This window comes from Labeo rohita, chromosome 14, assembly GCF_022985175.1.
Source record: "Labeo rohita strain BAU-BD-2019 chromosome 14, IGBB_LRoh.1.0, whole genome shotgun sequence".
NCBI classification, from domain to species: domain Eukaryota; kingdom Metazoa; phylum Chordata; class Actinopteri; order Cypriniformes; family Cyprinidae; genus Labeo; species Labeo rohita.
Window position 1 is genome coordinate 15,029,696 of NC_066882.1, and position 72,089 is coordinate 15,101,784.

The following is a 72,089-nucleotide window of genomic DNA, read 5'->3' on the forward strand; positions in this document are numbered from 1 at the left end:
TGACGAGCAAGCTAATAGCAAAGCCCTTCAATTGCTTGGTAATTCTCATGTTGCCTTCACTTGAGCACTGAAACAATTAGAATGGCGATTAAAACCTTGGAAATATTTTAATTCCTCTTTTCAGCCATGATGCGCAAGCAGGAAATGCATTTGTGTTAGCGGCACCTTTGCACTCTTTGTTTAGAGCAGTTTAGTGAGTGTTAATATTAGATTTGCAGCACTTTCTGCTTGTCAGTTGATGTTTGACATGAAAATATATTGCAAGCGATTGTTTGCACAGAAACACTTTATTTGGAAAGTCCTGAGTTGACAATGCTGCTTCCTTGTGTGTTAATTCTGTCAACCGCAGCGGTTTCCCGGCCTCTGGTAAGTTCAGTATGTGGCGGCACAAGGGGGTTGCTGTTGTTGTAGTAAAGAATCTTTCTATACGCTGGGGTATTTGGGAGTCACCAATGAAGGGCACCTTTATCTGCTACATACTGCTGAGAATGACTTGCACGAACGAGGCATTATCCTATAATTTTCTCTCAGGGACTGGAGAAGGACTGAAGAGACTTGAGGCTTGACAACAGGGACATGAGAGGAGAAACAGAAAACCTGGCATATGCCATTTCTTCACTTTCCCAGAGAAGGTTAAGAGGAGATCTCGCTTTTAAAAACACCAGTGTGATGTATCTTGGGGTGTTATTTTAATGGATGGTTATTTTTATAGGGATGATCCAGCGTTTTTTTAGTGGCGCTTGTTCCAGATGTGCTGTTGTAACATGCTCAGCTCTTCGCTGACTAATTAGTGGACTTTAGCGGTCTGATGAGATACTGTGTCAGATTTTACAGGTTTCTCAGGGCCGTACAAGCACTTAAAATACATCTGTGTTGTTTCACCAAGCTGTGAACACTCTGGCTGCTGAATGAATATTAATGAAATTAAAAATTGTATAATTTTGCAGCAGTTTTACACTCTTTTAAAGGTGGTGTTCACCCAAAAAATAAAAATGGTTTCATTTACTTACCTTCATTTCTTTCTCCAGTGGAACACAAGCCATTAATGAACAGTTCTTTTGAGTCAGATCTTCTCGAAGAGCTGATTGATCAGCTTCACAAAAGTGGTCTGAACGATTAATTTACAAACTATCTAACTGATTAACTAAAGCCCAAAGTATACTTCGCTTTTTATGTGTATACGAAGTACAGTGTATTTTGTGTTCAGAAGAGTGCACCACTTGATTTTTGTAACTGCGTATTTTGTACGTGCAGGGCGCACATGCATTGAATTTATTTTGCAGTAATCAATTGTTCCACAGCGTGGCAACACTGTCCCAGACCTAGGGCTGCATGATTTATTAAAGGTGGTTGTCATGTGCTTTTTGTCAGTAAAGCCTGTTGTGTAATCAACAGTAAATCTCCATCACATGCTTTCAGATGGAGCGGCATTTACTACCCATATATCGCAAAAATGCCCATATATTGCAAAAAAGTTTTTATGCTCGCATGAGGTGGTTTTTACGGCAATTCAAAATAGGAATATTTCGCAAAACTGAAATGTCAATTTTTTTTTTTTTTTTTTTGCCATTTACAGGTCACATGATGTATGTAAAAAGTCATGATCATTCTTCAATGTACAATAACCAAGAAACACTTCATATGTGGCCACTCACAAGTATAAAGGGCATTTCCTTGCCATTAATGCTTAGACAATTTATATTGCATACGTCTGCAATGCTTTACGGCTCTGACGTGGCCACCGGAGCTGATCACAGCCACGCTAGTCAATGCTTGTATTTATACCAGCCAGTTTCATGCGCTGCTTCTGTAAAGATACACGCATACGCCTCCTTTGCTGAAATATATAGACAAAATCCCACCAAAATCTGTTGCCATGACTTCTCAAGAGAGGGAAAAATGTAAGTTCTAGTTGCAAAATATTGGTTAATGGAAACACTGTCCTTACGCAATTCTTTTTTGATCAACATTTATAAAATATCACCAAAGTTTTGAGCAAATATGTAATGGAAACACTCCTCTCAACAAGCGTGTGTGCACATCTCAGCTTTGGTTTAAAAGAGTTAAAAAATATTATCGGTCATAACTTGCAGAATATAAAGCAGATAGTGGACACAGATGATCCTGCTGAAAAAAAAAAACAATGATGACAACAACAACAAAAAAACAGCTAAAACCAACCTAAGCTGGTTCGCTGGTTTTAGCTGGTCATCCAGCCTGGTCTTAGCTGGTCATAGCTGGTTGGTTTTAGAGGGGGTTTGGCCACTTTCTTAGCTCTATTCCAGCTTGATCCCTGGTTTTTCAGCAGGAGAAGCTTTCTAGAACGTATGTGTCCATCCGCGTTCACACACAACAAACGCGTTCGACTGTAGCCATACGGTAACATACGCATACAAAAACGAAACATACTTTGGGCTTAATGTGCCAAGGAGAGCCAGTGCTGATGTCGAGCTGAAAATCTGTTAAATAATTTGAAAAGGACTTGGAAATTAGTAAACAATTGTATGGATTTGTATACTATTCTATATAGTGATTTTGTGTCATTTTTGAAGCTCAAATGATTTCATTAAATGCAACTCCAGGCTCAGAAAGGCTCAGCGTAAGTATTTTTTTTTGCACACCAAAAGTATTCTCGTAGCGTTATAATATTACGGTTGAACCACTGATGTCACGTGGACTGTTTTATCAATGTCCTTACTACATTTCTAGGCCTTGAATGTGGTAGTTACTGTGTATGCATCATCAGAAAGCACTTAGATTTCATCAAAAATATCTTAATTTGTGTTCCAAAGATGAACGAAGGTCTTACGGGTCTGGAACAACATAAGGCTAAGTAATTATTGTCAGAATTTTTATTTTTGAAAACTAATGTTTTTGGTTGTGCCGCTGTTACTAAAATAAACAGCTAAAACAGTATCGGTGTGTTAGAGTCAGTGTTTATAATTTTCAGGGAAATCAGCTAGCAAACAGCTTTTGAATTGACTTGTAGTTGTTTACATATTGAACTGGGGATAGGAGAAAGTATTTTAACACTGACATATTAGATTGTTTGCATGTGCGATTGTAGATGAAGAAGTGGGAACAGAGAGTACAGTAGCCTAAGTTACTACTCTAAAAGAGCTGGACCTGCAGTGTATTCATGTGATAATCAAACCACAAGACTGCTTGAGAATCAACAGATTTCACACCGAACAATCAGCATATGAACTAAGATACATTTAATGGATTACAATAACAAGGAAAGAATGAATAAAAAATAACAATGATGAGTGAACAGAGAAAAAAGTCTGGCGGAGCAACACAAACGTTCCTGCACACACACATACACACACATTCTCAAGGGGCACATTTCCAAGGAGCTGTGAGAACCTAATCAAGGGTGACTTGACTTTGCTTGGAGGATGTGTGTGTGAGAGCGTGTACGCGTGTGGAAGAGTGTGAGAGAGCCAGGGAATTTGCAAGGGGCAGCACAAACGGTGGGATGATTGAAAAAGAGAGAGAGAGAGAGAGAGAGAGAGAGAGAGAGAGAGAGATGGGGAGAGCAACCAGAGAGGGAAGTCTGGGCCTGGCACAGCTTGAGGAGAACAAGTTTGAGAAGGATGGAGAGTCTCACAGAGGGCGGTGAAGATATTAGAAGGGTTTTTTTGGAATGTGGTCATAGCATGCGGGTTGTTAGCACGGACACTGCTGCCAATGCAACTGCATTTTAATCAAATCTAATATCTAATATCTCTGTGTAGCTGTTCAGAGAGGAAAAACACATTGTTACTGCACCAAAAAGATGGAAGAGGGCTAAAAGCGAGAGCAGGCAAGAAAGATGATATATCAGAGGTCTTTGAGGTGTAGCCTTACTCATCTCTCTGTCATACTCCATGGCATTTGAGGTAAAATAATTAGAAAATGGCTCCAAATGGCAGACTCTAATAAAGCCTTAGAGATGGGTCCGGGAGGCTAGAGATATTATGGGATGTTGCCTCACAGAGAGCTGACTAATGGCGCCTGAGGTCCCAGGGAATGAAGTTTAAACCACATGGGCCTGAAAACAACAACAAGCGGTACGAAAATAGCAGGGAGAAGGATGGAAATGTCAGGCAAGCTCGTCTGAAAGATCAGAAACACTCAACATCCAGAGAAGCAGTTTTTAGCTCCAGACTCCTACACTGTTGCTTACAGTTCTTTTTGGGCATTTCTATTGACAGTATGGGAAAAAATAAATAAATAAATAAAATGGATTTGAACCCACATTGCCGACAGGACAAGACAAGCCACCAACCTCTAGGCTACAGTTCTGACATGATAAACTTTTTTTTTTTTTTTTTTTTTTTTTTTTTAATTAAAGGCATAGTTCACCTTAAAGTAAAAATTCTGTCATTAACTACTCACCCTCATGACGTTCCAAACCCATAGACCTTCTTTTAACTTCGGAACACAAATTTCTGAGCTAAAATTTTCTTGAATCGGAGAGCTTTCTGACCCCGCATAGACTGCAAAGCAACTATCACATTCAAGGCCCAGAAAGGTACTAAGGACTTCCCTAAAATAGTACATATGATATAAGCGGTTCAATCTAGGAGAATATTTTTGTGCTTCAGTTTCTTCTCTTCCTTATCAGTCTTTGACACTTGTTCATGACAGTACAACACATCAAGTGCTTCCGCTGACGCAGGAATCGGCGTTCTGACGTAAATTTGTGTTCCGAACCCTTACGGGTTTGGAACGGCATGAGGGTGAGTAATTAATGACACAATTTTCATTTTTGGATGAACTATCCGAAACGTGTCCTCTTTCATCTACATCTGAGATAGCTGATGTTCCAGATTTAGATTGTCACAAAGCTCCCTGAAATCAACACCTGAATATCGTCATTAGGTTTTAAAATGCACTACCTAATTAGAATCACATTTGTGAATGAGATTAGAGCTGAACTGTTATCTCGCCGGGGGCCGCTGGCCTAACCCTTTGTTAAGTGCTAAGTGAGCGGTAACAAGGTTTGTTTGCATTGTATTCGGGCCCCTGCTGAACTCTGCGACGTGAAGGGATGTGTGAGGAAGGCTCTTCCACAAGAGCTGACTGAGTGCTTCAGACTGCCTGACCCTTCCTCCGGCTGCCTGACCCGCTTGTGTAATTAACTTTTACAGGGCCTATTTTAGGAGTACTGTCTCTCAAATAGCAGTTCACCAGAGGGACGAGGATATGGGTTTTAGTGCATGTAGAGGGGGGTGAAAGGAAAGCATAGAGAGTGAAGGAAACCCTGGATGAGATATACAGTGGCATTAAAGTATTTGGACACTGTAAGTCACATTAAAAATATATTAATTGTGTAACATTATAACAAACTAATATTTAAAAACAAGTGGCATGTGTGGCAGTTTTGCAGTTGCTTTAAACTTGTCTCAGGATCTACAGTGGAGATCAAAATTAGAGAACAACCTATAATTTTCTAAATTTCAAGGTCACCGCTTAGTCCTATTTAAAGTTATCCTAACAGGAGTAGAACTTCAGCTTTGTAAGCACATTTCATAAATTACTTGTATTCTGGAGCACAGTATAAAAACTTGGGAGATATTTAAAATGTAACTCTGATCAAAATTAGAGAACACTTACAGATATCTCCAAGTTACTGGTGTAAATCTGACACTCAGTGCTAATTTCCTTAATTATCTGACAAACCCTATTTAACTGTCAGCATTTCTTCAATTTTCACTGAGATTCCAAGATACCAGGTTGCTCTAAAGTGACTGAAACCCTATGAGAGGAAGTTGTCCAGATAAAGGCCAAAGTGATTATACTTTTAGCAATTGCAAGAAAAGTTGGTCATTCCAAATTGGTGTTTTCACAAATATTTCAGGTATACAATGACATTAATTCATTCAAGACCCTGCAAAAGGCTGGCTGTCCATGTAAGACAAATGCATGAGAAGACAGGATAATGCAGAGACTCTCAATCTAGAATCGGTTCAACACTGCAGCTGGAATTGCTTTTTTTTGTTCAGTGCTGAACAGGGTTTGGATCTGTCTCAGCATATTTCAGAGAAGTCAGACTGAAAGCGCACTCTGCAGTGACCAAGCCTCTCATTAGCAGAAAGAATCAAAAGACTAAGCTCACCTTTGCTGAGGAGCATGTTGTGTGGAGAAATGGTTCAAAGTTCACTTTAGTCATGAGAGCAAGTTTAATTTATTTGGGTCTGATGGGAAACAATTTGTTCAGCATCAAACTGAGAAAAGACTGAAGTCCAAGTGTGTAAAGTCAGTAAAAGGTGGAGAAGGAAGTGTTATGGTTTTGAGGGATGTTTTCTGCAGCAGGAGTTGGGCATGCAGTTCTTTCTCTGCAAGCATCTCCAGCGTGCAGTTTTCAAAGACAATGCTCCCTGTCACACTGCAAAACAAGCAAAGCCAGGCCAGAGTCCTGATCTAAGTCTAATTGAAAATCTCTGGAAAATCCTTGGCGACAAAGTTATGGCTAAGAAAGATATGAGTCAAGAAGTTAAGAGTGGAAAATACATTTACAGAATTAAATTTTATATTTATATCATAAATAGATATGTGTAATATTCAGTATGTGTATTTATATATATATATATATATATATATATATATATATATATATATATATACATATAATCTTTAATACCAAAATACAATACAAATATAATGTTTATTTACCTTAGGAAATTAGATATTTAGAATTTCCACATTGTGTGTATGTATGTGTGTACACACAATGTGGAATGTCTACTTTCCATAGACTTCTATAGATTTTATACTGACAAAACGATATTATCTATCCCCTAACCCAACCCTAACCCTAAACCTACCCTTTACAGAAAACATGTTTGCATCGTTACACTTTCAGATAAACATCATTTACTATTTTTAAGCATTTTTTTTGACATTGTGGGGACCAAAAAATTCAGGTTTTACTATCCTTGTGGGGACATTTGGTCCCCACAATGTAGCACGAACAAGTACACACACACACACACACACAGACATATATATATATACATACAATAAATGGTATAATTTTAGATTAAACATCATATTTGCCCCTAAATCCTTTAGAGACCATGTTAGACAGTTTCTAGCACTCAATAGTCAACAGAAGCTATACTTTAATCTGGCTCTACAATTAATTAAGGTGGTTTTGTTTATTTCTTTTAAGCCTGGATTGTCTGCTTTAAAATTATTTTATTGTACCCATGAGCACAGTTCAGGGTATTAAATGAAAGCACAACACACAAAGGTGATTAATATCTCTGCCCATGTTAAACACGGGCATTATCATGTATTCCAAATAGTTATTTGTCATAACAAATGATCTCAGCACAATCATTTTAATTACTCAAATGTCCCAAGACACTCTACACCTATGTCATGAATGTAACAGGAGTTCTGATGCTCCTACACATTAAAGGGGCCCAATGTCCCAAAAGCTCAATTTCAACAATTCTAGCTCAAAACAATAGCGTTACGAGAAATTAAAACTGCCGTAGACCTCTTTCACTGTCCATCACGTACAATCACACGGGCACACACGTAGGTTTTAGGCTGGATGAGGAATGGCTGCTACATCTTGCCGTTTTAATTATCCTTATTGATTCCCTTGGTGCCTGCGCCGTGTTTACTCCTGGGCAATAATGCATTATGTCCGCTGCTGAATTGATGAATGCATTTTAATCTAAATCTATCTGAGTAATGCAACTCCAGAATAAATCAGAGCTCTGAGCTGGCCGCCAGCTGTCCTCGTCCTATTCCCTCGGCAATTATCCATCGCACGGAAATGGACTCGTCACTCTCTCCCATCCCACGTGCGCTCATTCCTTTTGTTTTTCAAATAGAGTCTCCCAGGCACAAACGAAGAGAAAAGATCGACTTTGGTAGTTTCGTTTTTTTTTAAAAATGATAAAAATAGGTCACCCCCTTTGGGAACAACAACAGAAAAAAGCTACCAGAGCTAGTACCTGATTAACAAGATTGGAGGAACGTATTACCACTGAAGTCATTCGTTTTATGTTTAGCTCTCATGTTTTGAGTTTTGACAGAATACTAATGACTTCTAGTGTCATTTACATAAGCATGTACATTCTTCTACGCAGTGTGAGAAATTGTTTGATAATTCAAAACCGCTGAATGAAATTTCATTGGTTTGACTCTATCATCCTATCTGATTTCAATGCAGTTCAATCGTCTTTTACAAAAAAACTTCTTTGTTTCCTTAAGCAGCTTAGCCCTGAAGCCCATTAAAAAAGGAGCATATCATAGTCGGTGGATTTGAGTTTATTTGAGTTTTGAAAAGTTTGTCTGATTTTCCACAGCGTTCCTTTTGTTCCTTAATGAAATGCACCGGCTTACCCTGTTGCTTGACACAGTATGTGAACAAAACAGGCGAACATCGCCCATGAGCACAAAGGGAATAGGATTTTGTCATTAATTATGTCTTTCTGGCCAAGAGAGCAGAGGGGGTCTAACATGATTATAGAATAACAAACCTCTGTATTTGGAGTTTTGTTTAGCTTAATTGTTGGCTGTTCCCCAGTGTTCTGGACTAAAACAGCCAGCGTGTTCTGGCTGTTTTTATGTTTTGAACGATTTATCACTGTCATTATTGAGTAAATGACGGTAATTTGGAGGAATGTGCTGTGGGATTTGTCAAAATCAAGCTAGAAGGCTGATGCACTGATGAGTAACCGCTGCTGCTGCTGCTGCAGCGGCTGCAGCGGCTTCTTCTACTGTAGAAGCTTTGGTTTTATTTATATATTTGTCTTTTCTTAGACTTGAAATGACATGCAGTCTTGGGATCTATACTGATGTTAATTAGTGTCATACGAGACACCTGATCTTTATTCTTTGAAGTGTTGACGCAATGCTGCCCACTCAAAAACCATAGAGAGTAATTAGGTTTCAGATGTGGAGGGCTTATTGTATTGGATCCGTGAGGAAGTAGTGGGGAGCTGGGTGCTGGAGTGTAGCTGACGTCTTTCCCCCAAAGCAACCCCTAGACATGTTCCAGATGAGTCACCCCACTCCCTATCTGACAGCCTTTAATTCCATCTAGACTTAACGATAGCAAACCGAGATCCGCCACTCCTACCGCCGGCACTGGGGCTATTCCCAAACGCTCACCGACGATCCCCGTACGCTGGCTCAACTATAGCATTTCTCTGCAGAAAACAGGCAGCTCATTAAACTTACATCTTTTTCTCTTCAGCAGCTCCTTTCCTTCTCCTCGGCCCTCTCTCATTCTTAGTTAAGTGCCTCGCGGTTGCCTCTGCCATTGATGCCTTTGTGTGCTTTCAAGATGCACTTCCCTTCATCTGCACTTTGAGTTCCGTGCATATGGGAGCCCGTTGACCTCCTGTTTGATATGCTGTGTACAGGCTTGGTTTCTTCGCCTGGAGGTGTAGTTATGTTCAGCAGAGGGTCCCGGGTCTGCACTGGACATATGCTGAGCTTGTGATCTGCCTGACTCAAGGGCAAAAGCCTCTCATCCATAAAATATGCAGGTCAAAGGCAATAACTCCATTTTGCCCAACATATGTTACATATCTCACTGAAAGAAGGCACGCAGGGTTTAACATGAAATGCATTCAGGTTGAACTACGATATGGAGAGGTATGTTACAGGCATAGTTCATGGAAAAATTACTCATTGCACTGAGCCTATATGACTTTCAACAGTGTTTGTCCATACAGTGAAAGTCGTCTTTTTTTTTTTTTTACACCCAAATAATCTGTTTTTAATTGTCAGTTGGATTGATAAGCCTTCATGTAAACACAGCAATCCAGCTGAGCTCAATTTGAATTAAATTTTAATCAGACTGAAAGAGGAAAAATCTGATCAACAGGAAAAAATGAAGCATCTAAATGCTTGAATCCAGCTTGTCAAGTGTGTATTTTTACATACGTTTTGTGTCATACGATCGTGCGTATATGTTGACTTACATTTGGTGTTTTTTGAAGTGGTCATTGGAGGAGACTAAGGGCCAGATTTACTAAACATGGCAAATTAGCATTAGAGCGCAATTCCATTAAAATTCTGTGCGTGATTTACTAACATTGCGCACATTAAAGAACATAAACGCAGCCAGATCATTTCCATAAAGACCAGCGCAATCTACCAAGACCAGTGCAAATTACCGCCTGATTTAAGACATGCTTTTTTTTGGGCATTAAATAATGCCGCAAATACCAGTAATTTGACGTGCACAAATGTTAGTAAATCATGCGCAATTAATTTTAATACTCTCCTCCCATAAATTTTGCATCTGAAAGGGAAACTCCTACAAATGCATATTCAATAAGGTCAGACACAAAAATAACTGTCAATGTCTTTTAAGTGCTAATATTTCGCTGTGCGTCTTTAGTAAGTACTATTTTAACGCCAAAAGGCAGTTTGCGTTGGCGCAAGCTGTTCGTAAATCTGGCCCTGAATATTTACCAAGTATTTGCTTTAAAAAAAAAATCTGTTTTTTTTTTTTTTTATTTCATTTCAATATGTCATCAGGGCAAAAGAGGCTATTACACTAGAGGTAGCTCATGACATTATCCTCAGTGTTGCCAAGCCAAGGGCTACTTTAACACTGTTGGCGTGGATTGTTTTTCATGTCTGCAGGTTGAAGTGACCCAAATAACGTGACATTTTTCCCCTGAAATGCTCATTTTACCAGGGGAATCCCTCCAAAAAATGTGTATTTTACCCCGCAGTGTTTAAAGAAGGACCCTCCTCAAAACGCAATTAGGCTAGTTTTGGGCTAATTTCGAGTAGCAATTGGACAGGTTTTAGTGTGAAAACCTGGCAATCCTGAAAAAAAAAAAGTCTTTTTTTCTGAATATAGCACATGTAAACAAATATGTGAATCGGATTGCAACAATGTTTAGGGATCATAGACATACATAGAGATCATACATACGTTTTGTGTCATACGACCGTGCGTATGTTGACTTACATCTCACGTTTTTTGAAGTGGTCATTAAAGCAGTCTAAGCAAATATATGAATTGGACTGCAACAACATTCAGGGATCATATAAACAGAATTTTCAGAGTCTGTAATCGAATTGGATTAATTCTGCTTGACAAAAATTGGTGCATGTGGGGGACTTTCATTATGTGGACCAAAACCCGACATTTTTCAAACTCTTTGTGTTCTGTAGAAGAAATTAAGTCATACAGGTTTGGAACGACACAATGGTGAGTAAATGATGACAATTTTCATTTTACAGTGAACTGTCTCTTTAAATTACTTCGGGTTCAGCTCCACAAATTAGCAGCAGCATAATGAAGAGTTTCACAGTCGTTTATATTCCCAACAAAAGCCTTTTTTCTTCATTATAAAAGATATGAATTCCTACACAACAAGAAGTTGCATGTAAGCCATGCTGTGCCATCATCTGAATCACCCACAGCCTGCCTCACAGCTGTGAAACAAGCAAACAAAAAATGACAACAACAACAACAAAAACTCCAATCACTCTCATGAAGAGTCTGACGGGCAAATCAATTTCCTGCTTTATGTTCAGGTGATGATTAAAGAGAGTGGATTTGATGCTATTTGCTTAGTTTCCTCTCAGAATTAGCTAACTCTTAGGCTAATTAACTTCCGCATGTGTAGAACAGGCTGAGAGGGGGATGTAATTACCAACTTCAGGTTTATCCATCTCAATAAGCAAGAATAATGAGAGCGGCTCTGTGAAAAGGAACAGGGAGGGGAATATCACTTTACAATTTCAAGACCGTAGAGTTGTTTGGTATTGTAACCACCCCCTCTACTGCCACCACCGCGGGCTTGCTAACAATCCCAAAGCATACGCACATTTCTCCAAAAGTGTTCTTGCAATGTCAATTGCAATGTTTTTGATGTCAGTTTGATTAGCCGTGTTCCCATATGCAGTGCGATATAATAAAATAGCCTATGTTGACACCCTCATCAGTGACTTTGCGACGTCTTTGCAAGTCCTCATTCTCAACACCATACCGTCGCGATGACAAGCTGTCCATCCGTTTGATGGGCCGTCCAGTGGCTATGATGTATCAGACTGGGAGTCTGAAAACAAGCTGATTGACAGCTTACCGCCAGCCCCTTGAGACGAATCCCAGCTCCAATTTCAGGTGGTTGGCGTGTGATAATGATCTGTCTCTGCATATGACGCCGTTCTAACCACTTGAACAGAACTTTAACCTTCTTAAGCCAACAATAGAAATGACATTCTATCTATCTATCTATCTATCTATCTATGTATCTATCTATCTATCTATCTGATAAAGGTGAGAAAGTTGAGGAGGAAACTTTTTATCCAAAGACTTTAATGCAGTGCGAGACCAAATATATAATTTCCAACGTAAAAAAAGTGCCATGATGACAAATTAAAAACCCACGTCATTGGCTTTTCTGATTTGTTTTTAACCTTTAATGAATTGTGAGCATGTTATTCTCTCTTTTGTCTGATGGGTTTTTTTATCCTTTGTTTTAGATGTGACAAAGCCTTTGTTGTACTTGAACCTGTCATCCAGCTTGGTCACAAAGGAATTAAATAACAAGGATGATGATTCGCTTGTTTTATTCAAGCGTAAATTAGCTAAGGGAGGAGGAATTTGGGGGCGTATCTGATTCGGAGGTTGTTAGAGAACTTCCTAGTGCATTAAAGTGTGTTGTGAAATGAGACAGCGAGGGTTCTGTTTTGTCCTCGTGTACCTCCACGTCTCCTTGTCTTGAATGAGACACAGTCATTAACGAACCTTCCCTGATGTCAACCTACTTAATAACTGGGGAGTGAAAATCCAATCCTCAAAAACATCCACGCTGACGTCTTTGAAGCCACCTCAGGGAAAGCAAGCTGCCGTACCGTGCATTTTCATGACCTCCAGCAAAACACTTTCAGTCTGGGATATACTTCTCCTGTGTGCGTGCGTGTGTGCCTACAGGGCTCTCTCACTGGGACTCAGGTGTGTGGGTTGACAGAGAGAAATGAAGAATTTGTATCCGCATAGAAAATCATAATTTACTGTCTCAACCCAAGCTAACAGAGAAATAATTGCTGGTCTCATCATACACACACAAACACGCATTAATTCAGCTCCAATAAGACTAAAAAAGCTCTCCTATTTCATTTCTGTTCTGGGAGATAGCCTAAACGTAAAGTATTTTTGGAGGTAATATATTTTTATGAGGTCATGTTTCATTTACTTCAATTCCTCTGTCATCCATGAATGATTACTTGTTAACTTACCTATTTTCTTGTTGTGTTGCTTATGCAAGCACAGAAGAAAATTAAAGTATTTTCTGTGGCTGTGTACTTAAACAATACAATCAGAAACAAACAGCCACAAAGCTATTTCAAATACAGCTGTCAGTTGCGATCTTCATACATCCAGCTCTAATTAATGAGATTAATTGCTTCTTAACTAATAATGACTCAAGCTAAATGAGTGGCAATAATTACAGCCTGGCGTACCATTATAAAGTATGTTTTAAAAGCTGAAAATCTTTTAAAAACCCACCCGGATAGTCTTCACACCCGAGTTGGAGAACTGCAGCAAAGCCTGCATTAGAACAAACTACTGTAACTTCATCTCATGGCAATTTTATGACCAGAAATTAATCGGAGGAAATTAAATTACAGTCATACGAAGGATATGACATATTAACGGAGACTATCAGATTTCCTGTGTTGGCTGGGCAGATGGGATTGAGTCTTCTCTGGTGCGTCTCTTTGTGTAAGGAAAGCGGTCACAGGACCCCGTTAAGCTAATAAGCAAGTCATACGGACAGACGGACAGCATTTCAGTGTGTTTAAACAGAGGCTTGTTGTTAGCCGTGATCAAGACCCTCGCTCTAGGCGGAAGAGGTCCCGGTCTGTCTGGGTCGCAGAAGGGTCAGTGGTACTGGGTGGCTTCTTTGTTTCTCTTGTATTTCCTCTGGAAACTTTTGATCTAACATGGGGTTTTCAACACTGGGGGGTTATAAAGAAGATTTATGTTTAAATATATGTGAATAACAACTATATCATCAGTTGAAACCCCTTGATCTTCTCTTTTATTTTCAGATTTGTGGAGAGAAAAACATTATTATGGAAGTTTTTGCCAAAAAAAAAAAAAAAAAGTGACACTATCTCACAATTCAGCCTTCTTTGCTGTTTTTGTGAGAAACAAAGTCAAAAATGTGAGGTATAAACTCAAAACTTTTATTTCCTTGCAAATCCACTCACAATTCTGAGTTTACATGTCACAAATCTGACTCTTATCTTAAAATTGCAATGTCAAATCTGTAATTTTAACTTTTTTTCTTGCAGTTCTAGTCATTCATGCAATCAAACAAAAAATAAATAAATAAAAACTAAGAGTAATTGTGGCGTTTTATTTCACAATTCTGAGTTTCCATCTCACAATTTTTGGAATAAAAATAAATAAATAAACAAATAAATAAAAAATTTCAGCTTTTTGAGTAATTGCGGATTTTTTTTTTTCACAATTCTGACTTTTTTCTTGCATTTGCGAGTTTATATCTTACAATTATGATTTTATATTTTGCAATTCTGACTCTTTATGTCAAAATTATGATTTTAAACATGCAATTCTTAGAATTCTGAGTTTACAAAATAATATTATATTATATTATATTATATTATATTATATTATATTATATTATATATGTTCAGCCATCAGATAAATGTAAAAAAAAGGGTAACTGCAGCTTTTTTTTTTTTTTTTTTTTTTTTTTTCACAATTCTGACTTTTTTTCCTTGCATTTGCGAGTGTATATTTTAATTTTGAGTTTATATTTTGCAATTCTGACTTTTTTCTCAGAATTCTGAGTTAACATCTCACAATTCTGTTTCATTTATTCATTAATTTATTAATTCATTCATTTGTTTGTTTGTTTGTTTCTGCCGTGGAATTCTTAAAAAATTAAAAAGGGTAATTGCGGCTTTTTCACAATTCTGCTTATTTTTCCTTTCATTTGTGAGTGACAAGTAGCTCTACAAAGCTCTCTAAAACACCGAATTATGTTTAGCAGTTTACAGATTTTGTTGATAGTGTCAGAGGTGCTTTGATCACCTGAGAAATAGAAGTACGAATCAGACATTTTGACTTTAATGACAATTCCCTCTTTGTCTGTGTTTGTCTGTCACACTCAAGAGATAGTCCTCCAAGCATCTCTTTTGCATAGGAACTGACAGAAAGGGATGACAAGAGGCGAGTCACAGACATCAATAAACAAACATATTCTTGAGACCGATTTCTACATCTGTCAGTGTCACCGTGGTTACGGTCGCTCCGCTTTTGGCTAAGAGCCAATTGGGCATGAAAAGCTTCCCCCTCGCCATAGAGTAAATAAAACATGGCCACTCCACCGCGCCAAGTACTTGTGACAAAATGTTTCTTCCTCTTCGCTTCCAACACACCGCTGGGAGATTATTGTCAAAAACAAGATGAGAGAAAAGGGAGTTGAGGAGGAAGAGAGGGAGCAGAAGAGGGTGGAGAGGTTTCCCTGGGGGTTTACCTCGTTAGCACAGGGGGTGTAAATTGAAACTGGCGAACCAGTCACTGCAACATAAGGGTTACAAATCCGAACAACACATGTAGTCAAACACCCACACGCACCACTGTGATGCAGACTGCCATACACACTTTAGAAACCAGCCAATTAGTGTGTGACGGGTGTGTGCGCCCGCGTTCACGGGTGTGATCTTCATTCGGCGTGCCAAAATGCCGCTCCTTTTCAATTAGGTTGTGTGATATGCAAATTGCATCATGAAACATTGTTCTGTTAATTGTTTACAACATTTCTGTGTGTTTTGTGACATCTCTGCTAGTTTTCTTGCTTGGAATTATTGTGCATAAATAGGCAGAAAGCACTTTGGGACTCCTCATAAGAGTAAATGATGTTTTTCTTTCAGGGTAATTTGGTGATGTTGTCATGTTCTATTTAATATGAATGAACAATCATGCTGACAGATAATCTGTGATAAACCCAGTGTAGCCTACTTTTCAGATACAGATAATTTCCTACCCTCTTCCCCTCTCACATTCTGCATTCATATCTGGATCTGCATATTTGTATTTTTTTAAAGCATAAGGAAGTAACTTTTCAGCCCAAATTTCACATTGGATTTAAGTGTATAATATGATTCCCTATAATTGTTGTCAGCATTAAGCAAATTCAAATTTCTTTGAGCATAATCTCTGACTGTAAATAACACACATGCCATTTTGATTATTACTGTTGTATTTAAAGCCACATAAGAGCATAATCCAAAACACACAAATCCGTCATTAGGTACAATAGTCATATTTAGAAAAGATTACAACTGCATGTCTTAATTTACACATTAATCATTCTGACTCAAACAGAAATATAAGATACATTTTGACGTTTGGGGCAATGTAGCTGATTATAAATCATGTTCTGTCTTTCCACTCAGAACTCCTGTCAGACTGGTTTCATCATTCATCAATACCATGCTCAAAATTAAGTGCCGGTTCCATAGCTACGGAGTCAAACACAGGCCCCTGTTATAGCCACTTAGAGACTGTGAGGTCAAACCTTTTTGTCAATCACCTTGTGGGTGGACTTAAATTCTAGTGTGCAGACTTGAATCCATGTAATAATGTATATTCATCAAATTTTGTAGAGGTAAATGAGGACTATGTATACGTCAATGCACAAACCTACACTCTAAAAAATGCTGGGTTAAAAACAACTCAACTTGGGTTTTTTGGCAACCCAGCGCTGGGTAAATATTGGACAGAACACATGCTGGGTTATGCTGGTTGGGTTAAATGTTTTTACCAAACATGCTGGGTTATTTTATTTAAGTCAATTATTTGTTTAAAAATTATTATGTTGCTGGTTTAAAATGGACACACACAGAATTACTAGAAGCAACAGCAATAATCAAAAGATGAGCATTTATTATTAAGCAAGGACACAAATATGAGACAAACTGAATTTATTTGGGTGAATACATAGTTTACAATATTACATACATTTAAACTCGTTTAACGAGCATTTGATACATAAAAAATGTAACATTTAAAAGTAGAATTTTAATTTTAGTGTAGTCAACCATTCTCTATAACTACTTTTTACTGAAATAGTGCTAATTCTCATGCCGGTGTGTCGCCGAAATCTGAGCCGGTGAAGGCCTGCTGTGCGCTGGGGTAACTGTGAACTTCAGACCGCAGCCTCGCTGAGAACCGCTCTTTACTGTAGAGGACTTAAAAAGCCCATGCTCTGACTGACTGTAACTCAGCAGCTGTGTTGTTTCGTCAGAGTTTTCGTCAGGCTCAACCCAGCGGTTGGGTAGAAACAGTAACCCAGCGTTAAAAATGACCCAGCAACTACCCAGCACCTGGATAAAAATTATAAAAAATAACCCAATAAAATGACCCAACAATTTGAACCCAGCATTTGGGTAAAAAAAAGTAAATAACACAGCAACTGGGTAAAAACATTAAAAATAATAAAATGACCCAACAGGCTAAACCCAGCATTTGGGTTAAAAAAAAAAAAATAATAACCCAGCATTTTTTAGAGTGTATAATAAAACTGCAGATTTTGTAGAAATATGGCAAATAGAAGCACTGGTAAATAGAAAATATATTACTTGGGCTTTTATTGATTTTTTTTTTATCATTTTCATCTTGTCCATAGAATGACTGTTCACTGTGAATTTTTTATCTATAATATAGAAATTATATTGTTGTTTAGAGGCCAAATTCAGCGAAGTCTGTTTCTTTCTTTCTTTCCTTCTTTATACCAAAGCACATGTAAAACCACCATCTGAAGCAAGTAAACGTGAATCCTGTTAAAACCACTTCCACCTTCTTTACGAGATAATAAAACATGGTCCTTTCGCAAATTGAAAAGTCAACTCTTATTTTGTAAAGCCTGGATAACAGGCTGGTTCATGTAAGAAGGAGGATTAAGATTGTGTCCCAGATTATGCGTCCCTATCCCAGCTCTCCCACTGTCCATATGGAATTACGAGGCCAAAGTAATCCAATAGTTTGTTGTACTCTCTGATATGTGCAGCTGCAGGACAGCCTGCGTCTAAACACACAGTCACGGGCAGGCTGGAGATAGCGGCGCAGATATAGGCTCATCAAAAATGCATTAATGTGACTCTGCCTTTGTTCTGCACTGCTGCTGGCTGAGTGGGAATTGGCCACAGCGTAGAGTGCGGATACCATGTTAAAGATTTATTTCCTGGCTATGAGCATCTCGTTTCAAAACCTGTGCTTATGCTTTCAACACACACACGCGGTGATGTGAATTATTATGTGTGTTTGTGTTGTGTGTGTGGGTTTGACTCCAGCCTGGATTAGACTATTGTGTGTGCCTATTATTGTGTGTGCAGGATGATTTAATCATTTAGTGAAAGCCACCTTGCTGCATACTGTCAAAATATATGTGAGTGTGCCAAATGTGTACACAGACAACCCATTCTCACTCCCAAGGTGTTAAATATTGCTGCTTGGGCTGGAGCCCTGTGCGTCATTTATAGCGACATTGCCAGTACCGTCATTGCTGTGAATAAGAAACAGTTTGCGTCACGTTGGTTAAAAAAATTCATGTTTTGTCAGAAACAGGATTTTCTTTTTTGATAAGCACAACATGGTGCATCAAATAGCTTAAAGCTTTAAAACAGAATTATTCATTTACATAGTAATAGACTACCATAATGCATATTTTAATATATTTACATCTTCTCTTAAAATGGACAGTTAGTGACTCACCCTCATGTCGTTCTAAACCCCGTAAGACCTTCGTTCATCTTTGGAACACTAATTAAGATATTTTTGATGAAATCCGAGAGCTTTCTGACCCTGCATAAACAGCAATGCAACTGACACGTTTAAGGCTTAGAAAGGTAGGCTAGTAAGGACATTGTTAAAATAGTCCATGTGCCATCTCTGGTCCAACCATAATTTTACAAATCTACGAGAATACTTTTTGTGTGGAAAGAAAACAAAAATAATGACTTTATTCAACAATTCTTCTCTTCTGTGTCATCATCCACCGTCATTCGTGAGAGTTGTTTGCGCACAAAAAGTAATTCGTAGCTTTATAAAATTACAGTTGAACTACTGTCACATGGACAGTTTTAACGATATCCTTACTATGTTTCTGGACCTGGGAATGTGTCAGTCGCGTTGCTCTTTATGCAGAGTCAAAATCTCTTGAACTTCATCAACAATATCTTTATTTGTGTTCTGAAGATGAACAAAGGACTTATAGGTTTGGAGCGACATGAGGATGAGTAATTAATGACAGAATGTACATTTTTTGGATAAACTGTCCTTTAATAAATGCTTTAGAAGTACTTTTATTGTTAGTTCTTCTGAACTCATATAGTGAACTACTGTAATTAGGATATATCAAGACTCCTACCTAAAATACCAGAAGTATTTTGAGAAAACAGCATTATGATCATGAAACATGTAAAATAATAACATGCAAATACACTAGGACACATTTTGTGGAGTTTACTCATGCTGTTGCCAGTGCAGTTGAAGTCATGTGACTACTGAGACACTCACAACTAGTCAACAACTAGTGGAAGAACTAATCATCTAGTTGGTAAGCTCCTGGTGTTTGTGCATGTGTTTCATCTTCATAAGGGTAATGTACAGCATATGGCTAAATACGGTGAGACAGGTGTATCCACTGTGACCACTGTTTGGTGACAGCTTGCTCCTGCTGTCTTCTAGAGTGAGTTGAGCCCTGTTTAGTGACCCGCTTTCTCTCTGGTGTGTGCTAGTCGCTCTTTGACTTGTTTAGCTCTGGAGCCATGGACCCTTCTGGACACTCACAGTGTGTGTTGTCTATTTCAGACATTGTATCCTGTTCTACATGGATTATAAGTCTGTGTTTGTCAGATATGTGCTTGTATATGTGTGCTGGGGAATATTACTGTGCCTCAGGGACATGTATGTGTGTGCAGCTCTGAGTGCCTGTCCAAGAACTGTGAGTATGTGTGTGTATGTGGTGCTTTTGTTGCTGACAATTCTTCTGCGTCAGGTCAAGTGGTGATTGCGCTGGTGGCAAAGGGTAGAGTGACTTTTCTCTCTCGTTTTATTGACAAAGCGTCAGCGGGGTGGCCTTACTGATATGAGTTGCGCGCAGGCAATCGGAAGCAACACACACACACACACACAAGGACATACACACACCGAAGTCACGCTCAGAGGCTTGTGTTTGTTCAGTCAGTGGTAGGATAATGGCCCGAAGAGTTTATCAGACAGCCATCTCTGTTTTTTTCCTCTGAGAGAGAAAGTCTCTTAATCTGCCTGGTAGCTTTTGTAAACACTAACACGTAGATTGACTTATTTAAAATCAGATCATGTGTTTGCTGATTGTTTGCCTATCGTCTATAATCTAGTGGAGGTCATTGTTATTTAAACACTACATTTAAGTGGCCAGAAATGACTCTCAGACAGGACAACCGAGACCCAAGACTATCGTTTCAAGACAAATATATACAGTTGTTTGTTATTAGTCATTAGACATTCTGTGGTTTGCTTTAAGCAAGCCGTAAGGTACAACAGGAAGTGATTTATTGTGCATTCACAGCATAGCAAAGTCTCAGATGACTTCTTTCTTTTATTAAATTAAATATTAAAGACACAAACTGAAGTTAACAAATGGTTTTATGGGTGTAAGGGTGTTTTGTGCTATAGTTGCTCTTTTGATTTTGGATTTTTCTAGGCTGGAATACAGACCAATCAGCATCCAGGACCAGTACTATCTGTTTTATAATTGCATAATTGAGTGACTTTTAAGCACCTATGTTACGAATCTGGTCGTGTCCTGTGGTCCGCTCACCGCCAGATGTCGCTCTCACCCTGTCACTTCTCACAGACTGTTGCTGTGCACCCCGGACTACTACTCCCATCACCCATTGCGCCTATTGCGTCGACTCCTGTGACCTATCAGAGACAGTATAAATACCTCGGTCTTCCTGTCACTCACGGCCGAGTATTGGATTGTGTTTTCGTTGTTTCCCAGTGTTTTGTTCTCTTGCCTGGCCTATCCCGTTTTTCCATGTCTTTGTCTGGAATTATCAATAAAAGTATGCATATGGATCCGCTCGTCTCTCGTCCCGTTCCCCTCGTTACAGAATACTCGGCCCCACAAGGATCCAGCAACTTTTTCCACGGACATCATCCTGGTATGGAGTATACTTATTTGACTGTGGGCTCGTCTTTCACGGTGGGTGTCGCTAATGAGGAACGCGATACCCCAGTGATGCCGGTCGCGCAACCCGCTCGCGGAGTGGCGGGCGCGTCGGAGCGCGCTCATATAATGGCGGCTACTGTGGAGCCGGCTCGCAAAATGGCGGCCGCGCCGGAGCGCGACGCCACGAACACGCCGGCCGCCTGGCCTGCTCACGACACGGCGGCCCTGCTGGAGCACGCTCAAGCAGGGGTGGCCGCGTTGGAACGGCTTCTCGAAATGGCGGCGAACGTGGAGCTCATTCGCAAAATGGCGGCGAAAACGGAGTCCCGTCACGTCACAGCTGCTATACCTGAGCCATATGAAGGTGCAGCTGTGTTTCCTGAGTTAAGTCAAGTTTCTAAGTCAAGTCAAGTTGCAGCTGCGTTTCCTGAGTTAAGTCAAGTTTCTAAGTCAAGTCAAGTTGGAGCTGTGTTTCCAGAGTTAAGTCAAGTTTCTAAGTCAAGTCAAGTTAAAACTGTGTTTCCTGTGTCAAATCAAGCCAAAACTGTTGTTCCTGTGTCAAGTCAAATTACAGCCATCTTTCTTGAGCCACTGCACAAGATGGCTGCCGCCATGCCCGAGTCTGCACGCAAGATGGCTGCCGCCACGCCCGAGTCTGCACGCAAGATGGCTGCCGCCACGCCCGAGTCTGCACGCAAGATGGCTGCCGCCACGCCCGAGTCTGCACGCAAGATGGCTGCCGCCACGCCCGAGTCTGCACGCAAGATGGCGGCCGCCACGCCCGAGTCTGCACGCAAGATGGCTGCCGCAACGCCCGAGCCTGTCGCAAAGATGGCCGCCATGCCAGAGCCTGTCGCAAAGATGGCCGCCACGCCAGAGCCTGTCGCAAAGATGACCGCTATCGCCACGTCAGCCCAGCCAGCGCCTGCTAACGCCACTTCAGCCCAGCCAGCGCCTGCCAACGCCACGTCAACCCAGTCAGCGCCTGCCAACACCGCGTCTGATCCCAAGCCAACTCCTAAGCTCACGCCTGTTCCCGAATCAGCTCCAGAGATCACGCCCGTTCTCAAGTCAGCCTCTGAGGTCACGCCTGATCACAAGCCTGCGCCAGGGCTCCCGTCTGATCACAGGGCTGCGCCAGAGCTCTCGTCTGATCACAAGCCTGCGCCAGAGCTCCCGTCTGATCACAAGCCTGCGCCAGGGCTCCCGTCTGATCACAAGCCTGCGCCAGGGCTCCCGTCTGATCACAAGCCTGCTTCAGGGGTCCCGTCTGGTCTCAAGCCTGCTCCAGAGGTCCCGTCTGGTCCCAAGTCTGCTCCAGAGGTCCCGTCAGTTGGAGAAGCCGCGCCAATGCCTCCTGAGGTGTCAGCCGTGGCTGTGGATCCTCCCTTGGAGGTGGCGCCCCCCTACAAACTCTCTGCTTCTCCCCTCATTCTGTCTGCCTCCTCTGTCACTGTTCTCCCCAGGTCCCAGTCTATGACGCAGGTTCCTGCTCTGCCTCCTGTTCCGCCCCGGAAGGCTGCTGCGCCTCCTGTTCCGCCCCGGAGGGCCGCTGCGCCTCCTGTTCCGCCTTCCGTTCCGTCCTGGAGGGCTGCTGCGCCTTCACCCTCTATTCTGTCTGCCTCCTCTGTCCCTGCTTTCCCCAGGTCCCAGACCGTGACACGGATTCCTGTTCCGCCCGGAAGGCTGCTCCACCTCTTGCTCCGCCTCCGGCTCCGCCCTGGTGGGCTCCTCCGGCTCCGCCCTGGAAGGTTCCTGCTCTGCCGGTCCTGTCTCAATCACCGGGTCCTCCGCAGGGACCTGGCCCTCCGGCCCTTGCTCTGTCTAACCCCCGCCCCACCGCTCCCCTGGACTATGGTTTGTTTGGAGCGTCTGGAAGCCGCTCTTTGGGGGGGGGCTATGTTACGAATCTGGTCGTGTCCTGTGGTCCGCTCACCGCCAGATGTCGCTCTCACCCTGTCACTTCTCACAGACTGTTGCTGTGCACCCCGGACTACTACTCCCATCACCCATTGCGCCTATTGCGTCGACTCCTGTGACCTATCAGAGACAGTATAAATACCTCGGTCTTCCTGTCACTCACGGCCGAGTATTGGATTGTGTTTTCGTTGTTTCCCAGTGTTTTGTTCTCTTGCCTGGCCTATCCCGTTTTTCCATGTCTTTGTCTGGAATTATCAATAAAAGTATGCATATGGATCCGCTCGTCTCTCGTCCCGTTCCCCTCGTTACAACCTAATCCTTTTCCTTCTGAAAAAGTGATTTATCATGCCTGAAAGTAATTTAAAATGATAACTCTGTGTGCAAATTAACCACTGTTACCACTGATAGACAGGTATTAAGATAATTCTGGTGAATTTGGGGCTTTAAAGGGATAGTTCACCCAAAAATGAAAATCACCTCATGATTTACTCACCTTCAAGCCATACAATTAGAGTTCCATTCAAAAATGCCCTGGCTCTTCCAAGCTTTATAATGGCAGTGAATGGCTGTTGATATTCAATAGTCCAATAGAAATCCAAAAAACGTTCATCTATTCATCTTAAACGGCTCCTGAAGCAAATCACTGTGTTTGTGTGAAAAAAATATATCCAGTTTAAAACTATAAATTAGATGACCTTAACTACTTACATTTGAATTCATAATTTGTACAATGCACTTATTGTGTACATACATGTTTTTACATTGCACTTATATTCTAAAAATCCCTGCATGTAATTACATTTATAATTACACTGTTGACCCATCCCTTACACCTTAACCCACTCTTAAACCACCAAACCCGTCCCTAACCTTACCCGTATCCCACCGCAATAGCAGCAAAAGTGTTTTGCAGTACAATATGAACACAATAAGTACATTGTACTTATATTTTGATGCAAGTACATAGTAGTTAATATAAAGTAGGACCAAAACTTGGATCTTGCGAGACTAGCATATTCTCAATGGATCTTACACCATGCCTACGTATACATTATACACTCGAACACGTGAATGTGGGTGTGACAGTTAGCAGAAGCTGGAGATTCTGATTTACAATGATTTCAAAATGGATATTTTTCTTCCAAAAATGTATCAGTTCACTTCAGAGGGCCTCATGTGGAGTACTTTTTATGATGCATGGATGCACTTTTTTAGACTTCAAAATCTCAAAGGTCATTTACTGTCATTATGAAGTTTGGAAAAAACAAGACATTTTTAGTGTAACTATTTTTTTTATTTTAGGGCTATGACAATAAATCAATGGATTGTGATTCATGGATTGATTCCGAATGGTTTTGAATGGATGGCGCTTTAATCTAGTTTTCAACATCAAAATTAATGTGCACATAGCTCACTCTGAACACCTTTGTAATTCGCTTCAACATTTTCAGCATTTATAAATAATTATTTTAGGTGTGTTATGTGTGTAAGGAGTTGGAAGCAAGCAGAGTACAGCTGTTTCTAAAGCATGCAGTGCTAAGCTCAGAATCGAAATGCAATCGGAAAATCATTTCTTGACTCACGATGCATCGATTTATTTTTCTTATACTGTTTATTTAATATACTGTTGTATTTTTTAATATACTGTTTGATTGTATTTGTTTGAAAGAAGAAAGTCATATACACCTAGGATAGCTTGAGGGTAAGTTAACCATGGGGTAATTTTCATTTTTAGGTGAACTATCCCTTTAAATAAATTTTGTCATACAACAACCAGTCAGTAGCTAATAAAATCATGTTTGACACCACTCTTAAATTTAAATTTTTAAATAATTTTAATGCTTCTTAAAATGATTAATTACAATAATATAGTCATTAATATGTTTAATGTATCTTTTTACTTGTTACTTTGATAACACAACTTGTGTAGTGACAAGCAAAGAACAGCACTCAAACTGCAGGTGCAGGCCTGTTTTTCATTCATTCATTCATTTAACCTCTTGTCACCTGCCCCTCAGTGGGACGCCTAGGTTTACTTCACCATATTACAAATAAATCCTAACCTAATCATGACAAACTATACATCGTTGGAAAGGTCTAAGACTCCTATTTTACTATATGTTTGTGTTACAAATTATGTAGGAAAAGTAATAGATTAATATATGTCAAGAGTGCACCTCAAAAATCTACATCATAACAGGTGTTCTGACCTTTGTCACAAAAGACTTTCTTCATTGCTTTTTCCCCTATCACACTTTAGATATAAGAAATTACATAGAAGTAGAAAACTTAAAATCTCAAAATTCATCCTTTGAAAGCCATTTTAAAATTAGACATTGCATTACCATGGGAAATGTATACCAAAATCATATTAAAAAATGTTTTCATCCATAAATTATACTAACTTAATTTTGGATAGTGCATTTTTATGTCAGTGTTTAAAATGGGAGTGACAGTTAAAGGGTTAACAAGCAGAATGATTATGGATTGTTATGGATTTTTTTCTACTTTTTGTATCTTAATTTCTGCTTCTGTTCTACTCTAGCGTATTCTTGTAACTTGTCATCCTTGCACTGTTAATATTGTTGGCGCCTGTATGATGAATTGCTTGTGATGTGGCTCATTTGTAAGTTGCTTTGGATAGAAGCATCTGCTAAATGATTAAACGTAAAATGTAAACTGCTTATCACAAATAGTGGGCTCACAAAATAGCAGGAGGCTGAAATATGACAATACCACATACTTGTATATGAATAAATATACTATAAGTTACTATATATCATCCTGAACCACAAAACCAGTTATAAGTAGCATGGGTATATTTGTAGCAATAGCCAACAATACATTGTATGGGTCAAAATGATTGATTTTTTTCAAAAAATCATTAGGATATTAAGTAAATATCATGTTCCATGAAGATATTTTGTTAATTTCATACCAACTTAATTTTTGATTAGTAATATGCATTGCTAAAAACTTAATTTGGACAACTTTAAAAGCAATTTTCTCAATATTTATTTATTTATTTATTTTTTGTGCACACTCAGATTACGGATTTTCAAATAGTTGCATCTCAGCCATTTGCACAATTATTTTTAGTTTGCTAAATTAGTATGTTTTATTGTGTCTTCATAAATCAGAGGCCTCTGTGCGTGTGTTTGTTTTGTATATGTGAGAAGGCCATTTGCAGTGCTGACATTAAAGTGGCCTAAATGTTTAATCCCTCATCTATTTACCTAAATTTCCCCTGGGCTGACATTAGCGATCCTATTGACCCGTAATAACTGTTTACACACAGCCAGGGCTTAGTGACATACCTCTGTCTGCATTTCTCTGTCACTCTGTAATAAACACTGTTTGGTCTGAAAGTAAGGTAAAATTTCCCTTGAGAGGGCCTGTGGTCTCAAGCCCCCAGAGGTTTTGCTCCACATGACACTGATTGCCACATATGCTCACAGACACACAGGCACACACACCTCCCATTGTTTGTCACTCGCACACCTTCCCATTCTCTCTCCCTCACGCCGACAAACCCACTCAAACACAATGAAAGGGGCCTGAAGCCGTCTGACCCAAGCCATCAATGATTAATGGACCAAGCCAAACCTATGGCAGATCAACCTGATGACCAGACAAGCTGTGGGAGGTCAAAACAAGACCACCGCACACAAACAAAACATCAGCTATATCAATACTACACTGGGCTTGGCACAGTTTAATGATATAATATCCACAGGCCATAAAAGATGCTCCACAAGCACAACTATTATAAACCCTAAAATCCAAGGGATGCCTACTTCAACATTATTGTCAATAATATTGTCAACTCCTTTTCAAAGACTCTTATTTGGACCTCAGGTTACAAGCTTTTACAGGTTTTAAAGGAGATGTTCACTTCCAGAACAAAAATATACTCACCCCCTTGTCATCCAAGATGTTCATGTCTTTCTTTCTTCAGTTGTAAAAAAAATGTTTTTTTGAGGAAAACATTTCACAATTTCTCATATAGTGGACTTCTATGGTGCCCCCGAGTTTGAACTTCCAAAATGTAGTTTAAATGCAGCTTCAAAGGGCTCTGAACGATCCCAGCCAAGGTAGTGATGTAGGATGATTTTGTTGGAAAAAAATTTAAATGGGCGTTTTTCAACATACCCTAACTGTCTTGAACCGGAATACACAGAGTGCATGCAGAGCTAGACAAGACGAGCATTTTAGGTTAAGAAGTATATAAATTGTAATTTATTTTTAGAATATAACCAATCGTTTTGCTAGATAACACCCTGACAAAACACAAATTACTATAATAAGAAACAATTACATAATTAATTTGGATTAATTTATTGTTTATGCCTTATCATTTGATTAATTTCCTGACATGCAGAACATGTTTATGTTTTAAGTTGCTGTCAAATAAAATTAATAGCATCCTTGGAAATGAAATGTTTATAGTTCATAAATAAGAATAGAATTATTAAATGCAATGCAATTTTATAGATGGCATTTCAAACACTGATTAATAACATCATCTAATGATTCTGGAAATGTTCCATATGCTGTTTGAATTGCTCGTTTAATGGTAATTCAAAAAAAAAAAACATATTCTACATTCAGTTCTAAGCGGAACATAGTTACATGATGTTCAACTTTGCTCTCATGGATTAATGCCCTACAACGACATAATTTGAGCTTGTAAATGGCACAGAGGAGAGGTATTTAGTCAGAATGAATTTCTCTCTTTAGGCACGAGTGATAGTTTCCTTTGCTAAAAGAGATTGTGCTGTGATCTCATAAACAGATGGCTTTGCTGTGCATGGCGTGGCCATTTTCTGGAGAAATCCCTCATTAGCCGTCTGATTTGTTCCCTTTCGGAAGGCCAATTTAAGAGCGAAGCCCTTCAGGCCACGTTGGCAGAATAAACATATGGGTGACAAATAAAATCATTAAAAAGTCTTGGATGGCCCACACAGGGGGCTCAGAACAGCTCTTCCTGCTTATCCGAAATTTCATGCTAGTCATGCCATGAGGACATGTCGTCCTTAAGCATCCTTATGTCCTCATGCACTCAATACAGAATCAGAGTCCTCTTTAAAATCCTCTCAATCCTGATCCAGTGATTCTTCCTCACATCTTACTTGCAGTGTATCGACTGTCTTCAGCCTTATTTCAGCCATCTAAAGCACAGTGAAGTGATACAGTGATAAACACACACACAAACAATCAGAATATAGAAAGTAAACAGATGGACCTCTGCATCAGTGGCTGACTGTGCGGTCTATGCACAACTGCAGGTTATGAGCTCTTTGATATGAGTTTTGTAAAAAAAAACTTTTATGTTTGTGTTAACCCTGTCTATCTCTTCCACCCAGGACCACTCACTAATTAGCAGAGCACTGTTGTTCAGTTCTGGTTAATAGTAGCCTGCCGATGTGTGTATGTGTGGATGAGTATGTGCGTCTCAGTGGCAGTCCAGCCTGAGCAGGTTTAATTGATGCAGGTCGTCACACTCACTGAACCCCGCCGAGCACCTCCCTGCTCCGCCTCCACGCATTACTGCTAATTGTCTGTGATGTCTCTCTCCCTGTATGCCAAAGACCTTCTTTCCATCTCCTCATCTATCTATCTTTGTATCTATCTATCTATCTATCTATCTATTCATCCATCCATCCAGTTGTGGCGAAGTAGCAAAAACATTAATTATGCTTGCAACCACTGAAATGTAAGATTTTGATACTTTTGCAAACAACATATTACAGTATACCTACAGGCCATGCCTTAGGTAAAAGAAGAAAAAATAAGCTAACACACATGCACACACACACACACACACACACACACACACACACAAGAGGAAGAGAGGAAGGTGTTTTAAATGAAGTGGTCCTCCTTGAGTAAGTGTTTTTGTTGTATTTTTATGATTTTTTAAATCTATATATGTAGAAAGAAAACTCTTAAATTAGAAGAAATAAAAATTTAGATCCAACTTGGGCAGTAGTTCTCCTTTATTTAAGGTAGTCATTTGTCTTATGATGTAAGACATTAAGAAACTGACACAAAGGATAACACTACAAAATTGAAACATGGAGAACGTTAGATGCAATACATTAAGCTTATGCTGGAGGTGAATATTTAATATTCAGAGTCTCAAGAAATGATGTAAACTGAAATCTGTAAATATCTATATATGCACTACTGGTCGAAAGTTGTTGAACAGTAAGATTTTTGAACAGAAGAAGACTCTTCTGCTCACCAAGCCTGCATTTATTTGATCCAAAGTACAGCAAAAACAGTACAATTTTAAATATTTTTACTATTTAAAATAACTGTTTGTTGTAAAATGTAATTTATTCTTGTGATTTCAAAGATGTTTTTTTTTAACAGCATTACTCCAGTCACATGATCCTTCAGAAATCATTCTATTTTCAGGTTATTAAGATTTCAGGTTTCTTTGATGAATAGACAGTTCAAAAGAACAGCATTTAACTGAAATAGAAATCCTTTGTAACATTATGAATGGATTTATCATCACTTTGGATCAATTTAAAGCAGCCTTGCTAAATAAAAGTATTAATTTCTATAATTTCTTTCTCTCAAAAAAGAGAAGCTTTTGAATGTTATAGTGTATAATGTTACAAAATCATTTTGTTTCAGATAAATGCTGATCTTTGGATCAGTCTATTAATCAAAGAATCCTGAAAAAAAAATACTTTAGCTTTGAACACAGGAATAAATTACATTTTCAAATATATTTAAATAGAAATCAGTTATTTTACATTGTAAAAATGTTTCACAGTATTGCTGCTTTTGTTTTTTTTTTTGTTTTTTATCAAATAAATGCAGGTTTTGTGAGCAGAAGAGAATTCTTTTTTGAAAAAAAAAAAAAAAACATTTAAAATCTTACTGTTCAAAAACTTTTGACTGGTAGTGTACTTTTTTTTTTTTGTTTTGTTTTGTTTTTTTGTTTTTTACTTGAATATCTGTGAATTGCTTTTGCAAGTTTAATATGTTTTAACATATTACAGGTAATAAATACCTGATTGGTATTTGAACATAATAAAGGTGAAGCTGAATTGTGAATTTGAAAGCATTCAATGTTATTTTATTTTTTATAGTTAAATAATAAATAAATAAAGCATATAAAGTAGCTAAAGAAGAAGAAGAAGAAGAGGAAGAAAAAGAAGAAGACTGTAAAATTATTCATTGTAAAATTACTTTAAAACAATAATGCATTATGAATAAGTGATAAAAAACTTGACAGAAGTTATAGATTAAAAACTTTGCCTACAAATGTATCACAATCGCCTCTCTCAATAGGATTTTACAGCTAAATCACAGGCTCTACGGCTTTAGCTGATAAATTCTGTCACAGATTTACGGATACATTACTGTTCTACATGCAGACGCTAAAGCACTCAGGCTCTGTGCTGGGGTTTTAAGAAACCTCTTAGAAAAACAGATGGAGGGAATGGGGGAAAGATAAGCAAGAAGTTCTGTGGTGAAGTGGATTGTATGTGACCAAGGGGGGGCAGTGTGGAGGACAATGGGAGCGGGTGCAAAAGCATGTGTTAAAGCAGAAGACATAATATTTAAGCCTACGTACACCTCTGATGATGGACCCCACTTTTTTTTTTCTTACACAAACCTACAGGCACTTTACTACAAGACTTAATGTGTCTTTCTAGCGCACAAAAAATAAAAAGGATATAATCGTTGTCTCTCATGCACACAGGCAGAGGACAAGACTGGAAGGGTGGGACAGAAAGAATAAGAGTGGGAGTGAATAGAGCCCTGAGCCAAACACAAGAGGTCAGAAGTCACCTCACTCTCTGTATTAAAGTGCAGCTTAAGCTGGTTTAGAGAGAAACTGAGAAGCATTATAAACACACGGGCCACCAAAGAGTCGCACGGCACTTCAGAGGGACCAGACACAGAATAATAATCATGCCAGCTAAAGGACACAGACTATTTCTCAAGTGTAGACAGGATATCACAATTAAGGGCTGTACCTGCTGATATTGATGCAGTGGCTTCCAACACAGAATAAAATATACAAACATACAAGCACACACATAGCCAGTGTTTGTTGAGGAGGCCAGTGATACAGTGCCTGTACAAAGCTAGAAACTGCAGTTGTTTTCTAATAAAAAGTATGTTGTTTTTTTTTGTTTGTTTGTTTTTTTCTAGTCTCTTTTTCTCACCGCAAATACATATATATATATATATATATATATATATATACACATTTTTTTTTTTTTTTTTTTTTTTTATTAATTTGACCAAAATAAGGGGGATAAGGATTAACGGAATAAGGATGTGTAATTTTTTCTTATTTTGCCTAAATATCTTTTTTTTTTTTTGTCCATTTAGCACTGCCTTCAGAATCTACAGAAGACACTCACGTGTTCCCTAGAAGACAAAATAAGTTAAATTTGCCCTTATCTTCAAATTCACAAAGTTTTCACCCCCCGGCTCTTAATGCATAGTTTTTTTCCTTCTGTAGCATCAGTGAGCATTTGAACCTTCTGTAATAGTTTCATAGAGGAGTTCCTCAGTTGTCCTCAGTGTGAAAAGATGGATCTCAAAATCATACAGTCTTTGTTGGAAAGGGTTCAAATACACAAAAATGCTGAAAAACCAAAGAATTTGGTTTTTCTATCACTAAAAGTTTTAACTATCACTAAAAGTCAAAACAAAACAAAAAAACACTGTAGATCATTCAGGCAACAACACAGTATTAATCAAGTGTATGTATACTTTTGAACAGGTTCATTTCTATAAATATAACTATTATCTTCTCATGTGGACTATATGTAAACATTTTATGTGAAATATCTTATTCAGGTCAGTACTAAAAAAAAAATAGCATGCATTTTGTATGATACCTATTATGTTGGCAGATTCTTGCTAAATAAAATCATTAACTTCTTAAAAAAAAAAAAAAAAAAATAAATATATATAAAAAAAAAATATATATATATATATATATATATATATATAAAATAAAATAAAAATAACACCTTACTGGCTCCAAACTATTGGCAGTATATATTATTTAGTTTATTATTTTATTTATCTATTTGAAGATTGTAACATGAGAAAGATTTTTATGCTATCCAGCTTGTTTTGGGGTGTGTGTTTAAGACTTAATACTTGTTTAGAGGGTTTAGTCTCATTCTTGTAATGTGTGGAAACGAATCTTCTAGGAATCTGGTTTAATCAAATCACATCCATCTGCTTTCACGACCAGCCTTTAACCTTTGATACTGTAAACACACAGGCACAATCTTCTCTCCAAATCATTGATTGCTGTCCTACACTCTGCTGGATAGTTGACTGTCAATTGACCCAGTGACCCACGGTCACATCCAGAGGAACTCAGTCAAACCCACAATTGCAAATGGCTTTGTCTGCATGCTAGTGTTTGGTCAGTGGCCAACAGAACACTTACTGAGAGTTTCGGTCTCTAAATGCTCACAGTGCAGCCCTCAATACCTGACAGTCTTTTTTTTTCCCCCTCTTTCTGTCTGTCTTTCCACACAGCTCTCTCTTCATTGTAATTCAATCAAAGCAGAAATAAAGACAGGCAGAAAAAAAGTGAGTGAGCATTCGTTGGAAAAACATTGTGGTATTCCAACAGCTATTTTACACATACACAGCCATTCCATCATTGCAATCAATCTGCACTTAAACTAAAGCCTTTTTCTTGGGCAAGTGATGCATTTCACAAACACTATGCTGATGCTTTTGTGAGTAACACAGTTCAAATAACATTCAACTGAATTGTTTCAAATGTCAGGCAGATAGGCACGACCTTCAATCTGCAATACGCCCTCTACAAACAAACACTTGCATGTGCAGCCACTAAAAGTTTTTATTTCCGTAATGCGCGCAACCGCACAGCTACAGTATATTTGTAATACTCATCAGCCGATTGTTCAGCTGTTCTCGACTTCTGAGATTTCCTCAAATGCTCTTAACAATACCCGTGGAAATTGGCTTTTTTAATGTGGATAATGATTTTAATAACCTAAACCTAAACATAACGTAGCGTCGGATAGCGATGTTCTTATCGGACTCTAACGATGGCACATGACTTAATCTATCAGATCTTACCTTTAAGGAACAATGACATTGGCGGATAATAAAGTCAAATTCAAAAGACTGCAGCTACCTGATTAGTTCAAAGCACGCCACCGCTTTGACACTCTGCCTCTCTCTCTGTCTCCAAAAGATGAATGAAAAGGTAGAGCACGATAAAAGACGTGAATCTAGCTCTGTTTGTCTTTTGTTTTAAACAAAAGTTCATAGAACATGGCTCCTTTTTTGTTACATCACAATGGTTCTGTGCCGAGCGACAGAGTATTTTTACTTTTTCTTTATGGAGACAAAGAACAATGAGGAGTTTCATCTTTACTGTCGGGATGAATTTTTTTTAACCTACTAACTGCCAACCTGTTATAGACTACATTTACTCTGCAAATAGGTTACAAACTTCAGTTCCTCTTTTTGCTGAAAGCCTTGAGCGTTTCAGCTAGCTTGAGGCAACTTGTGTGTGTGATTGCATGTGTTTGTGTGTATAATAACTCAGCGCGTAGAGCAGATTTTGGCCTCTTTCTCAAAGCTAAGCACCATATGTCTGGAACCTTCTTCTTAGATGGACTATGAAGGGTAGGGAAAACAAGTGGGTAATTGCTGAGTTGTTTATGCATTAATTTCCTTTTACAATGACAATACACTGACCTAGTCTAAACCCGCAGCACTCCATTTGCTTGTGTTATGCAGAAATAAAGCATCTCCTGCATAAGTTGTTGTCAGGGAGATGGATGTCCTCAACGCGTCCAATAGGCGGAAGGAGGGAACGAGGGGGTGCTAGGCTGACTCTAAAGTCTGACAAATCCTGCAACTGCTCCTCCAACGTTTTGATACGCTTTTACCGAAGTGGTTTAACAGAGCTCTGGGAGTTAATTGTTTGCTTTTCAACTTTCTTGCATGGCAAGCGCTTTTTGTAGTGGCTCGCATGCGGGGCGACTGCCAGACGGTTTCAGAGAGACAGGGAGAGACCAAGGGATCACGATGCAGCAAACTGTACATTCTGTGACTTCTCATAAAGGCCCAATTCTGTCAGTAGCTTTTGAGGGCTAATACACATTGCGCAGATTGCTCGGAAACAGTCCGTTGTTTGTCACCACATTCCTCTCCATCAGAAGCATCAAAGTTAACAGAACCATCATTCCCAGTCTCATGACAGATGTGATGGACGTATATCATCTAATATAGACTCTAGTGGGCAAGGAAGGATGTGTTGGATTTGATATCAGTCCAGTGTTACCACAATAGACAACATTAGCAGTCAGAGCTAGTGAAAACTTACTAGCTTAAATGTTCTTTCTTGATAAAGCGGCACTTATTTTTTATTTAAAAAGTTGAAAATATGAATAATCTTGCATGCGCTCATGCTTGATGCTAAGAAGTAGCATAAGTAGCCTAATAAAAGTGTTTTTTGATGTGTAATTTGACAACTAAAATGAGGGATAGAACTGCAGTCCGTTAAATCCCAGTAATTATGCCTACTTCTCTACAATGTGTGAAATAAGTAATATTTCCAAATTCATAAAACAGTATGTGAAACGTATTCAGATCACATACTACTTCTGTTGAGAATGTTCACTCAAACGTAGCATTTACTCTGACATAATGAGATTTCAGATACACCTCAAGTTCACATGAGAATAGCTCACAAATGAAATCTCACCCTCATGTTGTTTCTAGCCTGCGTAACTTTTATTCTCGTTGGGCCCTGTGAAATCCATTTTATTTTTTTCCTCCAAATTCCGTTTTTTTTTTTTTTTTTTTTCTGGATTCTGTATTTTTTTTTTCTGTCTAGACTCTGTTTTAACAATGAAAACGTTGAACAGTTTATTTGCAAAAACAGATAAATCTAACTTTAATTTTCAAAAAAATGTTTTTTGTTTGTTTGTTTGTTTTGTTGTGTTTTTGTTTTTGTTTTGTTTTTTAAATATGCTATTATATTGTGGTAATTAGCTGTATGTTTAGTTATTTTTGCTTAATTAAAATAACCCAACTGCAGTTTGATTGAGATTAAATGGAATGAAAATTGTTATCTGTTATTTGTTTTTGCAAATTAAATGTTAATCATAAAGCATGTCTGATTGAAAAATGAACTTTTTTATTTTTTAAATAATCATAATCTAATTAATTGATTTTATAAAGATGTATTTATTTATTTATTTCAGAAATACAGTGTTGTGTATTTTTTCTGGTAAATAATTTTATTTTTTTTTTTTTCAAGGTAAATTCCTTTAAAAAAAAAATGATAGTAGTAATATCATCACTTTAAGTAAAATATTTCTGTCAGTTTCTTTAAGCTAAACTGAACTGATCTTTAAGTTTCTGTTTGTATATTTGACAAAATATATTATGGCTGAAAACACCATCAGTGTCAGGCACAATGTTATTAGTAAATGTTATTAGTAAATAAAAAAGCATGCCTGTGCCATTCATTCACACAGAAACGGAGAACAGGCATGCAGGTTCATATTTAAATAGTACTTTTGTGGCTTCATATTCCCTGACACTAGTCTATATCACATTTTGATTTATGTGTATGACCTACTTTTGATTTATTCATCACAAATTGGGCAAATTCCATGACATTCCGCTTTATACAGTACATTCCAGTTTTATGACTGGATTCTGTGACTCCCTTTCCTTTTTTCACATCACGGAAATCATAGGGCCCTATTCTTGTCTGGAACACAACAGAAGATATTTTGAAAAATGTGTTTCTGTTGAACACACACACAAAAAAAGATATTTTGATGAAAGCTGGTAACCAAACAGTTGCTGGTAGGTATTGGCTTCCATCTTATTTTTTTCCATACTATGGCGACCCGCAACTGTTTGGTTCTTCACATCTTGCTTTGTGTTCAGCAGAAAAAAAGAATCTCACACAGCTTTGAAACAACTTGAGGGCTAGTGAACGATGACAGAATTTTCATTTTGTGGATTTTAGTGTCCACGTATTTTTAATGTTGCACTGGCTGAATGATACTTAATGAATGCCACTTCCATCTATCCATCAGTCTTTCTGTCATTCAGTTCTTATTAAATACGGCATCTGCTCTGACTGCACTCTGTTTCTTGCACTTCATTACTTACCGTGCGGTGCACACAGACAACGCTTTGCTCCTTCTAATGAAAAACACCTTCTTTTTTTGGTGTTGAGAAGTCTTGGATATTCCTCCTGTGTCACCCATTCATTCCCCGCAGCCATTTGATTGGCTAATAGGGGGAGTTTGCGGCGGTGCAGATTTAAGCTATTTGTCATGGCTGCGCTCTCCCAGACATGATTGATGCCCAGGCCGCTGGTGATGAGCTGCGGCTCCAATGATTCTTTATTAAAACGCTATCCAAGCTGACATTTACATATTAAAATTGTTACTTAGAGCAAATCTTCAGTGTGGAAACAACGGACTAACTGGTGGCGAACCGTATTGATCATTCTGACACCGCGCTTATGAATTTATGAGGGAGGTGAGGACAGTGGGACGAGGCGTCGGACTGAAATTGGAGTAGATGGTGTTATTGCACAGAGCTCTGGCCGCATGGTAGATGAAAGCTGTTATCAAAGCATGAAAGGAGGAAGAGAGGGTGGAAGAAAAAGAGAAAGCAATGAGCAGCCTATTCTTTTTCTTTGCTCTAGCAGAGGCTTAGTTTAAGTGCTGTTGGTAATAGCCTGGGTCAATACTGTTAGATCTGCCAGCCTCAGTAAGAGAAGTAATCAAGGCAATTGAGCTCACCTCCAATTGTTTGGCTCATGATCTCTTAAGTCAGGGAGCTTCTGACAATACCATTACTTTATGCAGAAGTCTTGGGTGGTTCAGAAGGTAGATTAAACTCTTGAATTCTAGCTGGTGCTAACCTGAGGTCCCGTTTGATTTTTGTGTACAGTTACCTTTTGCTTTGGTGCAGCAAGATTCAAAGGCATATTCTCTATTAAGCCATCCACATGCAGACATACACAACCAAAAAGTTACCTTATGCAGCAATGCATATTGCTTGCCCTTCTGAACTGATTGCAGCATTCTATAAGAAGTCAAAACAAACATTTTCTGACTTGTTTTCGGTGTTTATACTTTTCTAAAATACATTTTATACCTGCAGTGTTCATAATTTTCACATTTGTGACCCTGGACCACAAAACCAGTCTTAAGTCGCTGGGGTATATTTGTAGCAATAGCCAAAAATACATTGTATGGGTCAAAATGATAGATTTTTCTTTTATGCCAAAAATCATTAGGAAATTAAGTAAAGATCATGATCCATCAAGATATTTTGTAAATTTCCTACTGTAAATATATCAAAACTTAATTTTTGATTAGTAATATGCATTGCAAAGAACTTAAAAGGCGATTTTTTCAATATTCTGATTTTTTTGGACCGTCAGATTCCATATACTCGGCCAAATATTGTCCTATCCTAACAAACCATACATCAATGGAAAGCTTATTTATTCAGCTTACAGATGTATAAAGCTCAGTTTTGAAAAATTGACACTTATGACTGGTTTTGTGGTCCACGGTCACATTTAAGCATTTGGCAGACAATTTAATCAAAAGCAATGCTGGGGTCAATAAGTACAAATTACCAGTGTTGGGAATGTTACATCTATGCATGAATTCATATTTGTCATGTTGACTGAACTTAGTGTTTTGTCATGTAGTGTTTTTGTAAAAAAGGGAGAAAAAAAAACAACTAAACATAACACCGATAAAATAACAAAACTACTACGAATTCTACTACTAATAACAATATAAAATGCACTAAGGATTAATGAGCTGCTGGGTTCATGAATATTAATCACGCTCAAACTGATTTGCTGAAATCAAAACAGGGACGATAACAGGTAAGCGCCAGCCAAAGAGATTGCCGTTTGTGCATTAGTACCGCCCACTACCGGAGAAACCGGCAGTTCTTAAAAGCTGAAGAATTCCAAAGGAACTTTTGACAGGAAAATACAACACAGAATTTTGTTTACATGTAGCGTGTCAATTCTGTATGGTATATACGACGCTCTCGTTCTGTATTTGCATGAGAGACAAAGCGACGGCTAGTCGTGTGCCTTCACACTAGAGTTTACGGTTTGTCAAATACAGGTACGCTGCGCATCTATTCCATGAACTAAAAAATACAATTATAATAATATTATAATAAATTATAGTAACACCGCATTTTATTGTCAGTAGTCGTAATAGCGTTGTAACGGAGGAAACAATAATTTGTTTGATTACTGGTTACTGAAAAAAAATAATGCCGTTAGTCAAGGGTGTAACTTGGGGCAAAATGGGGGAAAATATTTTCGATTTGAATCCCATTTACTGCATTTACATACTACAAACTCAACTGACTGGGTTCTCTCCTGTATGATTTCATGGGAGTCTCTTCAGACCTTAGAACTGTATATAAATTATGTTAACGTTTGACCTCCTAACTGAAGATCTTTTTACAAATATAAATAAAAACAGTGTAAGTAAAAAAATAGTCTAAACAAAAAATAGTAAAATCGTATTAAGTGCAAACAATAAGTGCAGCCATAATCAAAGTAGGCTAGGCTACTCTCTCAATATTCAAAGTGCAAATAGAGATCTAATTTTTTAAGCATGTTAAGCATAATAATAAAAAAAATCAAATCTTAAGCATCAAATCAGCATATTAGAAGAATGATTCCTGAAGGATCATGTGACACTGAAGACTAAAGTAGTGGCCCTACAGGAATAAATTACGTTTTAAAATGTAATAAAATAGAAAACTCTTATTTTAAATTGTAATAATATTTCACAATATTACATTTTATGTGCTTTTGGTCAAATAATTGACAAATTCTGTTTTTGGCAGCACTGGTGAGTGTGAGACTTTTAAAAACATTACAGCAACAACAAAAATCGTACTGACCCCAAATGTTTGATTGGTAGTGTAAATATATATTTAAAAATTTAAAATTCTCTGGGAAACTAACACACATCATTAGCCTTGCTAGTGCCATCCTTGAATTTTTGAGCAACAGTAGTGTTATTTTAGCATTCAAAATAGCGTTTCTCTGAGGCACAGAATTTTTTTCTAGGCTTTGGATTTGGAGTTGACCAGGTTGATGCGTCTTCTCAATGTTCAAATCAAACCTTTGCCAATGTAAGGATTCATTATTTACAAACATTTTAAAACGACAAAACAGACAAAAGACAAAAACGCCTAATTCTGTTCTCGCTAATTAACTTCAGGAAACAAAGACCTCAGGAAACAGAGCCTGTGGAGCGACTCAATCACACCACACGCTTTTCTTTTGTCTTTGTGTGTTATCCAGCCTTCTCTTCAATATATGTTGTGATTTGCATGTGCATTTTTTTCTTGGTAAAGAGCTTAAGTCGTCTGGATGGGGGAAGAGTATTTGTTAAGTGATCCCCATGGCCGTGGGCAAAGACCTAAATCTATTCTGACACGAGCTTAGCGTCTGTAATCCTATTATTCCCATCTGATCCTGGGCTCAAACACAAAAACAAGTCACATTTCTGCACAGAGTTGAAACATTGTCCTATTGTATTGCACTGCATCTGGACTCCATTCTCAATGCACCTGCTTTACTTTATCTTCAGCATATCAAGGTAATGTAGAAACATATAGTGAGGAGCGTACTATTTACTGTAAAACAGGTGGACCAGCAACAGTAAACTGAGATTCAGACAGCTGCATTACAGCTGCCTATAATTAAATTAAATGGACTCATATGTATATTAAGGTGGTGCAAATTTTCAGTTCGTTAGCATGAATTGAATTGGCCACACTGCAATAGGAAATGGAAATTTGGGAGGATTCTGGGAAATGAAGTTCTCTTCCACCCTGTTCCATAAATGTTTATAAAACCTTCAAACAAGGTTGTCAAGCCAACATTCAAAATTTGTCTTGACAGACTTTCCCTTTTGTAGCTAAAAATTATGCTTATTTAAGTTTCTTTGAATTTCAAATAACTTTATTCTACTTCATTAAATTTAAATTTTAATTTTAATCAGTTCCTCTTTGCTGCATCATTTCAAATTAGGAACTGGAAAACTGAAAAGCATTCAGTTACAGAACTAAATGTTTTTCTAAATTAGTTTTAATAAATGGTCTTTTTGAACTGTTGGAGGGAGTTTTGCGTTTCAAAAGTAGATCAAGGTTTTTCTTTGATTTTTCTTTGCATGACCCCATTAAATTACATTGGATATTATGAACGTATAAGCAAGCATATCATTGGGAGTGAGAGAGAAGAAAGAGAGCGAGCATCGAGGGACAGTTTGTTTGCGATCATTTCACTCTGAACAACACCTTCTGCTGAGAATGATTAGATGAGTCCTCATATGGGACCTGTATAGAAATGAAAAAGAGAGGAGAGAGATGTCCAAGAAGGATATGTTTACGTGTGTGTGTGTGTGTGTGTGTGTATAAATGTGTGTATATACCTTGTCAGACTCATTGACACACTTGAATTGCCAGTAATTACTGAAATGCAGTAATTGTTTAGAGAACACAAGAGTGATCTGAAACTCACACAAACAGACGTAGGCCATGTTTACACTTGGTATTAACATCTATTTGTCTCAAATGAGTTTCTAAGTTAACGTTTGTGATTAGATTTTATTGAAGGGAAGGTACCTGATTTCACTGGGGTCACAGAAAATCTGGGATTAAATTTCAAATTAATTTAAAATTGAAACTTAAGTATTTTTAGCATCTTATAAGTATTCATTAGTATCGCAAAAGGACATTGGATGCCTATTTACCAAGTTAGTATGATTCTTTAAGGTCTCCATGAAATGTCTGCAAAATACTTAAAATTCCTCAATGGTCATGTAAAACAACATCCTTTTTACCTTGTCAAAGACAGCTCTGTTCACAGCGATCTGTTCTGGTGCATGTCTCTTTAAATGATAATGAGCTTCTGCTCACTCCACCCCTCTCTTACATTTTTTTTTTTTTTTTTTTTGTTGTGTATTTGGTGGCACATTTCCGTCAAAAACAACTAATGCTCTGATGTTGGGAGAAAACGTAGAGTCTTATGTTCACTTTTATAATCAAACTACAAAACACTTGCATTGCTTACGAAACATTGTCGTCGCTACAGCTGCTCAAGCACGTCTAGACTTATACTTAGAACCCGAGAGGAGTGTTAATAAACAGAGCCATAAATACAAAAACATGAACATGCAATGAAGTGCTCTAATATATAACACCATCATCAATGATGTCTTCATCTTTATCTTCACCTTCACAATCATCACTACTCTCCTTATTAGAATCAGACCCTGTGAACTCATTCCTTCCTAGAGGTTTAAAATCAATACTGTTGAAATTAAACTCTTGATTTTATGGTTTAAGCAGTTCAGACCTCCCTGAACCACCATCTCTGGACTTCTCAGATGAAATAATGATGTTTGAATCCCCCTCTTTTAAAAGCCTTAACTCCGTCTGAGCTGTGATTGAAGAAGTTTAGAATTCCCTTTTTAGTCTCCAAGGAATAGATTGATTTGTTTTTCATTGCTTGTTTTTCCATTGCTTTCCCCCTCTCGTTCACGCGGCTCACTTCCAAGTGTTTCTCCTTTCCATTCCGATGTGAACAGAGCTTATCGCGGAGGCTTTAAGCTTTTACCGCCTCTTTGATCTCATGGGTCATATAATACTCAGGGTGAAGAGTAAACTCTTATTAACGAAACCCTACCACAAACACAAACGCACGCACTTGCCAAGACCATTTACAGGGTGCTAGTGAAAACAGAAAACTGTAACAACTATTCTGCACACAGACTCTCTTCAAAGCCTGTAACTGTGAATCCAAGATGTTCAAACAGAGAACAAAAAGCCTCCCCTCTCCTAACTTTATCAATCACTTCATTAAAAAAAAAAAAAAAAAAAGTGTCAGGTCCGGAATTTAATTAATTGCTGTAATTATGTATTTTGGACAACTTACTATTGAGTCACTCTCAGCTGCTTTTACATTTTTCAAATACCACTCAGCTTATTGGCCACACCACATTAATTATGCTAATTAACCATTTTGACAGTTAATTTAAGATAATTAATAAAAATACTAATATTAGATGGCACACAATCGGAACAGAAGGGGAAAAAAGATTCCTGACATGCACAGGAATGGAAAAAGAAAAAATGTCCTCTCCAAACTGGTTGACTCTTTATTTCGCATTCTCAGAGAGTTTTACTTTCACCAACTCTTCAGTCCTTCCTTTTCTTATTAATGCTTGCATAAGAGACTTGAACCGGTTGAAAGCTGTCAAATAAAAACCTTTCTTCTGACAGCATGCCTCAGCAACATAAGCAAAAATTTAAAAGTTCTATAAATGAAAAGCAAAGGAGGTCACCATAAATACAGAGCAATGCTCCGAAGTACATTAACATTGATTTTCTGATTACAGAGAGTCGTTCAGTGCCTTGATCTATAAAACTCAATCATAGCTCATGGCATCTGTATGTCTGCTTTTAAGAGGGTGGATTACATGTCCATTAATGAACCTGAGTGGAAGCTCTCAGACTGAGAGCTTCAGTTCCATTTGCACTACTGAAAGTTTCTCAGAGTTGTAAGTCTTTTTGTGAAGTTAGAGAACAGGGTTGATATAGCATTGTTGAGTCAGTGAGTGATGGTGACTGGCGCTCCTGTGAACCTCTTTGGCAGCGGTAGACTCATTTACGGCTTCTCTTTCCCTTTCTCTCTCTTTTATACTATTCTGCTGAATGGATGTGTGCCGTTGTGAGGAATTCATCACTGTCCTGTTCACACTCACAAATGTGAGCCACACACACAACGGAACAAACGTACTTGTTTTCTTGTTTTCTCAAGCTTAGTAATGCTTTTAACTCATTTTGTTCCATATTCCCTATCAAAAATGGTTAAAAGAAGCATTTACCAGTTCCTCAAATCAAAGCACATCATTACAAACCACTGTATTTATTAATCTATTTTCTTTGACTGACACTTTCAGACATCTCCCGTTAAAAAGGATGATTTTGGCCTGACCTTGACATTTTTTAAATTGTATAACGTTTTCATTTATTTGTTTAAAGGAAAAGTCCACTTGCAAAACAAAGGCTCACATATAATGTACTCACCCCCTTGTCATCCAAGATGTTCATGTCTTTCTTTCTACAGTTGTAAAGAAATTATGTTTTTTGAGGAAAACATTTCAGCATTTTCTTCATATATAATGGACTGGTATGGTGCCCCGATTTTGAACTTCCAAAATGCAGTTTAAATGCATCCCAACCATCCCAAATGCGGTTGTAAATGATCCCAGCTGAGGAAGAAGGGTCTTATCTAGCGAAACGATAGGTTATTTTCATAAAAATAATTCAATTTTCATTCTCAAATGCTCGTCTTGCCTTGCTCTCCTTGAACTCTGTGTAATCTGGCTCAAGACAGTTAGGGTATGTTGAAAAACTGTATTTTCTCCCTCAACTCCAAAAATAATTTCAAAATCATCCTACATCACTGCAGAAGTACCAACACAGTCTTTGCAAAGATCAAACACCCTTAACAAAAAAGATAAAACGGCAATATAGGACGATTTTGAAGTTAAGGGAGAACACGAGATGGGAGTTTTTCAAAATACCCTAACTGTCATGAACCAGAAAACAAAAAAAAAAAAAAAAAAAACAGTCCAGGCAGAGTAAGATGAGACGAGCATTTGACATTAAAAGGTATATGGTTTACAACCACATTTGTGATAATTTCAAGCTGCATTCAAACTGCATTTTGGAAGTTTAAAATTGGGGCAACATATCAGTCCATAATATGGAGAAAAATGCTGAAATGTTTTCCTCAAAAAACATAATTTCTTTACGACTGAAGAAAGAAAGTCATGAACATGGGGGTGAGTACATTATATGTGAATCGTCGTTTTGGAAGTGGACTTCTTTAATTCATCTCATCTAATTTTACTTTTAACTTTTGAATAGTAAAATCACATAATTGAGGATATTTAGCTGTTTAGACATGTCCAGAATTTTGAAAAATAAAAACAACTGATGTAATTTTTACATTTGACCTCCTGAGGTTTCTGATTAACATTTTCTAAACGCTAAGCAAAAAAATAGTTTTTTTGTAATTAAGAAATATTCAGATGTATACAAGCCATATCAGGACAGCATAGTCCTCTACATGCTACTGGTAATCTTAAATTCGAATGATTTTATGCAGTCTTATGAAAGTGGCAGTTTTTCTTCCGCTAATGCTTTTTAAATATAGCCTCCATTTACATTTGACAAGTGGGCTGCCATTAAATCATTTTAAGGAAAGTTTCAGATGTAAAAGTTCTGTGTTTTATTCACTCACTCTGACAAATTGTCTTTTAAGGGAACCGAAAATGAATGCTGAATTGGAGTGGTCTGTGGAAATGATTGATATGTTTTTGGTACATTACTGAAGTAGTCGTCCACACCCACCATCAACAATTAATTGTTCTGATGGAGGTTGCACTTCAGCATTAAAACAGAACCAAAATCATGACCTATGTAGAGCCAGACTGTAGAGCCAGACTGTATTGTATTCCCAGTTGGTCTGCGAGTGTCATTGTGTCTGGCTTCTGTACCACGTTAGCTCATTAAGGGGGTCAGATGTGAGTAAGTGATGAATAGCTTGTTCATCAATCCAGTCAACAAGAGTGACCTCCAGTTCTTTGGCTTGCAGTGCTCTTTAATGACAAAGCTCTTTAATTACAATGCAGTATTTATTTTGTTTAACATTTTTTTGTATGTGGTAATAATTGTTATTCATTAGATCATTTATAAAATGAATTTATTTAATTTAAAATACAATTTGAACAGTATGAAAATTATTATGTCTAAGAAATGTCCCCATAAAACACGGAAAAACAGTGTGTATACACACACACTGACATCCATGTGCAATATATAATGTACAGTTGAAGTCAGAAGTTTGCATACACTTTGCAGAATCTGCAAAATGTTAATTATTTTATCACAATAAGAGGGATCATACAAAATGCATGTTATTTTTTTATTTAGTACTGACCTGAAAAAGATATTACACATAAAAGATGTTTACATATAGAGTCCACAAGAGAAAATAATAGTTTAATTTATAAAAATGACCCTGTTCAAAAGTTTACATACACTTGATTCTTAATACTATGTTGTTAACTGAGTGATCCACAGCTGAGTTTTGTTTTTTGTCTTGTCTTGTCTTATCTGCCAGCTGTTCTTCAGAAAAATCCTTCTGGTCTCACAGATTCTTTCGTTTTATAACAGCATTTTTGCGTCTTTATCAACAATGACTATGATTTTGAGATCCATCTTTTCACACTGTGGACAACTGAGTGACTCTTACGCAACTATTACAGAATGTTCAAACGCTTACTGATGCTTCAGAAGGAAACCCAATGCATTAGGAGCTGAGGGGTGAAAACCTTTTGAATTTGAAGATCACGTAAATTTAACTTATTTTGTCTTCTGGGAAACATGTAAGTATCTTCTATGATATGTAGGCAAAATAATAAAAAAATTACACATCTTCATTCTGTTCAAAAATTTTCACCCCCTGGCTCTTAATGCATAGTTTTCCTTCTGGAGCATCAGTGAGCATTTGAACCTTCTGTAATAGTTGCATATGAGTTCCTCATTTGTCCTCAGTGTGAAAAGATGGATCTCAAAATCACACAGTCAAAATCATTAACCCTTTTTGTTGGAAAGAGTTCAAATACACTAAAATGCTGAAAGACCTTTCAGAAGAACAGCCAGCAGCTGAAAGACTGTAGAATCAAGTGTGTGTAAGCTATTAAACTGGGTCATTTTTATAAATTCAGCTTATTATTTTCTCTTGTGGGCTATACGTGAATGTTTTTTTTTTTTTTTGTTTTTGTTTTTTGTTTTTTTATGTGAAATATCTTATTCAGGTCAGTACTAAATAAAAAATAAAATAAAATGCATTTTGTATGATCCCTCTTATTTTGGTAAAATAACTAAAATTTAGCAGATTCTGCAAGGTGTATCTAAACATTTGAACTCAACTGTATGTATAGAATTTCTAGTATCAAACATAATAAGCACATTTATGGTCCTATTTTAATGGCCACTTTTCGCTTTCTGATCAAATGTGCTATTTTTTTTTAAGCTTACACTTAATCCTCACACTTATAAAAATGTATTTTTTTATAAGAAGGTGTTGTTTCTGACCAGAGACTACTGACTATATTTAGACCAGATCATTTACTAGCTGTACTTCTAGAACTTCTAAGTACAGTTTGCTTTGACTTTATGTGAAGGACGTTCTTCAGCTTGACTTTGTCTTGATGAGGTCTGTGCTTTAGTATGATGAAGTCGTCGGCGTTGACTTTGTTAAGGTGTTAAAAAAAAAAAAAAAAAGAGGCTGTGTACTGAAGCAGTAAACCATATGAGATTTTTTTCCTTTTGTGTCCCTCATCAAGGTTTTTTTGACCCTATGTTGCTGGAGTGGACGCAGAACAAGGGCAAGATACATTAGCAGGCATGCTAACGTATGTATGTGTGAATGGAAACCAAGTTATGCTATTTTTGGTCGTTGAGCGTACATGGTCTAGAGCGCCAGCAGGCTCTTTACATACTGTGAAAATGGTTTACTTGTTCCATCTATGACTGAGAACAGCAGTTTCAGTTGCAAGCTATGATTGTGAGCCAGAGTGGCAGGTGTCTGGGGGTTGGAAGACACACACACACATACACACATATACACACACACAAGTTCCCTACTGGCTGTTGTTATGTGCTGGTAAGAGCTCAGGTAATGGTGTGGTATTGCTGATGTAATTTGCTGTAACAGATGCCAAACAGAGTTGCCGGTGTGAGCTGTCGCGTTGACGCTGTTATTGTTATGACTGCAGCCATTTTGACTCTCAGGTGTGTTTTAAATCTGGCAACAGTTGATGAGAGGAGGCAAGATGAATCAAAGCACACAAATATTTGTGTGTGTGTGTGTTTGTGTGAACTCAACCCAGACCTGTCCAAACATATAGACTCTTGTGCAAACATGCTTCCGCACACAAGTGTATCAGGATGAGGACATCCCGACACAACACATTAAACTCCCTCTGCACTTTCGACCCTAAATAAAACTACATCTCCGCTTTCACAAATGTCCCGACTCTCTTTTTAACGGACAAAAAAAAGACTACAACCCACGCCCTCTGTTCTATAAAACCTGATTAGTCAAGTTTACGTAAATAACTCATGAAAATGGTTTGCAGTGACCCATTTAGACTGACATTGTGTTCTATTTTATTTGCGTAGGTTGAGCTTGTTTACGTAAATGATGTCAGGCGTGGCAGATGATGGCATTGTCTGCGAAACAAGTTCTTGGATGAACTTGGGTGATGGACACGAGGTAGTAGGAAGATGCTTTCTCATTTGCTGTTTCCCACTCACTACAGCTTGCTTTCATCAAACTGTGAGATGTTCTCACCCAGCCTGCATGTAACTAGACTAAAACTTCTGTTCGTTTTGGACGGACTGTGACTCTGTAGTCTTGGGAGGTTGAAGACTTGTTGTGTAAGTGTAATGACAAATATGGTGGGAAAAGTGTGGGCCAATTATCATCGAACCCTGAGTCAGATGTTCCAACTTAATGTCACATTTGTAGGATCACAGAGTGTTGATCTATCACGTCTTTGCATACGCACATACGCTCCCTCTGTCAAGAAGTATGGCAGCGATGCTAATTTTGACTGTCGTAATCACTGTATCACCACTGAATTATTAGAAAATGAGTAAAAAGTAAATGATTTTTTGAAGTTTAAGTGAAAAAAAAAGATTATTTGAATGTGTTTGACAAGAAAATAGTATTTCAGTCTTTCTACTTCAGAATTTAATGTTTAATTCAATGCTTTTAAATTCTTTGTGAAATGTACTAACAATTTTTGAATGAAAATAATTACACACATTTGTATTTATTTATTTATTTATTTTTTAATGATCAGTTTTTTTGGGCTGTACTGTATATATGTCACCAGCCATTTACACTAAGTGAAAATAGCAGTATTTTATTTAAAGATAAGCTAGACAGATTCTATTCACACCAAGTGCAAATAATAATAGATTCTATTTACTCTTACTTTTATTTAAAAATAGGCTATTGTCTTTGCAATAAATGTAAATGGTAGTTAGATGAAATTATAATTAACGCAAATAGTGGCAGATATTTGCACGTCAGTATTGTAGTACATTATAAAACAGTATGCAATAATGTTATTGAGCGTAAATTATCATTTTTATTAAAATTAATAGAGGGATGCTTCCTTATTGAGACAATAAAGCCTCCCTACACCTACCCCTAACCCTACCCAATAAACACTTTATTATTACATACCCGTGAGACACTATTCTACTATTTCTACTCTGCATATTACCATATTTCCTTCATTTTTATTAAAAATAAATGCCTTTCCAATCTTATATGTGATGGAAAAAGGATAAGAACAAGCTCAGCAACAATAATAATAAAAATAATTATATATATATATATATATATATATATATATATATATATATATATATTTTATTATTGCATGCATCATTATATATATATAATGATGCATGTAAGTCTTTTGGAAGTAAAAAGTCTATTCAAGCCTAATAAATAATTTATCAAAAAAAAAAAAAAAAAAAAAAAAAAAAAAAACCACTGCTCTAACAGATTTTTCTGAGTCATCGGAGAATGTGGATGCAAAATATGAAAGTTGTCCAGCACAATGTCCAGCAGATGTGCTGATTTCCTAGAGGAACATCCCAGAGGTACTGTTGAGTTCTTTTGGCCTGGCATATCCTCTCTGCTCTAGAGAGGGTTTCCTGGAAGTTACTAGGAGATTTGCTCAGGCTGCTGGTTTAGGCGGTGTTGTCTTAATGATGTCCTCAGGGAAAGCCTCTACCTGATACCCACCCAACGCCATGTGACCTCCTGTTTATAATGCAAGATACTGCCAGCTGATCCCTGTCTATACACACACACACGCTGACGCAACAAATTGCAAGTGTTTACTTCAGTCGCACAAACATGATTATGCACCAATCTGGTCACCCAATAATGCATGCACACATAAACATACATGCATAAATACACACTTAGGTCTATAATGATGCTAAATGCTGATCTAGTGTAAAACGATTTTGAAGTGGCGTTTTAAATTTTACATCGTTATGCTAGGTTTCATTAAAAATTTTGAAGGATTAATATTAAGTCATAAGTTAAATCTAAATGTCCAATCTATAGGTCTCACTCAGTTAACAAATTAGCTAATTTGCAAAATTGATGATGCCCTCGAGTGGTGTCAACCAGTGGCGCGTGACTTTGAGCCAATGAGCTGAAGCTGCAGTACACACAGCAGAATCAGCCAATCGATTTGCTCATCACAAATGAGGAACAAATTCACTAGCACAGTCTACAGTGACCAGATTTCTGAAATGGAAACTGGGGACATTACTTGCGCTTGAGAAAACAAACGTTTTAGGTGTTGTAATGGGATGTTCTTATCCCTGTTAACTCCCGCAGTGTGCGCAGAAATATCTTTGCACAACAGGAAAGTGTGCAAATACACAAAAATGCTGAACAACCAAAGAATTTGTGGGACCTGAAGGATTTTTCTGAAGAACAGTGGACAGTTTAGCTGTTTAGGACAAACAAGGGACTCACAAACAACTATCACTTAAAAAAAAAACAAACACAGCTGCGGATCATTCATGTAACAACAACAACGTATTAAGAATCAAGTATATGTTAACTTTTGAATGGGGTCATTTAAAAAAAAAAAAAAAGAAAAATCAACTATTATTTTTTCTTGTGAATTATATATAAATGTATTTTATATGAAATATCTTATTCACGTCAGTACTAAATAAAAATAAAAAAAAATCACATGCATTTCGTATGATCCCTATTATAATGGTAAAATAATTATTTTTGTATTATAACATTTGTATTACAAAACAGTTATGACATATTAAATGTTTAGCTACTTACTCACTCTTTCACTGTTAAACCTGAAGTGTCAAAAGCTTCTGTAAACAGCCTTCTTTGATTTGACTGGCCATCTCAATCATTTTGACATTGAGCGTTGTTAGACTGCTGAGGCAGACCAGCCTAAAAAATGTAACTTTTATAACTTTTGTCATCCTAAGAACAAACTGAGTGGTGAAGCAAAAATATCAAATATAGAGGGCGAACAATTTGGTCAATTTTTTTTTTTTTTACTTGTACTGTAAGTGATGCTAATATGATATGTTGTTTATTTAAAGAAGAGAGTATATAGGGAGTATTAGGTTTCATATAAAACAAACAGGCAATTGCAAGAGCAGCCCCAGCTGGGGATAAAGGCCAACAAAAATGTGGACAATCACCAGAAAATAGGTCTGGTCACCTTTGTGTCCTTGTATTTGGTTATGGTGGCCAGGCATATCATCAGTTTGCATAGTTAATATATATGTGGCTTTAAATTTACATTTCACCTTTAAAAGTAGATTTTTTCTTTTTAAATAGAATAGAACATTTTCAATTTTCTATGTGTAATTTACAATTTAATTTACCCCCTAAAAACCATAAACTTAGAAATGTGGGTGTTTTAAAACTCCACAAACTTTTAAAACTCTTGGTTGAGTTATATTTGGGCCATCTAAATTTGGCCAGATTTACCCACACACACCAACACACATCACATGTAGCCCCTAGTCTGCTTTCTAACTTGCTATCTGTTACATCACAGTGTTAAAAGAGTGGGCAGAGACAGGCTTTAAGGGTGATTACAGCAAGGATGAGATTGAACCTGTTGACTAATTAGAGCTATGAAAGGTTACAGACAGATAGAAAAAAAATGGCATGCAATTAAAACTCCCCATCAAGCGGCCGCAACTCTTTCTGCTTAACTTCACTCACAGCTACTCCTTAATCCTCCTTTTGGCATGGTCGCCCATTTGCAGAGATGAAGAGATCCTCTTCAAATCAGAATAAACTGTAAATATAATCTGCAGCAAACATCCAAGTACCACAATTTGCTTAAAGACGCAAAGGGCCCTGCGTTCAGGAAACTTCTAAACCTTCAGATTGCAACGACCTGCGGAAATGTCAGCTTTGCAGTTATGAAGATCAGAGACTTTTGCCTAAGTCTCCTGCTTCTCAGATGTTTCTCCTAAGAAAAAAACTATCTTTCTAGAGTTTCAGATATCTGAAATATCTCAAACTGTGCTCATAGTTGCAATATGCATTCAATAGGAACTATTGAAAGTAGAAATCTGAAAAAGAAGAAGAAAAAAAATACAACGGAGACATCAATTACATTTTCAGTGCTTTGAAAAGTGCAATCTTTGCACAAACATGTTCATGCCCAACCCTGTTCCTGGAGCAAAGTTTAGTTCCAACCCTGATCAAACACACCTGTCTGTAATTATCAAGTGCTCATTCAGATCCTAATTAGTTGGGTCAGGTGTGTTTGATCAGGGTTGGAGCTGAACTCTGCAGGAAGGTAGATCTCCAGGAACAGGGTTGAGTACCCCTGCTCTAGGTGTATCTGTGTGGGGACGAGGTAAACTGTAAGCCACACCTGCAAGGAGCTCTGTGTGTTGTGTCGTTAGCTCTGTAATTAGCAGCTTGTCTGCGTGTGAACGCTGCGTGAGATTGTGGTCCTGTGTCTATTTTCTGAGTGATTGAGTTACTGGCATTTGAAAGTAAATGCATTTCACCTTGAATGATAAATGCATGCGAGCTAGTCGCTCTAAATTACAGATTTCTCCTATTACACTCCAATACTGCAGAAGACAGTTTCGAAGTGTTGCAACTTTAGATTCTATATAGCTTAAAAAGAAAGTGGTTCATAAGATGACAGTGGCAAGTGATAAAATACATGTTCAAATGCATTTCTAAATAATGATACTTAAAATAGAAACCAGTGCTGCATTGCACAATGTTCTTCTTGGCCAGTAAGTAAAACATCCTGTAAATGTGCCTACACCAGTGGTTTTCAGCAAGGAGGCTTGGGCCCAAGGTGGCCTCAAGATTATTTAAAATGAGCTAAAACTGGAATAAATAAATTGAACAACTAAAAAAAAAAAAAAATGTAATTCACTACTTCAAGAACAACTCTTTTTATCTTTGAATAACCAGGGTTCACACTGCATATATGAGCCTAATTTTGTTTTTTAAAAATGTTTCCAGATCTGGAAAAGTCATGTAAATTGTTAAAATCGTGTAACTCCACTGGCATTTTTCTAATGAATCAACATGTTTCTAGTTATGCCAAGCTCTAAGATATTGCATCATGTAGAAACTGAGTTTTTTTATTTACTTAATTTATTTTTATTTTTATTAATTCTTATCGAGTACATCATGAACAAAAAAAAAAAAAAAAAAAATCAGGGGTCTTTGAATATTGTGGACAATGAAGTAAAAAGGTTTGAGAATTACATTGTAAAAATATTTTTAGATTTTTTTTTTAATGTGATTAATATGTTAACATCCAAATTAACTGGTTTTATTGAAGTCAAAATATTATTTAAAATGTATATTATTATTATTATTATTATTGATTCTATATTATTATTATTATTATTATTATTATTATTATTATTATTATTATTATTATTTACAAATTAGGTAATGCCATGAAAAGAAATAGAAATAGATTCTTGGGGTAAATATTTTTGCTTTGTGTGCCAAATGTATTTTAACTTCAATTACTTGAGTTAACAGTTAGGAATTTATTTATTTATTTATTTAAAATTAGGTAATCCAATGAAAAGAAATAGAAATAGATTCTTGGGGTAAATATTTTTGCCTTGAGAGCCAAATGTAGTTTAACTTCAATTATTTGAGTTAACAGTTATGTATGTATGTATTTATTTATTTATTTACGTAATTACTTACTTCCTTATTTGTGTGTAATTCAAACAAACAATTCTTGAAATGGTTCACTGTTCAAAATATCAGTTTATAAATCAGTCCATGTGCAATCAAGTCTCAAGTCAATTCATTCAAGGATTGACAGAAATCAGTTCAATCTGCAGTTCAAAACCCAGCTGACAAACCCACCAAAATAGATAGTATAAAACAGCAATACCTATTTGTCTTGTCCAGTCAGTCAGACAATCATCTGCTCTCCCCAGTTTGGACCATCAGCAGTTTTCTCTGTAACCATCCAGCGAACTTCCAAACCATGTCTGTATATCCCAAGATAGAACATCTTTTGGTAGCAAATCTTCAAATCCCAAGGTATCCTGCTAAACGACAATCTACAAATTGTACAAAATATCCTTGTGGCCATTTTTTTTTTGGAGTGCCATGTGCTTACCAAAACATCATGTGATTCAAAACACCATGTGACTCAAAATATCATGTGACTCACAAATATACAAGGCGTTAATTGTGCAATTAATTTTTTATCAGTTTTACACATTAAAAATATTTAATTAATATTTAATTATATAATTAATGCTGCATTGTTTTTTTTCCTGGCATCCTTTGGCTAGTGTTACAGAATACTTTATGTACACGCTATCAAACATCAAACATGATAAGATGCCAAAGAGAACTTAATTTGGTACTGTGCTGCACCTCTCTGTAAACACCAGCATCCAACACTGGCACAGAAAGATGCTTCAGACAGCACACCAGTAGCACATTAAGTCCTGACAAAAAACACACACAAGATTATGTCAAAATGCAAGTGACCTCTTAGACTTAAATGGGTCATAAGTGACCGCAGTGAGTTGTGAGAAAATGTTTCAAATCAGCATCATGTGCCTTAGGTTTTAAAGTAACAAGTAACTTTTTAAAGTGTATAGTTTATGCATATTCAATATACTTCTTTTTTGACAAAAAATTAAACAGCATATGGGTTTGGAATGACATCATGTGTAATAGCTATTCTTTGTGTTCTTTTAAAGACACACACACGCACACACGCACACATACACATATGTACATATACACTACCAGTCAAAAGTTTTTGAACAGTGAGATTTTTCATGCTTTCATGTCAAAAACAGTTGAAAAAATGAAGCTGAAATATTTTTACTATTCAAAATAACTGTTTTCTATTTGAATATATTTTAATTTATTTCTGTGATTTCAAAGCTGATTTTTTAGCATCATTATTCAGGTCACAATTCTTCAGAAATCATTTGAATATTCTAATTTGCAAAAACATTTATAATTATTATTATTATGTTGAAAACAGCTTAGTGGATTTTTCAGGTTTCTTTGATGAATAGAAAGATCAGAAGAACAACATTTATCTGAAATAGCAATCTTTTGTAACATTATAAATGTCTTTATCATCACTATTGATCAATTTAAAGCATCCTTGCTGAATAAAAGTATTATAAAAGTAAAAGCTGACTCCAAGCTTTTGAATGGAATAGTGTATAATGCTACAAAATCTTTTTATTTCAGATAAATGTTGATCTTTGGATCTTTCTATTCATCCAAGAATTCTAAAAAAAATGTACTCAATTGTTTTAAATATTAATAATAATAATAATAATAAATGTTTCTTGAACAGCAAATCAGCATATTAGAATGATTTCTGAATAATCATGTGACACTGTAGATGTGACACTGTGACATTGTAGATTTTTTACAGAGTCATAGAGACCTTGACATTAATGTATAGGTGAGCTACTGGGGGTCTCAAAACGGCTTTCTAGACATACCTTGAGGCTATATGTTTTTGGAGTCAATAGGGCAAATAAATGCTCAGTTATCTGAGCTATCTGCGATGGGTGAACCCCCGAATTATCTCTGGGCTGGTACAGAGCCAGGTGGAAGGTTCCAGAAAGCATTAGCTATTCTGCAACGGTTGAAGGTGCCAGGACCCAACCACTTTACTCACACAGGTAATGATGCGTGTTGTTTGCCCATGACTCCTGCCTGCCTTCTGCGATAAGAAAAAGGAAATGCCAAAAAGCCCAGCACACCTGAAAGAACAAAAAAAAAGAAAAAAAAAAAAAAACAGAGAGGAGAGAGGGAAGAGAGACACAAGATGAGGGAGGAAGCAAGAAAGGCGAGGATGGATGGACATGCTCGTTTCCGTTCAGCCTAGGATCTGTCAGCGCACCCCCACATGGAGAAAGAGTGAATGGTGTTGGTGGTAGAGCAAGGAGGTGAGACAGCCAGAGAAGGAGAGATTTATTAGGTAAGAATGACTCTGAAACAAAATGAAGCGTGACTTCATAGAAAAAGCCTTAAAATGGGACTTGAAAGGGATAGTTCACCCAGAAATGAAATAGTGTCATCATTTATTTGCTCCAAAACCATGCATCTTTTTTTATCCTTGCAATTTTAGATCGTTGAGCCATTGAGTTGAATTTGTGAACCGGATCAGTTCGCTTTGTGAATGAATCATTTAGACCTGTTTAATGAAGCAGAACAACCAAAAATACCAATGCAGAAGAACAATTTGTTCACAAATCAGGTAACGCTGCAGCTCTTTCATGAACTCCTATGAAGATGACATAGAGAGCAGTTCTGTTCTTCACACAAAGCTTTTTTATGGCTAGTAATGTATCATTCAGACTCATGTGGACTCCTTTTTTTGTGGAAGAAATTAAGTCAAACAGGTCTGGAGCAACATGAAGGTGAGTAAATTAAAACTTAGTTTTCATTTTTGGGTGAACCATTCCTTTAAGAATCACATTTACAGTAAAGAAAGAGGGAAAAAGAGGGAAAATAGATGAGGGGGGGAAAAGACAGGTACATAGAAGGTGGTAAGGCAGATTAATGAATGAGCCTTTTCCCTCTGCAGTTCCGGCTCCAGACTGCCAGCAACCTTCCATCCGGGGGGCCATGTCTCTCTCGGCATGCCCACAAGAGAGGCGTCTGTGTGGGATGCAGCGCTGCCAGGCCCCCTGCTCAGCCTCTTCATCATCCACTTCAACCCCTGCACAGCTCTGGCAAGAAACCTCTTAAAGAAGAGATGGGAGGGAGAGCGGTAGGAGGGGCAGAGAAAACAGAAAAAGAAAAAGAAATACTTAAAGTCGATGTAGTGCTCACTCACAAACTTTCTGCTTGATGATCACTTTTCCATTACAGGGCGGCACAAGGTTATACATCAAAAGTTTGAATGTTTATTCATCTGATGAATGACTCTAAAAACCGCCTCTGTTTAGTCTCCGCTTCATCCGCTGAGAACTAATGTCAACATCTTTATTCTTTGTGACTGTGGTGCAGTTAGGGTTTGATAGATTGTTATGAACTGTGATCTATGGATGGTCCTTCAAATGAAGCATCGCTCCATGAACAACAGGTTTCTCACGTCTGAGATATGCTGTTAGAAATAATAGTACAGCTGTTGTAATAAAAGGGAACTAGGTGGGTAGTGTGTGAATATACAGCTGGCTATGCTAAATAAATTGATTTTATATATATGACTTCTTCTTGAATTGCTTGTACCATTATGCCTTTTTATGCTCCTTGTACCTGGAAACAATATCAGCATAAAATACATATAAAATCATTCTTTAGGAAATACAGTTTTCTGCAAAAGTTTAGGAACTTCTTGCAGAATCTGTGAAAATGTGAATAATTTTAACAAAACAAGAGAGATCATTCAAATGCATGTTATTTTCTGAAGAACAGTGCTCAGTTTAACTGTTCAGAACAAACACAAAACAAAAAACAGTCATAGATCATCCAAGTAACCACACACCGTATTAAGAACCAAGGGCTCCCAAACTTTTGCAGGGGGTTATTTTAATAATTTCACCTATTTTTTGTCCTGTGGATTATCTTTTATGTTCTTACTCAAGACAGTACTAAATAAAAATAACATGCATTTTGTATGATCTCTCTTATTTTGTTAAAACTATTTACATTTTCACAGACTCTGCAAGGGGTTCTCAAACTTTTGCATGAAACTGTACATATGTACACTGATAAAATAAGATAATTCACACTGGCGAAGAACGTGTGCTTGGATATCCACCATTAACTTGTCAGGACTGATACAGCATTCAGCTTATTAAAGATTAACAGGGAGCAGCACTGGAATGCCAAGCTTTGTTGATTCACCTTGAACATAATGAGTTCATGTGAAATTACAGCCACAAAAACCGCTTTCCTTTCATAGCCACAACTTAATTTTTGAACAAACTCATATTCATGAAGGAGATGAATGCTGATTATGAGCACGTAGCCTGTTGTGTTGACCTCAGTAGAAGAATAAAAACACGGACTCAAAAACACTGTGTGACAATACCGAGCTGTAGGAGTGTCAAGGCTTGTGGGTTTTCAGAGAGGCCATGTTTCAAACAACAATACATGCCCATCACTAACAAAAATGAGTACTACTTTATTATAACACCTCATAATGTAATCACATCCACTCAAAGTTTGTGAATGCCATTGAAAAGACTAAAAATACTGTCGCTGATTGAGTTCACCATGTCAGGCTGGTGAAAACCATAGTGTGTATATACATTTTATACAGAATTATGCCGTACCGGATATTTCCAACTTATGATTTCGCAAACATCAACTGTTGAAATGTCATGATTGACAAATTTATTTACATACAAGTTTGACTAAAAATTGTCCTGTTTATACAACAGCTTACGTGAGTAACTCAATGCTGTCTGAATGAGAAAATAGCAATGCCAAGCGTAATCTTTCATGAACAGTGCCTGTAACCATAGTGACAGCGACAATTAAGCAATATCACAAGAGTTTTGTTTTTCAGAATCATAAGAGAATCACAACCTTTCTGATTTTCAGACCAACAGCATGACTGTGAGAGTGATACAGATTTTATGTCATTTTGATTCAGTTTCTTTTTATGCAAATATGGCTTGTGTGTTTTTGCTCTGCCAACAGAAATAGTTTCAGCCACAGCAAAATCAACTGTTGCTCATATCTGAGCATCACAACAGTGGTGTTGAATTTCTAAATGAATCAATTTTGTTGAGTGAAATATTAAACGACTCACTCATATGCAGTCACTTTAGTTACATTTCTGAATGAATCAGTATTGTTGAACAAATTGGTTGAGTGAATGATTCAAAGACTCACCTTTTGGTTTATGAATGAAACTGCATTTTTTAAACAAATCATTAAAGGAGAAGTCCACTTCCAGAACAACAATTTACAAATAATTTACTCACCCCTTGTCATCCAAGATGTTCATGTCTTTCTGTCTTAAAGTCATAAAGTCATAAAGAAATTATGTTTTTTGAGGAAAGCATTTCAGGATTTTTCTCCATATAATGGACTTCATTGGTGCCATTGAATGATGATCAACGTTTGTGTAAGCAGTAGATGTGTTAGGGAAGTAACACATAACATTTTAATTATATTTTGCTAAAATTAATGAAATGACTCAAAAAAAGACTCAAAGGTCCGAGTTGGTAAAATGATCCAAACCTCCCATCACTACTACGAATCACGTGTAAGTTCATCAGCTGTGTACTGAGTATGGGGAAAAACTTAATCTTATTTTCTCCTATAAATTGAGAGAAAGACATCGTTGTACCTTTTTGTTTGTAAACAGCGTTTACAAACTTACTTGCACTTTCTTAGTCTTTCCGCATTCGTTTTGTAAACACTGGGTCTGTAGTTCCGCTTACGTTCCGCATTACCTTTCGACTTGATTCAATAGTACGTAGCGTCGTGAACGTGCATCCCAGAGCCTGTGCTACAAGATTTTCCATTTTCAAAGTTCATCCACTCTTTCCTTCCCTGAGATAAGGGAATGAGTGTTACGTCACTGACGCTATGGGTTAATGTAAGTGAATCCACGGTACAATGATGTAAACAATGGACTGAGTTCTTACTGACACTGTCTGGAACTTCATTAAAAATAAAGTTCATTCTCTCTTTCCTAACGGTGGGATAGGAAGGAAGGCAATGCAAAGACCGTTTTTTTTTTTTACAAATTGTTTTCAGAGCCATCTTTATCATTTGGTTTTTCAGTAGACCTGCACGTTTGCCTCTCTGGTAAACTCTATGCATCAATCGGTGGGTGGGGCTAAACAGGCAGCGACGTAGATCTTCTTCTGCCGAGGGGGCGCTTATTCCAAAAGCTGTTGATTTAGCAGATTGTCTTCAACATAAGCTGTTTTTAGACTAATGACAAAGTTTTGAGTTCAGTAACTGTAACAAGATGTTTTCATAGTGCAGTGTCCTCTTACATGTCAAGAGATCAAGGGAATTTTGGTTTCTCAGTTTATCATCCCTTTAAAATTAAAAAATAAAGGTGGAGGGATGCGGAAGAAATGTCATAGGAGTGAGTATATGTGTTTGTGCTTGTGTTGTCACTGACAGGGCAAGATGAACAAGCACTTCAGAACTCCATTTTGTTTACTGTTAGCAAAGAGTTCAAAAGTTTTGAGCTTTTTTGATGTCTTCCTTGAATATGTGAAGAACTCTGAGTTCTCCGTACTGTCAGTGTTCGGTGTGAATGATGACTCATTTGTACAGACGGTCATTTCACATGTAGGCAGCAATCACTGCCTGATGACCGCAGAATTATGAAACACTGCGAAACCACTAGAAACTCACTTAAAATACAGGCATCAACATCCATCTGTGAGGGTTTTTAAAAACACACGCTGACGTACACTACTAAAACGCTCTACTTTGATCTGCAAATAACAACTTGTAGAAAATTGTTTTGGTTTATTATAATATTAGTCCCTGGAAAAACAACTATGAATGCATGCCAGAATTACAGGGCAAACCTGAATTATGACTCTAAGAGTTTCCATAGTGGCTAAATGTGGACCTCCTGAGGCAATGGCGAATAATAAGTAGCGGTGACATTGATGGATGGCCACTCCACAAGGATAGACACACCAATTGTTCTTGTGATAATGGTTTCTCCTGAAGTGGATTAATCAGACCATCAGATTCTTTTTATGTGAGTGCATACATGTCTCCATAAAAGATGTGGAATGAATATTAGACTCCAATCTAACACTCAAGACTTGGCAGTCTCTTAATAGAAAGAGTGGTTAAGGAGGTGTTACAAATGCTGTTGCCACTAAAACAATTACACAAATGTTTCTAAATATGTTTGCAGCCAAGGCCTACCAAATACAACGACACAGTCAATGTTTTATCCTTAATTTATACCATAAAGTAAAGCCATTTCATGTTAGAAATTTAATTATGGATTCTGGACGGTTATTTTCAGAAAGCATTTCAATAGTTCAGCTAATCAGTGCCTCTTTAACAGTTTAAATTAACTTTTTGTTCAGGATGACCTGCTTTGACAAACCCTGTCTGTCAAGTTGTGTTTGTGGTCATTCAGACTGAAGCAAGCATTCAAGAGCAAAGAAAGCACGCCGACACAACGTTCTTCGCGCTATCAATTTGACCTACCGAAACGCAAATACCAAACTGTCCTAATTTCCCTCGTGGCGTATCGTCTGAGTTTTTGATAGAGATATCAAATAAGATTACTGGATCAGTTCTTGCTCCTTGGTGTGTGATCACAAAATATGAGAGCTTTAGTGGGAGCATCAACCAGATTAACTGCAAAAGCTGTGGGAGTGATGTCCAATGGGGTTTTGGGCCCCAAACCAGAATCTCTGTTTCATCTGACTTCAGAGCAGAAGTATTACCTCTGTGTCTCAGAGACACGCTTTCAGCCACAACAGACTGAGTTCTTCATCTGTTCTCGCTGATATGTGGATTGATGTCCCTCGAGCGACATAAAAAGCACACGCGCAAATCTCCTACTCAAGATTCCACATTGATACCTCATAAAAAATTAAGGGCCCCAAAATTAAACCCCGCACTACGCCACTGAGAATCTTCATCTAGCGCGAGTGGAGGCGTCGCTCTAATTGTTCAAGCTGATATCTATCTGATGGGTGGTCGCTACCACGGGGCAGGCGTGGAGGCTTTACACACGGGCTCGTGCGCAAACACAAACACACGCAGGGACTCCAGAGCGTGCCAGTGTGATTCCAATCTCCCTCTTATCTCTGTTTGTTTTCATTTAGATCAGTATCTCAGCCACTGTGGCAGCCACTGTTATCTCCCGGGGGCTACGCTGTTCTCTCCTCCTGTTCCACCATTTGGTTCTGTTCAGCTCCATCATATCCCGCTCCACAAAAGAGTCAGTTCATGTACTCGTCATGATAGGGATGCGCCTTCTGTCAGCTTGATAAGTGGAATGGTGGTCTGTTAAAATCCAATGCCAGAGTCAGACTTTGAAGAGTCAATACAAACGTTGCGGATGAAGAAGTCAACGCTAAAATTAGAGCTCCAAAGCAATCGGAGTGTTTACACTCAGACGTGTTGGGTTGCCTTCCAGTCGCTTTACTGAATAGTCTCTGTTGCTGTACTAAAAAGCTTTGGCTTGCTTTTACACTTATGCTGCATTGAGATTGAGGCTGATAAAAAGATTGAGATTGATAAAAAGATCTCAAGAAGCAGTTTCTTTCACAGGAGACATAGAAAGGTCTTTTTGTATTGCAAGGATAAAATCACACACTCAGTCAGTCATTATTTATCACAACCAAAAGTCAGCAAATATAGAGATTTATATGTCAGACAGAACAAAATGTTGTCGAATGGCTGTATCTCAGTAACTAGAAGGCTTTCAGTCCAATTACAAAGGCTTATTTTCTCTTGTAGTGGTTTTGTATATTGGTTTAAAGCACCTAGTTCGAGAACCTCTTGAAATTGTGTATATACATATATATTTATTTTCTAAAATAATTATTGCTAATTCTCTACTTCACAAAGCACACTGACATACAGTAAACTATTTGACAGTCAATTTTAACTGAAATATGCTTTCAGTGGCTTTCATAAATAAGTTCATGAAGTTGTCTTAAAAGTTATACATTTGTTATATTATAACATGTCGGCAAAAACAATGTCTTTTACATTGTTGTTGTGTCATGATTAGTTTTACATTTTACACTTGTTTTAAGTGTTAAGTTGAAATGGAAATAGGCTTTTTTTACTGACACATTGTGACAACGTACCCCATATAGTGTGACAGTCTGCTACTGTTTTTTATTGAACTTTTTCTTGGGCAATCTCTCTCGCACCTTTTTTAAATAATTAATTGTTTTTTATTTATTTATTTTATTTTTCGGTCAAAACTTAAAGGTACATGCATGGCACTGACTTTCAAAAATTCACACTGAGAAATATTGACTAGCCTAAAAAATGTGGCAACTATAGCCCCAGTATCCCCTATATGAGAATAATGAAATAGCAGTCTGTATGCAATATTGAGAGTTATTGCCATGCATCACCTAAGCTGAATTTAAAAACTTACTTTCAACACTTTCTCCTTTTGTTTGATATTAATCAAAATGTTCTTACCAAAGACGACATCTTAAAATAAAGGAAAAAGTCTCTCAGCGCTTTGTCAATGTACTATTATATATTTTTTTATCCAGCGTAAATGTCTAAAATGTTTGCTCTAAAATAACATTGAGCTTGGAAACAGTGCTTAATAAAACTGACTAAATCTGACTGGTCAAGCTAAGTTTACTTAGATATCAGAAACTAGGTCATAAAATATAAAGAGTTAAGGTTCTTCAAATAGTCCCTTTGTAATTTTTTCTATCTCTTCCTCTGTATTTCATAATGTTCTTAGAAACATGATTTTTAGTTTCTGTGTGATTCAGTTATGAGTCACTGTCCTACAGGCCATAGATCATTATTAAACATAATTAAAGAGAACACAAGGTTCTCTAAAAATTATGAATGACATAAAAAAGCTGTGCTAATTGGGTGATTTCTACAGCCCTATACTTGGACTCACCTTATCAGACACAGCCGAATAAAAACACGACACAGTTTCACCCTGCTGGACGCTGGCAGAAATATTGCTACCCCTTTTAGCCAGAGGACAGGAACCAGGCTGAAGATGAATGGCCGCTCCCTTTGAGATTATGCTGTGAAAGGGATGTGCGGAGATGTCAATAGAGACTATCTTTAACAACTTTTAACGTGTTACACAAATCAGTATAGCTAATGACCGGGACACAGACGGCAGAGCTTGGGACCTTCCGTGGCTGATAAAATTGATTTACCTGCTAACATAGAGATCAGTGCTGCCTGAGAAAAAAATAAATAAATAAATAGAATACACTAGGAGTCCTGAACAAATAATTGCACTTTCATCTTCAGAAGGCTGTGCCTATAAGTATTATAAGAATAATGGCCTCAAATCAGTTTGTCAATACTTCCCGACCCAGGAGCTTGTGGTCTTTTGGGTTCACATCTGTTTGCTCCACTTATGATGTATGTTTTCTCTGCAGCAGTAGTAAAAGCAAGTATTTTTACTTTGTTAACCTACTGTACTTATAGGCTACAGTTTTATAGTATCTGTAATTTTGTAGTATTTTCATTTTTATAAACATTTACTTCACTACATTCCAAAGCACAATGTCTGACATTTGCCTTGTTATATATATATAATCATTTATCTCTATTTCAGGCTAAAAAGACTGAGACCCGCTATTAAACGAGATTTGAGAACGAATCATTTTTTTGAGCCGATTCCTTTTGATGAACCCGTTGAACCCATTCTCAAACGACGCTGAACTGTTTTAATAGCGAATTCTACTGATCCGATTGCAGCTGTTTTTAAATCACTCACTGATTCAATGTTCCGATCAGAGTGAGTCTCCGGTTACTAAAATTACTGAATTGTTCTGAATCAAAAATGAGCCACGAACAAGAAGCAATTTGATCCTCAGAGCTCGAGTGTGCTATAGGAGTGTGTTATATGAAGCTGTTTCTGTTTGAGAACTAAATCTGCAGGAAAAAAGGCGAGCGGTGTTGCTCATTGTATGAACTGCTTGAATGCTGAAGACTAGCTGACGGTTTATAATAACTCAGTAATGTCAGTCTGACCTCAAACCTATAACAATATCCTGAATCTGTGTCTAGGACTTTAGACCCATCTCTCCTTAAATAGATATTTTGTGCAGTAGGTTCATATCAAATAACAAGTCATAAATAAATAAATGCAAACAACTATGGTCCATTGATCAGAGCCTGTTTCCGCCACTGAATAAAAGATAAAAACTGTGATTGCAACTTTTAATCTCACAATTCTTTCTTACTTTCCCCCCTCAGAATTGTTATAGCCTACACACTCGCAATTCTTTCTTTTTTCTCAGTTGTGAGATATAAACTCGCAGTTCTGAGAAATGAAGTCAGAATTGCGAGATACAAACTGATATTTTTTTTTCTCACCATTGTGAGTTTGTATCTCGCATTTCTGACTTTTTTTTCAGAATTGTGAGATATGAACTCACAATTCTTAATTTATAACTCGCAATTGGGAGTTTGTATCACGCAATTCTGATTTTATAACTCGTAATTGCGAGTTTATGTCTCACAATTCTGAGGGAAAAACAAAAAACAAAAACAATAACAGCAACAAAACTATGGTCCATTGATCAGAACCTTTAAAATGGAATCTCGTTTCCGCACTGAATATTTATTTATTTATTTATTTATTTATTTATTTATTTTTAAAAAGTAATTGTGATTTTTTAGGTCACAATTCTGACTTTTTTTCTCGTAATTGTGAGTTTACATCTTGCAATTCCTTTTATTTTCCTCAGACTTTTTTCTCAGTTATATAGACTAGCAATTGTGAGTTATAAAGTCAGAACTATGAGACTCGTAATTTTGAGAAATAAAGTTGCAGCTCTGAGAAATAAAGTAAGAATTGTGAGATATAAACTGATAAATCTGACTTTTCGTCTCAGAATGGCGAGATAAAAATTCAGATTTTTTTTTTTCTTGTGAGTTTGTATTTCACAATTCTGACTCTTTTTTTTGCGCAATTGCGAGTTTATATATTGTAATTTTTACTTTTTTCTCAGAATTTTTATGAGTTTTTTCTCACAATTCTGACTTTAGAACTCACAGTTGGTAGTTTATATCTCACAATTTTGAAAAAAAAGTAAAAATTGGGAGTTTATATTACGCAAATTGACTTTGTAACTCATAGTTGGAAGTTTATATTACAATTCTGAGAAAAAAAAGTCAGAATTGTGAGATAAAAAGTCACAATAACTTACTGTATCTTATCATTTATTATTCTTTATTCAGTAGAGGAAAAAGGCTTCCATACTATACATATGCAAGTTAAAATTTTTTTTTTTTTTTACATGTAAAATATAAGAGTTTTATTTATTTATTTATTTTAGTAATATTCGATTATATTTGTACATTAACTCACTGTCTAAATGTCAGATCACTGTAGCAGAATCACCAAATGGCCATAGACTCTTTTGCTGTCCTTCCTTCCTGGAGAGTTTGCTTGAGGTAATGTTACACCACAACAGGCACCAGTAGCAGATGGTTAAGCAAATTTGTGTATGTGTGTGTTCTCTCTGTCCCACAAATGGCCCGAATGTGACCCAGAAATGACTTGCGCTTGTCAAGAGCAGAGGGTATGTGAATGGTATCTTCTGTATGGGACTTTGTTACCGCATTTCACAGTGGGGAGGGACAACATTTCACAAGCTGACAAACAAATAGACCCACCAACATTTGGCTGGCATCTGCTGATTTTACACGCTCCTGAAAGAACGTTTTCTCTTCTCTAAAGTCTTCAACTCAAACCACCATTTCCACCATGTTTGTGCTGCGCTGGGGTCAGTTTTCTTCACCTGTAAAAAGAAATCAAACCACTTTAATCCTTGACTACCGACCCCAGCCCAGCTTTCCTTTTTTTAATGACACACCCCTTCCTTTGTTAGCATTCTGAATGTGTTTGAGATCAGGCTACACTGGCATGAATAGAGCTGGCACTTAGTAAATTACCAGGTTTACTTTCATCATTCTCCTGCGGTATTTACTCTGTTTATCTTTGATTTTTAAATGCTTCTAGCCGAGAAGGTCATGCAATTTTATGGCATAGGCTCAAATGTTTAAAAAGAGTGTTGCTGTGAAGAAGGAAGAAGCTGCGGTTTTCTTTTCACTTACTTTTCTCTTTCTTCTAGAGTTCTTGGCAAGTTGAGCTCCCAACTGGTGCAGCATATGGTGGCTGGGGTCCTAAGGAGCGAGGTGTGGCTGTCTGTGCATGTGCCAGAGCCTAATTACTCACTCATTAGTACCCAGGTGGCACCTACGGTCCACTCACACACACACATATACAGGTTATAGCCACTATACTCCCTCATTTCGGCAGTTACCTACTCAGGACAAGCAAAACAATTCACAGGAGTTTAATTACAATATTTATATCATCTATCTGTTACTAACAAGATAAGAATCTTGTTTGTATGTTTAAACATGGATATTAATTGCTTGGATATTTTTTGACCACTCGTAAACAGTTACAGTTCACATTTGTTACTGTGGGATCTAAATTGGTTGGACGTGATTGGTTTCTTTAATCTGCGGACAACGCATCTGCACTGTTAAAAAGGTTACAAGATGAAAGGCTGCTTGCAATGTTTGTGAGAGAGAAGGAATGAGAGACGTGTCTGCATCATAAACACTTCTTTCACGAATGCTCTCTGCAGTTGTGAAAGGGTGTCATCACCCTGTATGGGAAAAAAGGGATAAAAAAGTACACAATCTGAGCTCCCAGTGGAAGAAAAGAGTCAGTGAAAGGAAAAACTGCTCTTTCCACCAACTTCAAAAAACATTTAGGAAGGTTACACTGACCTCTCAGTGTATGAGAGAAAAACCTCTCTGTGTGTGCATAGTATGTGTTTTTGAAAGATAGGATTTTTTTTTTTTTTTTTTTTTTTTTTTGTAAGTGTGATTATAACAACAACATTACATTTTCATAATAATTATAATAAAATATGATGATGACAATGATGTGTTCATGTATTATAGTGATGCCAAGTATATTGTTATTTGTGACCCAGGACCACAAAGCCAGTGATAAGGTTTTTTTTTTTTTTTTTTAAATTGGTATGTATGCATCATCTAAAAGCTGTAAATATGTAAATAAATAAGTTTTCCATTGATGCATGGTTTGTTAGGATATGACAATATTTGACTGAGATACAACTGTTTAAAAATCTGGAATCTGAGGGTGCCAAAAATTCAAAATATTGAGAAAATCACCTTTAAAGTTGTCCAAATGACGTTCTTAGCAATGCATATTACTAATCAGAAATGGAATTTTGATATATTTATGTTTATGTTAGATCTTTACTTATCCTAATGACTGTTTGGCATAAAAGAAAAATCAATAATTTTGACCCATACAATGTATTTTTGGCTATTGCTACAGATAGTCTTTGGGAAAGTTACTTTTAAAAGTAATGCATTACTCCCTAAAAAGTAACTAATTACATTACTTAGTTACTTTTTATGGAAAGTAATGTCTTACATTAAAAGTCTTACTTTTTAAATCTGGGCAGGGCATGCTTGTTTGTGTTAATATAAGTTATATTTTTGGCATATGTAAACGTTGGCAAATGTTTTGGTTCACACCAAAAGCCTCAGGCTGAAAGAAAAAGTAAATTCACATCTGTACAGCAGGATGCAGAAGACGAAAGTTCAACACTCTACGGCAATAAAAGAAAAAGAACAAATGTTAGTTTATCTTGAGTAATTTTTGCTTATAAGCATAGTTGAATAGGATCATTGAAGGTCAGCAGCAAAGACACTGGTTAATAAATCAGGATTAAATACATAAAGTACATTTGTATTATTTAACATATTTAATTATTGCAGGTTTGCATCATATTCTAAGTTGCATTTAATTGTTTTTATTCATTTTGAGGAAAACTGAATCTGTTTTGTTTTGTTTTGTTGTGAGTGAGATGAATTAATGCATGTTCACATTTATTCTAGAACTAAAGTAACATCTTACTCAATTTCTTTCAGTATGGGGACAGGAGAGCTGTTAATCAATAAATGTGGAAAAAAGTAACTGGTGTTACTTATTTGAAAAAGTAACAGATATTTTCTTGTAAATTAAAAATGTAATGTGTTACTTTACTAGTTACTTGAAAAAAGTAATCTGATTACGTAACTATATTTTCTTTCCTTTCATATATTTTTTGTTTTGTATATTTTTCTTTCTTTCCCAAATACATTGTGATGTTCTGGACATATGGCCTACATTGACAACAATGTACACAAACACACACTTCCGCCCGGACCCAAATGCCTGCCCAAAAATCTACACACACATTTTGATTTGTGTGTGTATAAAAAAGTGTGCAGACAGTACAGTAAGGAAATAGGCCAAAGGCACTACAGACAGATTAACATTCATTCACTGAACTAAATAGGCTTACTGTCAAGTGGACTGACAGCTCTTCACTCAGATCCTCAGTGAGAGTAAAAAAAACATTCATTCAGGTTCACCCAGAGGTTAAAACCCCTGTTTAATCAATTCACAATTTCACTGATATCCTAAACTATAAGCCATTGTCCGTAGTTAGAGAAAAGGTGTTAAAATTCACAGCCGACGATGGCACATTTGTCATTTCAAAGCCTTTTCGGAGCCTTTTTGTCATGAAGTCTCAGCGGGGCTGTGTCACTAACAGGTCTGATAGCGAGACTACAGCAGTTGAGAGGTCTAAATGTCAGAAAAGCTGTGTACACAGAGCTCAGCTCACGGGGGCTCTCTGCCCCTTTTTCTTCCCCTTTCTCATACGGTCCCCCCCTCCCGTCGCGCTCCCGGCTCTGTCGTTCTTTTGTCATCTTATCTGCTGTCCGACTCTTCTCCCGCTCCCGCGTAACAGACAGCACACCTGGGATTTGCGGCCTCCCTGCTCTCACATTCCTGTCCTGCTCCGCTTATCGCTTTTTCGGCGCCTTGTCGCTTCAGACGCTTAGGCAGGGGCCCCCGAGGCCCCTCAGAGAACTGCCAGGGGTCCGATGAGCCTCCACCACGTCTCACTGTCACCTCAGACATCAGACATCTGGCAGCGCCACACACACACACGTACACACACACATGCGCACAGCAGAGATCTTCAAAACATTCCCTACAGAGAAGCATTTTGAAGTGAGAACAGACACGGAACACCTTGACAAACCAGCACCGAAAACGCGCTCTTATTTTTCTTTCTCTCTCTCTTTGGAGAAGAACAAAAGTTGCCCTCATAGATGTCATCAGTCAGAAAGAACAAATGGAGCGCTGACCTGTCAGAGGAGATGAGGTGTGTGCAGGAGGAAGGAAAAGAGGGGTGAGATGAAGGGAGGAAAGGCGTGAGGGAGGTGAGAGAAAAGAGTCTGACAGGGGCTGGGGCTGTTAGCATATTTATGAGGACAGATTTTCTGTTCAACTTCAATCTATCTGTCAGCGGTGGCCTCTGCTTAAAGCGTCACCCAACACCCACCTTCACATCATCATTTGAGGCCCACCTTCTTACATTTTACATGCGAAACAAATAGGATGCTGTTAGAAGAAGCTATTTGTATTCCGTAAAGCTTAAAAAAGTTAACCGAACATCTTTGAGTGACTTTAAAAGTTGCTCCAAAACACGTCTCCGGGAAATGTACGACTTGTTTGGGGAATTGTAAGTCATTTATTTTATTTCTTTAATTATTCTTATTATAGCCCAGTGATTTCTGTATTTAGGTCCCTCCGTCAGCTTTCCCGTTCCGATATTAAAGCCTGCGGTTTGTGAAAGAGATTAATGTGAGTGGAGGTCAAACATAATGGAGTCAATTTTAAGGAAAATGAGATATGATCACATTGCTTTTGTCCTTTGTTTCGTGCTGCATTAAGTTTAGTTCTGTGCGACTGGCTTTAAATTGAACTTCCCTGGAATATATTTATATATATATTACATTTTGTTCTCCTTGCAGATGAGAAGCGAACAAAATGTCTTTGTCCACGTTTCCCCCCATTTTGTGCAAAAATATATTTGAACTGTCATTGTTAATAGAACCTAAACAGTATTTGTTTTGAATAAATTGCAGTAAATGCTCATTTGAGTGGTTGCATCCATGTGTGCAAATATAGACCTTCTGATGTCTCGAGCTACAAAACAAAACCAGACAGCTGAGCCTGGTTTTCCATTACATTTTCATTAGGAAAGAATGCTTTGTGTAGTATTTGATTTTTAAGGAATGTGGCTTAATTAAACTGTCTATTTGTATTAAAGTTGATTGTTTTAAAATAAAACACAAGAGTCTAAGACGTACGTGTACATTTTTCAGTTTATTTGTCACCTCCTGGTATTAAGGTGTTTGTGTGCATATGCGTAAGTCTGTGATATCAGTATCAACGTGTGTGTTTGTTTGATTTGCTCTGTGTGCCCCGTCCGCATTTGGCCTTGATTTCCAAATCTATCTGGCTACAGTAACACACAACTTCCATGTATTCAAATCTAGAATATTACGACCCCTTTTATTTATAGACATGATTCTCAATATCCAAAAGTGAAAAAAACGGATGAAAAGTTTGGAGATAAGGCTTTCTGTCACGTTAAGAACCCCTGTAAAGTGGATTAGCGATGCTAACGGCTCCCTTGAGGAGCCTTACACACTACACTGGAAAAAACGGCGCAAATGAAGACCGCACTTTCAGAAAAAGTATATATAGATTTATAGATATAGATTTATATTTATTTTGAAGTTTAAAAGAGTACAGTTAAGACTTCTCACACGTGATATAACCTACGTATTGTCTGAGAGAGTAAGATTTAGGCCACAGCTGTCCTGCTCACAACGTTAAACACTTAACCCTGACGGAAAAAAATCCCTCGGTGGAATCCGTTGCTTTTTTTTTTTTTCTTTTGACAAAGTTGGAATAGATTTAGGGAAAACACCTTATCACACACACAGCCGCACACAGAATATAAAAACAGTCATGTCTAAAAGAACAATATTGCATTTGTAATGCACAAATGAATTTCCTGTACAATTGGCTTTTCAGTGGTGTGTGTGTGTGTGTGTACATAAACAACTAAAGGGCTCAGTGAATATATCTCCATTTTTGTAGTTTTTGTTGGTGGTTCTCGTCATAGTTTTCATTGTCTTTTTTTTGTCTTGTGTTTTTTTTAACGATGTACAGTAGTGCTGTAAACAGGCACACGCAGAAGCCAAGAGGAATAGTTGTCCCCTTGTTTCTCTCCTAGTCTTCCTATCCTCCGTGTGTTTTAACGGTCTAGTTTTGTCCTCCGTCTCAGTCCCGCTGAGAAGCGCGTTATGTCCGGCCGCTCGGGCCTTGCATCTAGCTCTGCGAGTCCGGCTCTTTCATCAAGTTTGTTGAGGTCCTAGAGGCTCCGGAAGCCTTCGGGAACGCACGATCATCTGTCGCCTCTGGAAATAGAGTCTGAAAACTTGATGCTCTTTGCTTTTCCATCAGTTTTACTGATTGTGCAAAATCACGCCGTCTCTGGTATGTCCACTCGGAAAGAGCTAGCATATCCTTTTCCGCGCTAAAAAGGGAAAAAAAAGGAAGCTTATTAAAGATCTGCTTTTTTAGGCGGCAAACCACATAAAGCGTTGTGCTAAGACCCTTGGCTGGTCCGTACAGAAGCGGAGCTTTGATGAGGAACTATAGGCCTAACTATTTCCTCAAAGTTAAACGTACCACCCACACAGCCTCGGAGCGCTCTTTCTGAGACAGATGTCTGAAGGTTTCAACACAACAAGAGCAGTCGATAATATCTCAATCAATCCCACTACCACCTTCATCCTCTCTAACACAACAAACAGTAGTAGGCCGTCTAAACCTTATAAACTCTGGCCTTTTGAGAGCATCTGTTTCAAGCTTCTGAGCTGATGTTTGGCATGACTAGTCAAATAAATCTACTGCCTGTGTACAAAACAATAGGGAGTTTCTGCCTTTCTTTTATCTTTGTATTTTACAAGTTCATTTTAGGCTTCAATCTCTGTCAATCTCTAGTGGGTCTTTGCCTATGGTCAGATATCTGAGAATGTTTTAATGTTTGATCTAACATCGTATCGCATTAAAATCCCACAACTAGACACAAGGGCTTTAGTAATTCCCTGCATTTATAAATAACTAAACAATTTCATAGTGCAAT

At 37.4% G+C, this 72,089-nt stretch overlaps 1 protein-coding gene across 2 annotated transcripts in view; it reads right to left on the reverse strand.

Annotated features, from left to right (window-relative positions):
* Positions 1-70,811: 70,811 nt before the first annotated feature.
* The window catches only part of pcdh10b (protocadherin 10b), a 13,605-nt gene continuing 12,327 nt past the window's right edge, over positions 70,812-72,089 (reverse strand). For both annotated transcript variants that reach the window (XM_051127974.1, XM_051127973.1), the window contains exon 5: positions 70,812-71,477. In XM_051127974.1, the coding sequence (XP_050983931.1) occupies positions 71,424-71,477 (54 nt within the window). In that variant the 3' untranslated portion in view covers positions 70,812-71,423. The remainder of the gene's footprint in view (positions 71,478-72,089) is intronic.